This window comes from Nicotiana sylvestris, chromosome 11 (genome assembly GCF_000393655.2).
Source record: "Nicotiana sylvestris chromosome 11, ASM39365v2, whole genome shotgun sequence".
Lineage (NCBI taxonomy): Eukaryota > Viridiplantae > Streptophyta > Magnoliopsida > Solanales > Solanaceae > Nicotiana > Nicotiana sylvestris.
Window position 1 is genome coordinate 16,238,478 of NC_091067.1, and position 72,089 is coordinate 16,310,566.

General features: G+C 35.4%; 5 protein-coding genes and 1 non-coding gene across 6 annotated transcripts; 3 read left to right on the forward strand and 3 right to left on the reverse strand.

Moving 5' to 3' along the window:
* Window positions 1-9,972: 9,972 nt before the first annotated feature.
* Window positions 9,973-15,578, reverse strand: LOC104226310 (replication protein A 70 kDa DNA-binding subunit B-like). Its single transcript, XM_070160942.1, has 12 exons — window positions 15,397-15,578; window positions 12,544-12,640; window positions 11,928-12,198; window positions 11,755-11,851; window positions 11,548-11,672; window positions 11,374-11,458; window positions 11,156-11,291; window positions 10,913-11,070; window positions 10,713-10,833; window positions 10,454-10,648; window positions 10,303-10,353; window positions 9,973-10,221 (listed from the first exon to the last, which is right to left on the reverse strand). The coding sequence occupies exons 1-12, from the start codon at window positions 15,576-15,578 to the stop codon at window positions 9,973-9,975; spliced, it is 1,767 nt and encodes a 588-aa protein (XP_070017043.1).
* A 3,238-nt stretch (window positions 15,579-18,816) lies between these two features.
* On the forward strand, window positions 18,817-25,938 carry LOC104230825 (uncharacterized). Its single transcript, XM_009783715.2, has 11 exons — window positions 18,817-19,248; window positions 20,739-20,861; window positions 20,960-21,056; window positions 21,490-21,525; window positions 22,054-22,241; window positions 22,349-22,451; window positions 22,924-23,105; window positions 23,200-23,277; window positions 23,823-23,925; window positions 24,977-25,070; window positions 25,412-25,938. The coding sequence occupies exons 1-11, from the start codon at window positions 18,947-18,949 to the stop codon at window positions 25,792-25,794; spliced, it is 1,689 nt and encodes a 562-aa protein (XP_009782017.1). The 5' UTR covers window positions 18,817-18,946; the 3' UTR covers window positions 25,795-25,938.
* A 966-nt stretch (window positions 25,939-26,904) lies between these two features.
* On the reverse strand, window positions 26,905-32,984 carry LOC104230826 (protein OS-9 homolog). Its single transcript, XM_009783716.2, has 8 exons — window positions 32,770-32,984; window positions 31,398-31,474; window positions 29,949-30,149; window positions 29,690-29,761; window positions 28,969-29,084; window positions 28,594-28,660; window positions 28,403-28,509; window positions 26,905-27,473 (listed from the first exon to the last, which is right to left on the reverse strand). The coding sequence occupies exons 1-8, from the start codon at window positions 32,858-32,860 to the stop codon at window positions 27,206-27,208; spliced, it is 999 nt and encodes a 332-aa protein (XP_009782018.1). The 5' UTR covers window positions 32,861-32,984; the 3' UTR covers window positions 26,905-27,205.
* A 1,060-nt stretch (window positions 32,985-34,044) lies between these two features.
* On the forward strand, window positions 34,045-36,480 carry LOC104230828 (cell division cycle protein 48 homolog). The gene has a single exon (XM_009783718.2). It carries the CDS (start codon window positions 34,045-34,047, stop codon window positions 36,478-36,480), a length of 2,436 nt encoding a protein of 811 aa, XP_009782020.1.
* An 11,797-nt stretch (window positions 36,481-48,277) lies between these two features.
* On the forward strand, window positions 48,278-53,919 carry LOC104229137 (protein PHOX1-like). The gene is made up of 3 exons (XM_009781724.2): window positions 48,278-51,505; window positions 51,599-51,836; window positions 53,415-53,919. The coding sequence occupies exons 1-2, from the start codon at window positions 49,252-49,254 to the stop codon at window positions 51,745-51,747; spliced, it is 2,403 nt and encodes an 800-aa protein (XP_009780026.1). The 5' UTR covers window positions 48,278-49,251; the 3' UTR covers window positions 51,748-51,836; window positions 53,415-53,919.
* Window positions 53,920-63,009: 9,090 nt separating this feature from the next.
* LOC138882462 (small nucleolar RNA R71) lies at window positions 63,010-63,116 on the reverse strand. The gene has a single exon (XR_011404065.1). It is a non-coding gene; the product is annotated as a small nucleolar RNA R71 (small nucleolar RNA).
* Window positions 63,117-72,089: the final 8,973 nt, after the last annotated feature.

The following is a 72,089-nucleotide window of genomic DNA, read 5'->3' on the forward strand; positions in this document are numbered from 1 at the left end:
GGGGTGGATTTTATGCATTATCCCTTAATTTTAAACACATTTAACGTACATAGAATTTGAACGAATAATATAGTTCAAACCATGTGGTTTTTTAATTTGTAAAAATTATTATTAATTTTATGCATATTATTATTCATAACCTATAAATAAAAGGCAGTATTTGCTTTCCTAAAAAAATGAATTGAAATTTTTTCAAATAAAGTAGAGAATGCGTAAAAGCGATTATAGCCTTTCCAAAAGTTTTAGGGCATTAAACACAATGCATTAATTTTCTATTACTTTTTATGTCTGGAAAATGCATTAATTAGTACCAATATTATTCCTATGATGTAAACACAACATTATATTAAAAAGATATGAAAATAAGAAAATATTGCTTAACGAACCTTAAGTTGTGGAGTGAATTTTGTATGAAGTTGAAAAACCAAAAAGAAGAAATAAATGAACAATCAGGTTGATATGAATTAAGTAATTAAAAATAAAGCTAAGTAACAAAGTTAAGCAAATCAGCCATTATTCAGAATTGTCATATCATAATTGGAAACTTTAACCATTAAATACATACCCGGGTGATCCAATATTCTTCTTTCTTCATAAAGGATATCTTCTGATAGTAAATGTCATGTTGCTTGCCAAACACTTTCTGGACGTGACATTGAAGTTGATAAAAGTAGCATAGCAAATAATTGCCTAAGATATGATGTCATTCCCCAATTACTTGCTTCCATGATAGCATCCATGTATTCCTTATCATCATCTAATAAACCCAAAGCATAACATGCATCTCTAAATGTCTCATGATCAGAACCGTTGATTTTTTTTAAATCCTCATAGCCTTTTGGAGTTTTAACTACATTCAACAACAATCTAAGGTAATATTGCTCGCCAGAGGAAGGTGGAACAAAGAATATTCTCCCAATAGAAAATGCAGAAGTTCTTCTTTTTTTCCCATCTTTTTAGGTTTTGTTTCCACACAAACTTTAGAGGGAATTCTGCATAAGTCAATTCTCTTGCTTCAGCAAAAGTCTTATTAGCTTCAAACCAGCTTAAAACATAGATTCCTTAACGGTTGGTCTATTGAAAACTGCATCAATTGGATCATCATCTGAAAATATGACCGTCTGATTATTTGGTAGGTGAAAAGATAGCCTTTCTACAGATGGTTCTCTATGGTGTATTGGGAATTTAAAAATTCTCCAAGCAGCTTCACAAGGTGATATGTATCGGCAATCACAATACATATTTATTTCATCAACCACCCCCAAGTCTTCATTATTTACACTTTGAGAAAAAGCTGTCGTGACACGATCATTACCTTTATTAACATACTTAAATAAGTACTTAATGGATCGTGATTGATTACACCATTCCACATTAATGTGTGCACCATACTTCAATAATAAAAATCTATTGTGTGGTACGACATACCTATTATCCAACGCAATACCTACTCTATTTGCAGTTCTACCATCATCCCTTCTTCTATAAATTGGATACCCATCTCCATCAATTGTGGTTGATGACACAAATTTTTTTGGAAAGTGCTTTGTGCATCTACCATTTTACATGCAAGGAGAAGAATTTCTAGCAGTACCACAAGGACCATGCATCATGAAATTTGTAACAACATTATAATAATAAGGATCTACTTTTTTATCTGGTAATTCTGCTGAACTTATTCCATCAATATCTCCGACAGTTGGGTATTTATTCACAAGAAAAAGCAAGATATGTGCATGAGGCAATCCCCGCTTTTGAAATTCAACTGTATATATCACTGAAGAATAAAAATGTAATTAGATTGTTAAGTTTATATATTAGTTATTTTTAATATTAGCATATAAGAAAATGAATGTGCAAACATAATAATTTTGTAGAACATAAAATTTTTACCTGTTTTTACTTCTCCAAAAACCTTATTGTCGCGTAGATCCTTTATCATGCGATCGAGCTTGATTTTGAAAACCCTTGTTAAAATGTCAGGACAATCTTCTGGAGATAAGCTCCTACTCTCCACAAATCTAGTAATCTCATTCCATTTTGGGTTGCAAGTAAATGTGATGAACAAATTAGGGTACCCCGCCTATTTGCAAATTGCCATGACATCTTGATAATTTTGCAACATGTAACGTGCACCTCCCGTAAAGCTAGAAGAGAGTATAACTCTTTGTCCTTGAGAAGAAGGTTCTATGTCCCCATGTAAAACAACATCTTGTAACCCATTATAAAAGTGTGCTCTCAATTGTTTTTGATGAAGCCTAATGAACCTCAATCGAGAAGATTCCATCATTGTATAACCATCTACCAAGAATTGTTGAAATAATTTTCTAGCTGACACAATTGAAGGAACTTCATCCTTCCTTTCTTGAATTTTATATGATAAGTACTCACGCGTGCTAACACATTTCCTTCCACCGGCTGAATCATCAATATCATTTAAAGGAATATCTTCTCGGTATCTGTCTTCACCATACGGAAATAATAATGGATATTGCAAACCTAAGTATGTTGCATTTAATTCATTTATCCTTTGTAGTTGTCCAGATTGGCTTTCAACTATGATATCTCTGTCAGACCTTGTTTGTTCAAAATCTCCATCTATCAAAGCAGCTATCTCTGAAACTGTTGGTAAATTGTATCTTCTTCCATCAGAGCCTCTTTTCCCAATCAATCTAAGTCTAACATTTGAGGTCCCATCTGTTGAAATTGATCTCTTACCATTCTAAATGACTTTGCAAGAATATTTTTTTCATCAAGCATTTGCCTCAAGTCATTCACAATTTCAGCATGAAGTTGACTGTTCATTTCACCACGATTGTAAAGGAAAATATTGACTTCAACTAAAAATTTACGTCTTAAAAAAATATAATTTTAAAATATTTTAACTTAGCAATTCTCTATGTTAACCTGATAGCATGAATTCTATTTTCCACCTCATTTTCTGTATCATAGATATACAATTGTGCAAATTTGGGAGAAGATCCTTCCGGAGGCAATAAGCTTCCAATCTGATGATAATTTTGCCCAGACAATCTGAATGTTCTAGGTCCCTTTATTTTGTTGACAGAGAAATCCACCTTCCCTCCCATTGATGTAAATGCAAATATAGAATTATATGTTTGAATGTTCTCTTTGAAATGTTTGTTTTTTGCACCTCATGAAATTAGGTTTGGTTAAAGAAGATGTATATATGCAAAAAATATAGTATCGCTGTTTTAATGAAATGAATTTATCTATTAACCTGAACCAAACAATAAATCCTTCAAAATCGAAGGAGGCTCCTTTGGATTTGGTAGCTTGGTTTTACCACGACCACAATACAAAGTGAAAATTGGGTTTTTTTTATACTTCTTCTCAACTCTTTCCTCAAACCAGAAATATACCCCACAATATTCACATTCATAATTGGCATCTCCTATATCCCAGTATTCTGGTTTTATGAGAGTAAAAAAAACAGATAAAGTTAAAGTACTTATTATATAGAAAGTAAAAGTATGTTGTATATGTAACTTTAAATTATGTCATACTTACCTCATTGGTCATCCAGCTCTGTACTTCATCATTTAAAAATAATAATAATTAGTTATTAGAATTTAAAATTTAATATATGTGGAACTGTTAATACATTTTGACATTATGGAACGTTGATAAGTTTATATGTGAATACCTTCAAAAACATCATCATCTTCATTTGCATCATGAATTTGAACACTGGATTGCATTTGACCTTGATGAATAAATTAAAAATTAGTAAAGTTGTATATATGAGTATGAGTTGTGCTAAATTCGATGGCATACCTGGTATATCAGCATCAATGTTGTCATCTTCAAATTCTAAACAAAAATATTAATTGTTAGCCTTTTCTCAACTTCATATTGAAAAAAAAGTATGTTGCAAAACTCAATTTGAAATTGTAGGAGTGCATTTAAAATAATGAAAATTGCAAAAGTACAACCCAAAAAACAAAACTCATATAAGTAAAATTGTAAAATAGCAAATATGTTGTAGTTGAGAAAATAAAGAGAAGCAAATAAATGGAAGAAAATTAAAGTTTAGTTTTATAAATAATTCTGTTTCTCAACTTTTGCATATAAGTTATATGCTTATAAATTACAAACTTCATTATTTATGTGGACATGTACATAGGGGTAGAAAAAATTTACTTCCTCAAATGTCAAAAATAAGTTAAATAAATTAAACATAAATATTTACCTTGAAATAATGGTATCTCATTTAAATCAGGTAGAAAATGTTCTTTCTGCAAATTTGAACTGGACGAACCATATAGCAAACTATGCTGTTGTATTGATTTTGGATATTGTGGCTGAGAATAACATGATGAAACTTGTCCACAACTCTTTATGGGGGCACTATTAAATTGAGGGAAATTTACACGGCGTGTTATATCTGTTAATAATTGTTTCATTTTCCCTTTTTCAGAAGCATTCCTTGTCATAGTAGTATCAACTAATTCAGTAAACAGTAAAATAAAAAGAAAAAAACTAATTGTTAGAAATGCAAAAACATTGGAAAGCTATCAAATCAATTTTTATATGATAAATTCTATGTAAACAAACTTAATATATAGCATTTAAAAGATGGCTAACAAATATTCATTTAAAAGTATTGTATATATTACGCCTAATCAACCAAAGAAATATATTTATATAAAAACATAAACATCGCAAAACAGAAAATAAATTTCTTAATAAAATTTTAAAAAGTAGAACGACTTTTAGAAAATTCATACAAATTAATAATTCTATATGTATAACAAACATGTCTTACTTAACAAAATAAACAAAAGCAAATAATGGCAGTAAATTTACCTTTTAACTTTTAAGTTATTCTATTGGCCAGTCCATTACGCATATGAGAAAAAAGAAAAAAGTTAAAAATATTGTATTTTTGTTATTTGATAGAATAGCAACACTTTTATTGACTTCCTCAATTTTTCATTTAAGATATAACCAAAGTTACACAAATATTTACCTTGCAACAATGGTTGGTCATTTAAATCCTGTAACATATGATCGCTTTGTAATTTTGAAGGTAAAAAATCATATCGAAAATGTTGTTGTTCTGTTGAATTTGGATATTGTGGCTGAGACTGAGATGATGAAACTTGTTCAGAGATCTTTATGGATGCACTACATAATTGAGGGGAATTCAGACGATTTGTTATGTCCGTTAATGATTGTTCTGTTTTTCCATTTTCCATAGCATTCCGTCTGATAGTAGTAGAATGGACAAAGTCTGTAAACCATAAATCGCCTAATAGGTAACTGTTATAACTGGAAAAAGTTCGGAAAACTATCAAAATCCATATAATAAAATAATGTATGGATATTTAAGAACAATAACCATCATTAAAGGGTAGTATAAAGATTTGATATGTTGAATTGAAAAAATAAAAATGTAAAAGTTGAGAGACAATGACAACTGAAATGTCCAAAATTCATAGAATCCAAAACTATAATTGCGCACAATTCAACCTTTAAAGGTTAATATATAACATTTCATATGCTGATTAGAATAGTGATTTTTATCTACTTGCAACTGAGTAAAGCAGGTATAAAAGCGACTAATAAAGACGATAAACCTGTACGACTAAACATCAAAAGTACCTAGAACAACCACAAAATTAACCATGATATATATAATGTTAAATGTGTTAAAAATGCATAAGATGTATGGATGGTTAAACATATAAAAAATGATAAACATATGACATAATATATTTTACATTTATGCAATGATATATCAAATAATGCATATTCGGACTAAAGACGATATACAGCATAATAAAAACTACAATGATGTCTGGATCAACATAATATATAGGACACATATTTTTAAAACTTATACTTAAATTTGAGCATGTAATGCATATATGAAAGTGAAGAAATAGTAGAACAAAAAGATTTAGTAAGACGCCAAATTTACGTCCAATTGTTTAAAGAAATGCAATATTACTCATGATATATATAATGTTAAATGTTAAATTTCATACCGTTCAACGAAAATTTAGCCTGTTTATGCTTTTGTATGCATATTCTATTTTTTCTTCCGAGATTTTTCTTTTCTTCCATGTCAAAGTGCCATAAAAAGTAAATTTGTTGCGAGAACTTGAAGAGTATTTTGCAAAAGTAAAGTTGAATTTTGTACAGCTTCTTCGCAACCCCTCACTCTGTTGATTCGGAAGCAAAACAAAGTATATAGAATTCTGAAACTGTAGGTCGAAGGGCAGTATTTCCGAAGCAACCACAACAGCCTTGACTACAACAATTTTAGAAGAAAACGTAATGTAAGCAAATATAAAACCATGAAACCAGGACTACGACATACATATCCAAAAGATTTACTGACCTTGAGGCACGCAGGAGTTGAAAATTTGGGGTGAGAAACTAAATTAGATTTGAAAAGTTGAACAGTCTTCAAACAAAACCTAAAATACAGAGCAGTTGACAAAAAGAGGGGATATGTTATGCGCCTCTTTTTTCCTTCACGTTTTTTTTTATCTTTTTTACTGCAGTAGTATGTAAGTGTGATGATGAAGAATTTGAGGAATATATATATATATATAAAATTTCTGAAGCAACACTACGACAATATTTTAGAAGAAAAATTACTGTAGATAACGTATAAGCATGAAAGCAGTGGATACATATCAAAAAAACTTACAGAAGTTGAGGTATGCAGTAGTCCGAAAATTGGGGTGAGAAACTGAATTTGGTTTGAGAAGTTGAAGTCATCATCTGCTCCTACTGTTGATTGCTTATTAGCGGATGTAGTCTTCTTGTCATATGTCTTCAAAGGGGATATTTTTGCATTGCAAGCATCTCCATCGTCTAACACCGACGATCCACTTTCTGATACACTTTTCTCTATGGAGTTTGCAAAACAGACTTCAGTTGACTTTCGGCCATAAGATCCTTTGATGGGATTAGAACAAGTGTATCTTAAATAGTTTGGGATTGAGGTGCATTCCATTAAAATTTATTAATATCCATCCTTGTGAATTTGAAAAGGCTGTTTTTTTGGCTCATTCTCTATTATGGTTAAATTTCTATTAATGGCAAGGCTCGAGAATAAAAAGGTAAGATCGAGCAGGGTGACATACGATTAGTATGCAACATGCCCTTTTACCTTTCACTTAAACATATCTCCTTCTCAAAATCCATAAGTGTATATCCTCTTCCAAGAAAGCAGAAATGGGACAATAAAAAATAGTTTACTATTGAATGTTGAAAGGTTTGTGTGCGTCGAAAACCTCAACCTTTCACTGGGTCTTAGTTTGATGAGTCTCGCTAAAAGGTGATTTGCAATGCTCTTAGTTTCATGAGTCTCGCCAAAAGGTTAGTCTCACCCACGGATGGAAACCATGGGGAGCATATTGTTTTTCCTTTATTTTTAACTGATCTTCTCAATCATCAAATTTGGAGCAGCACATGGCAAAATCAAATTTTGAAACGTTAACTCGAGTATCAGGAATCAGGAATAAGGTTGATGAATTCTGAATCAGGTGAAGTTGCAGGAACTAAAAAGTTGTTACCAAACGATCCTCCCTCCCGGAAAAAATGACTCATCATGGCAAACTTAAGTCTTACCAGTTGTTTCTTGAACTCTGTTCTTTCGAGGTTGGCATCCATCCGATAACGAAACATAGTCATTATCCGATTTCCATTTCAACCATGGAGCTGCATATCCAACAGGGTTAACGCTATCAGTCTATATAAGTTGTCATGTTGTTGTTGCTTGTAGTTTGATTGCTATTGGATAATTGCCTCTAATTTTCTTCTCATGATGCAAGTTTTTGATTTTTCTTTGTGTTCTTAGTCAAAATTGTTCCATCAGCTCAATCCAGACTTCTCTCTTTTGAAAGTATTACCTGCACACTTAACATTTGTTGAGAAACCACTGTTTATGAATTGTAGAGAAGAAATTTCAATCGTGGGTGGACTTTCTACTAATTACAGTTTGGTGTGGGTGTAGAGTGAAAGGATTGGCCTGCCTGTTAGGTTATTACTTCTGTCAGCAAACAACTCATGTATTTTATTAGTTCTTTTATCAAGATTGTTTTGTTAATAAACCTAGTTTTCATTCGTGTGAAAGCTGCAGCATATGCTTGGGCTATTGTCTTTCTACATGTATTATGGGCATAGGAATGATCTCATTCTTGTCCGGAACATAGCTAGCTACTTGCTTCTTACCTGTGGTGCCATTTATATTATATCAGTAAGTTCACAAAACCATCACGCTGCTACATGGCAATGACTTGTCTGCTAGTGTCCATACTGCTGTAGCTTGTAGTTGATAATTGATATGACACAATACCTCAGAGTATGATGTGTCCATCCTTGCTTCTTTCATTCCAACTCACCTCCCATAGAGGCAGATAAATGTCAATATCATTAGGAGATTGTCTTTACCTTCAGACAGGAGAAATCATTTCAAGAATGCAAGCAGTGAGCACTTGGTAGGCTATCGGAAGTTATGCCAACTAATATTCATCTAGTGGTGTTAACCATCATTTATTTGCATGTCCAAGTGCGGATTTAAGTGTGTTCACTTGGCCTCCATGACATATATTGTGTTGTTAAAGATTACTGTTTTTTGTTTGAGCATCTTCATTATGTAGCATTGCTTTTAACTTCAATTATGTCATATGTAAGCATGTTGTGGATGCATACCTCCTATTAGAAGGGTAAGAATATTTCTGCATACCTGCTATAAGAAGATTATTTGAGAAATTCTTTTAGCATTGCTTTTAACTTCAATTATGTCATATTTGTTGAACTATATATGTGTTTGTGCAGTAAAAGCAGCGGATGCGGCCAAATACATTATCATTCATCTGCAGAAGCTAAAAGTTTTAGTAGTATAGTGTGAAGAACTTAGGCAGCTTAATTATATGATTCTTTGCTATGAAGATCTACATTCCTTATATCCTGATAGGAGGATATTTTGCTGCACAGTATCATTAGTTGGAGATGGGTTGGACAATAACATAACATTAGATGACTCTAACTATATCTACAAAGATGAGTTGACAATTCAGTTAATTGGAGTTCTGGCTCACAACACAACAGTTAATCATAAATTTCACTTAATTGGAATTCCATGGCTCATCATAACTCTGAATCATAAAGAACAAAATCTGAAAGTAAAGACTCTAACTATATATACAAAGAGCAAAAACTTAACGAAAAATCTGCATTCAACTGCATACTCAATAAGTAGAACAATTCATATATAATGTAATAATTGTACAAATGAACAGATAATTTTAACGAAAAGAAAATTCCAAAAGCTTAACCATACACAACTTATAAACTTTCTAATATACTTTACATGGCAGAACTAATAATATGTAGAGTCAAAAATAGGATGTTGACGAAAACAAATAGCTGAAAGCTAAATGCTGCATTTTGATAGAAGACTGATTGCTCGTTCACCAAGTTGGAGCAAATGCTGATCATCAAATATGATTTTGGCTTCTGAATGTCTTAGTAAGCCACATATGATTGAGGAATGAAGACGTTTTATTTTATGGACAAATAACTGCTCCACCTCTACCCCTTAAAATGCAGCTCTAAAGCCAGCATAGTTGCTCCACACCAGCCATGAATCACCTCTAAGCGTCCATTAAAACCACCGTTAAAGTGCATCGACCCACCACGACAACAAATAAAGAGTATGCATATAAAAAATCACTTAAAATTGCATAAAAGAAATTCACAAGGCAGCAAAAAGTCATCTGTTAAATTCCAAAAGCCCAACCTATAAATTTGCATCTTAGCAACTGCAACACTTAGTTTTTTAACAGAATCACATCATGATTGATAAAGAAAATATGAAGTTGCATAGGTAGAGTCATTTCACCATATAACATATAAAATGCAGAACATTGAAGCGACAAAAGTACAAAATATATAAGTGCAGAGCAAGACGCATTGCAGTAAGACCAATCAGGGATTCTTTTCTTTCTTTACGACTCTGCGAACCTTGTTGCTAGACAGTTGAGAATTGAAGTCATCATCTGTTGCTACTGCTGATGCCTTATTAGCGGATCTAGTCTTCTTGTCATATGTCTTCAAAGGGGATATTTTTGCATTGCAAGCATCTCCATCATCTAACACCGACGATCCACTTTCTGATACACTTTTCTCAATGGGAGTTTGCAAAACAGACTTCAGCTGACTTTCGGCCATAAGATCCTTTGAAAAACCAAAACAATTTAATAGCAGTTGCAGAACCAATAAAAAATGGGGTAAAAGTTTTAATTTCATGAAATTTACCCCGAAAAGCTTATCTCCACTTGAGCTTTGTTCATCCAAAAAATGTGGATCCTGTTAAAGAAAAATAAAAAAGAACGATCATCCTATAAGTGGAAAAGTATTTATACATAAATTATATATGATGAGGTTTATATTTTGTCAAAAATTTTACATTCATATTGTCTTCGAATAAAGTATGGTCGTATTCCTTTAGAAGGTCATCATCATCAGTAAACTTAAGAACTTTGTAGACTTCGACCTGCGACTCAATATTCTCTTGCTTAACAATAACCTTGAACATGAATTTTTTATAAAGAATATCGTCCATTTCACTTGGATAAGAACATTCAGCATCCGCAAGTGAAGTCTGCACCAAATTTCATAAGTTAGAAATATTTTTATGGTTAATCAAATTAAATTTAGTAGTATACCTCAACTAATCTTTCCTTAAGTTCTTTTGCGGACTTCCCTATAAGTTGCATAGCTTCGCGATTCCAAAGCAACAATGAGATAAAAGCGGTTCCATCCATAACACGAACTTGAAGCCTATACCTGCAACTCAATTTTTATTAACCTTATGCATATTTTTTATAGATATAAGATTTTAAAATTTTCACTAAATAGTACTAACCTGTGAGTAACAAAAGACTCTTCTTCATTGCATTTGGCACAAAAGTATTTATTTTCAACTTTTTCCACCTTTCGACTACACTTGTTGCATGCCAAGTATGACCATCCCCGGTCAAGTTCCAAATTAACCAATTTTGCCGCAATCCAATAGCTGGATTCCTATTGAGTAAAAAATAAACAATTATTGTAAATGCAAAACAGATAACATAAGGTAAATATAATTGAGAAAGTAAATTAAACTCACTTGCGTGCACTGAACTAAATCCCTAATAGTTTTAAACAGTACAATTCCTTTGTCTAACTCATCTGTAACAGAGTAACTTTGTTGAGAACTTGTTCGAGTGATTCGCTCAATGTTTGATTGACGTGCTGCAAGTAATCTGCATAAGTCAAAAATTGTAATTTATAAATACTATTGTTATATTTCTGTACATATAGAAAAGGATTATAAACTTCACAAACCTGGATTTAAATTCAATAGACTGCGGCAACGTAGAATTTATCCATATCTTTGTCTGATACCAACAGCTACGCACTGAGTAATTACCTGTGTGTCAAATGAAATATGAATAAAAATTTGAAATTTAAAATTATTTATACAGTAAAATAAAAAAATACATGTAATTTATGGTAAACCTCGATATTTTTGAGGTTTCATATGCTGAAAAACAACAATCACAGGCTCATCGGCAGATTCATTCAAGTGATGTTGAATTTGATCCACAAGTTCGCTCCATAATGTTGCCATAATCCTGTTCCTCCTATACGTTTCAAGGTAAGGTTAATAAACACATATATATGTAATCTATCAATAAAGTATTTTTCTATTTTAAAAGTACTTACTGATCATCTTCGAGTACAACATTAATAAGAAAACTTTGGTCGTCTCCCTGATTGTAGGTCTTAACATCTTCATAGGTCACAACCTGACCAACAACATCTATAGATATAAAAGTTAGTGACATACTTTAAAAAATAACATTTTTAACTTCATTTAAAATTTAAAAAAATATTACCGAGTAATTCTGTCTCATCGACATCATGTTCATTTTTTAGTTGGTGAAAAGGGCGCAAGTTAAAGATGTTCATATGAAATGAAGGATCATTTGTTTCCTCGACAAATGTCTTTTGAGTAAATGTCAGCTTCAGCTTGTGTGTCGTAGTCCTCAACTTCAAATTATTTGGTCCGACTACAAAGTAGTTCATACGATATAAGCGAAGTTCATGTATCTTGTTCCTAAAAAACTTAAGAACATACTTTCCAATTGTACCATGTATACGGTCACCCTGCAAATTCAGATTCATTATATGTGTACAATTATGAAGCCAACAAATGTAAGCGCGTATATACTTTCATCACTGTGTAAAGTTGTTAAAAGATGTAATGTCAAAAACCAGAATGCTACAGTTGTTGTATATCAATTATGAAGGCAACATTAGCAGAAACAAAGCTGAAAATTGCATATATAAACGTAGTTTGTATATGTTCATCCGATGATCGTGTAACCAAGGCAAGCAGTAGCTAATATTTGCCGAACTTATATATTTTGAACAATACTTCTTTAATAGCAGAACAATTCCTCTGTTATTTTGAACAATAAATCTATTATTATGTACAAAGATGCAACTTACCTGATTGTTAATATAAGGACAATCACTGTGTAAAGGTATACTCAACATTCGAAGTGAAAAACGAAATGACACAATGGATTCCAGATCAGTTAAAGATCTGTTGATATGGAAGTCGAATTATTTAAGTAATGCATCAGAAAGAATTTTCATATGGAATGCGACTACATTAGTAAGTTTAAAACTATGAGAAAGTTGAATATGTTACCTTAGAATCCTGTAAAACCAATTCAATTGAAAACGGTATTTGCGGGTTAAAGCGATCCGGCATTATCCACATTCGAACCACTCTAACTTTGAGATTCTATTGAATCGAGTTGGATGATATTTGTTTGATATCATGAATTTGTGTGGCATACTTGCAAAGTAATTGTAATCAGACTGTAGTAGATGAAATATGAAGTTGAAAAGGTTTTGAAAATATAAAGCACATAAATCATGGAGTTATAGATGTGTATATAAATTTGAGATTTTTCAGTTGGAAGAGCACGTTTGAGACCACGAGCAGTCGTGGGATAATAGAGATTCTTTTGCGTTTGAGATGCCGACTGTTTTGTTGGAATAACTGATATTATTCCTCCTTTTTTTTTTAAAACGTAGGTATTAAAAATTTTAAAAAAATAATTGCAAATTGTGGATGGTAGTTACAGAGTAAAATATGGGAACTTACAAAGTGGAGGAATCTTTTCCTTGATTTTAATAACATCAAGTTTAATTAAAGGGAACAAATTCTGGAAACCAAAAATCGTGGGATGAATGTGGGAGTATTAACTGTTCTGATTTTGCTGATTTGTAGAGATGCATGTTGTTTTGTTTTTAATAACAACCACGTTAATTAAGGGGAGAAAATACCAAAAAGCTAAAATCGTGGGAGGATTGGCAAAGATGTGAGTATTGGCTGGTTATTTCGATTTTTTTGCTGATTTAGCTGATTTGTAGGTAGAAGAAAAAAACTCCAACTTTTTTGGAGAGTTGTCTTAATTTGTTACATGTGTTACCATGATGGGTGTTCCACTTGGCAGCCTAATATTGTTTTACTTGTGTTATTCTATATAGATAGATTTCCTTAGATCTAATACAAGCTAATAAATCCCTCTTGGTAAAAAACATTTTAATATTCTTTTGGGGGTAAAAAAATAAAGCTAATCAATAAACTATTTTGGTGTGAATTTAAATAGGAAAAAGGGTCAAGTTTGCTCACGTATTATATAAAATTGAATAAACATTGTATAATAGGAGTGTTCAAAACCGATCCGAAACCGAAAACCGAACCAAACCGAACCGAAACTTAATGGCTTATTGGTAACCGGTTAACGGCTTAACGGACGGGAAACAGATTGAAATTTTTTTATTAACGGCTTATCGGTTTGGGGGCGGATTATTCAAGTTTCTTAACAGATAATCCGTTAACCCGTTAAATATATATATATATATATATATATATATATATATATATATATATTAAATATAAAAAATAAAAAAAACCTTGACCCTTTTGTAATTCTGTTCCAGGCAGTTTAGATAAAGGTCAGGGGAAATGTGAAAAGTATGAAGTGCATGAAGGTGTTTTTTTTACATTCCTATATTTTCTTTTGTGCACTGCGTAATATTATATTCTTCAATTGCTTATTAATTTGGAATTATGAATTCACAAATAGGAAATTTTATCTGAACTTGTGGTCTCTACTTTAACATTAAATTATATTGTTTTAGTATATGCTCGTGATTATGGGGAAACAATAAGCTTCCACAACAAACAGAGAAGAATATCTGTATGGATAAATTGTACTGTCTAACTAACATGAAGTCTTAAATCTTGCCAATGATACCATCTACCTTCGAATTTATCCCCTTAAATTGCTGCAAATACCTCAAAAAGGTTATCTTGCTACTATCTCCCATTCTATTGTCATTTTTCTGTAGCGTACAATATAGGTTGAATTAGGCCGATAAACCGCCCGATAACAAACAGCCCGATATCTTATCGAGTGGCTAGCGGATTAATACATTTAAAAGCCGATAACTATTAAGTCAAACCGTTAAGAGTAAACAACCACCCAATCCGCCGATAAGCAGCCCTATTGTATAACCACTTTTACAATAATAATCAAAAAAAATATGTATATATATATATATACACACACACATTTTTGTATGTTATATATAAAAAATATACGAATTTTATATACTTTTGTAACGACCTAATATAAGTAGTTTCAGCTATAGGCTAAAAGTGATATTTGTATAATATTTTTGTTATTGACCATTAACAGTTGAAATAATTTTAATTTTAGTCAAAAGTTGGGAGATAAAAATAATAAATATTTTTTAAAAAATTGGACAATAAAATTAACTTATTCAGCTATGTTAAGAATAAGGATAAATACGAGATAATTTGTTAATAGCATAAAGATCAAAAATCTACTAGATAGCAAAATGAAGCTATTTTAAATTGTTACATGGCCAAATTCCAACACTTTCCCTCTTTTTTGTTTTGTTTTGTTTTGTTTGTGTAGACCGCCATTTTGACGTGGGATTAAGTAGACCCCTACCTATAGATTAATAACCAAAATGAGAAACATACAACAAAAGGAACCAAATACTTATGTTCCTCTGTGAAGTAGATAGGACTGGACTTGCCCAATCTAATATCAGTTAACACAAAAAAAATGGCAAGCTATGTTAGTACTATTATGATTGCAGGAAGTGAGTCTTCCATGTACATGTGACGCTATGACTTTTGAGCTTACAATAAAATGTACAAACACAACATATATACAATCTAACTATCATCATACTCCATCTAGCCGCATGTTCTTCATTTTTGATCTCCTGAATTTAAATGATGGCATTTGCCTCCTATCCATTTGATATACCCCTACAATCTCCCTAGGCAGATCTTGGACATTGAGAAAGATGGTAGCAATAAGTAGAATATCCAATGTAGCACCATTTTTTGATAGTGTGTCTGCCACTGAATTTCCTTCTCTATACCAGTGCTGGACTTCAATTCGATGACTCTGAATAATCTTTTTCATCTTTGAAATATCATCATGGATCTCCCAAAAAAGTTGAAGAAGATCCAAGCATATTAACAATCAAAAAAGAATTAATTTCTAGAATTACATTGTGAATTCTATTGAAGGCAATCCACTCAAATCCAAAAAGTACAGTTTGTGTCTCAGCCATATTGTTAGTGCAGAAGTGAAGAGCCTTGGCATATGCCATGACAAGCTTTCCACTGCTATCCTAACAATACCCCAAATAGGCCACTCTTTTCATAACATTACTAGTCTCATTCGTGTTAAGTTTCAGTCTACCTGAAGGAGGAAGTGACCACATCACCTTGAGAGCTTTCATTGGAGGTTTAAAACCTTTCAGGAACCTGCAAATTCTAGCTCAGTCGTCTTGCCATTTGACTTCCTTGTAGTGAACTTTAAGAATCATAATTATCAGTGATTGCACTCGATCTAGCAAGCTTTGTACAGAAGCATATGAACCTTCATATTTAGTTGCACACCTCTATTTCCACAATTCCCAACAAATAATTAAAGGAACACATTGGAGAACAAAATTGTGCAGCTCATTCAAAGGCTTAATGAACCACCATTTCATCAATGTCTCTTTTAAGTTGCTTGATATAGTAATACCTATGCTATGACTGAAATGTTTCAATATATATTGAGCTTTCCGGCTTGAGAAAAAGATGTGAGCAATATAGTCTTCTTGAGTATCTCTACATCAATAGCATTTAGAAGGGCCTTAATACCGAACCTTTTTATCACTTCATCAGTTGGTAATCTCCCTCTCAAAAGCCTCATCAAGAAGAAGGATACCTTAAAGGAGAATTTTTTATGCTGTATTCTTTGTAAGGATATGGAAGAGTTTGTCTCAACGCATGAAAAGCAGTTTTACAAGAGAATTTACCATCCTTGGATGGTTTCCAAATAGGTCTATCCAGTTTGTTATCTCCACCAATTGGGACTTTCTTGATTTGCTCCAAAATGTGATTTGGTAGAACTTGTCGAACCTCCTCAAAGTTTCATGTCTCACCATCATAGACCTGTTTCAACTGCATTTTGCCTGATTTGGGTCCTTTGAGTCACAAATTTAGCTAGTGGCCCCAGTCCAGACCAATCATCTCACCAAAAAGAGCATTCTGTTGTATTAGGCTTCCAAAGGATCAGGGGTTCCACCATATGTTTAATCTCCATAAGTCTCCTCCATATTTGAGACTACACGTGCCTCCATTTCTTAGCCACATGATGTATCCTTTTGCAGTACTTTGCCTCAATACACTCTCTCCTCAAGGATTGTTGTGTTCTCAATCCCCACTAATTTTTAGCAGCAAAAGTGAGACAAATATCATGTATAGATCTAAAGCTAGCACCACTTTCTTTTTGTGAGTAGCACAATGACTTCCGTAAAAATCAATGGTGTTTTGGTCTGCTTTCAAACTCTCCCCAGAAAAAGTTACAGATCACCTTTTCGATATGATTGAGTGTGGTCTTAGGAGGGTCTACTGCAGCCATGATGTGCATAGATAGAAAATACAATACTGATTTGACCAAAATAGTTCTTCCTCCCGCAGATATAAGTTTATTGTTCTATTCCTGCACTCTATTGGTCACTATGGTAATCATATCATTAAAGTAACACACTTCCTTCCTACATAAATTGGTGCCCCCAAGAAAATTTTCTATAGCAAATATACCACTTAGCTGGAAGGCTAGTGGCTAATATATAAATAATAATCCAAAAATAGGAATCTAATGTTTACAATTTGTCCAAAACTCAAGATAAAAATCGCTAAGTTATAAGAAAGTTGTAAATGCTAACTATTACAAGTGTAAAACTAGATAGCTCCCAACATAAGATAGTGTATGTATCCACAAGCGAAGTGCAAAACCTCAATGTAGCACCTTTAACGCTCTCACTAGCCGCCAATTTTTGCGTTCCAAAGGACAAGGCAGATGCGAATCTTGCCCCCAAATATTTTGTTGTTCTCTGACAATATTTTTTTTTTTTCTTTGAGAAATGTTAGAAAAAAAACTTTTGATCTAGTGCTACAATCTTCCTTGTTATGAATTTTATTACAGGATAAGGTTGGACTTCTAAATTGTTTTTAACTTCTTTAATATTCTCATTACGTGTCAATGGAAAACAAGGATTAAGGATACCTTACTTTTAAACTTGCATACTGCATAGAACTCCTAAGTATCTTAATATTTTGATTAATATCAATTAAACATTGTGCCTTCCAGTCACATGATTTATTGTTGAAACTTTATTTTTTATAGATTTATCATTTCAAATGTCGAGAAATTAATGTCTCATTAATGTAACATAGTATATTTGATTCTCTTACATTATAAATATGATCATTTTTATCTTCATTTTATTTATCTTTTTAAGTAAGCAAAAAGTATTTGAATAAGACAACAGGAGGAAACAAGGACTAAATTATCGTAGATAAAATACAATAATATAATATTCTTACATAAAAGAATATATTTTAAGTATAAGGGACAAACTTGTCTATTTGTATAAAATAATAGTACTCTTGTTGCATAGATAATAAGGGTATGACTCATATGTAATATATGAAACTACACACACAAAAAAAGGGGGGGTGGGGATGGGGTGGGTAATGTGCTTTACAAGTCAAAATCTTAGGAGATGTTTATGTAAGTCTCCCTTATTTTTCTCATCAATTAATTGAGCAAGAAAATGATCTTTATTTTAGTTTATTTATGTTTCCTCTATTTTCATTCCCCAGGTCCAAACACATGCACTACAAATGACCCTCAAAAGTAGGGCTTTTAAGTGAACAATTAAGCTGCCCATTTAATCACTTAAATTAAATATAATAAATATATATATAATTTATATATAATCGTATATAATTAGTGTACAATCAATATAAATCGGATAGAAAAATATAAATTGTGAATCCGCCAGGTTATTTGTGTAAAGATCCATCCAACAAAGACACAATCCAAACTCCAAAACCTGTAAACTTTTTAGGTAGAAATGATACCAAGTAGCCACTAAAAATTTTTATCCTGAATTTTAGTTTTACAATCCCATTTTTCAGGATAAAAATATATTGAATTATCTTGAATTTAAAATTTTTAGTTTAAAATTTTAAGATAATATAAGTACCGGCTAATGTTTATATAGTATCCCGGCTATATGTGCACTTGCTCTTCTACATTGAAAACTTAACCTTAACGTAATTAGGAGTATATATAAACAAGATTCCCAAGTCCAAACAAATAGAGTAATTAAAGACGACTCTCTCTTCCAAGTCTCTTCTCCTACTTTCTCCATAAAAACACACATAGTTAAAAGACTTCAAATTATACATACAACTTTTATTTCTTCTCTGCAAAAATAAGCATATATGGGGTCAGCAAAATTGAAGATAGGTGGGGTATGGAGTGGAATACTAGAAGTAGAATTAGAAGAATGGACAATTCCAATGTTAAGAGAAGAAATTGCCAAAAAATCAGGTCTTGAAACGATCAACCTTATATGTGCTGGTAAATTGTTGAAAGATGGTGATGGGACTGAGAAATTAAGCCAATTGGGTGTCAAAAATAATGCAAAGATTTTGGCTTCTAAGGTTTCTATTGATCAAGGCAAGTCTGTAAAAGATGAATCTTTGGCTGAGGAAGAACGTTGCACTAGGCTTTCAAGGCTAAAGTTAGTACTTTTTTTGTTAATGTTTTAGTCAGTGTTTATGTTGTTTTGTTGATTCTGTTGATGGGTTTTGAGTTTTATTGTTTGATTATGTGAGTTTTGTTCTTTAAATTGTGTGATCAGTGTGAAAGTAGTGGCTTTTATAGCATCTAAAATGGTACATAGAATTGATTTTTTATTCTGATGATGATTTTTGTGTGTAAAAAAAGAATTTTTGGCTGAGGAAGAGCGTTGCAGTAGACTTTCAAGGCTAAAGTTAGTGTCTTTTTAGTCATCCTTTATGTAATTTACTTGATGGATTTTGAGTTTTATTGTTAAATTATGTGACTTTTGTTATTTAAAGTTTGTGTCTTTATGTTAGTCTAATGTTTTTCTTGATTCACTTGATGGGTTTTATTGCTTAATTTGTGAGTTTTTTTTTTAAAAAAAAAAAAAATTGTATCATCAGAGTGGAAGTAGTGTCTTGTGTAGCTCATATCTTTGGTACACGGAATTGATTTTTGCTTCTGACGATTTTTGTGTGTGTGTGTGTGTGTTTGGGGGGGTGGGGAGGGGGGGGGCTGTTTCTTTTCGTTCATCTATTTGTGTATTTGTTGTATGTCTCCGCGGAGTTTGACTTGGGGATTCTATTTGCTAAGGGTTGTGAGTTCTATTTTGGAATTATGATCAGAGTGAAAGTAGTCTGATTTAGCTGCTATTAATATCTGATTCTGATGAGCCCCCGGAATTGGTCTAGCTGTAAGAGCCCAGCACATGACTTGTGGGTTTGGCACATGTCATGGGTTCGAACCCTCTGCGGACAAAAGCGTCGTATTTTAAGTGTGGAGAAGGGTGGAGGTGCAGGCCCTTTATCCATTGAGTTTCGAACCGTGTGTCACAAGCCCTCGGGATTTCTCGGTTATCCAAAAAAAAATCTGATTCTGATGATGATCTTTATATGTGTGTTTATTTGTGTGGGGAGGTCTGTCTTTATTTCTGTCTGTATGTTTTGTTTATTTTTGTTCATCTGTTGTATATACACCGAGTATGGGAATACTAATGCTGTGGTATGATGACCCTTTAGGTAGTGAGTGGTAATATAGTAGCTATGATTTATTTTTGCAGGACAGAGACTGGAATAAATATTTGGATTTCTACTTATTTGCTCTGATGTTGCTAGCTCTTTCATATCGATATGAAGAAGAAAATATATGCTGGGGAGGACAGGCTAAAAAGAAACAAAATTGAGAGTAGCTTTGGTGGTTTAGACGTGTCGAACATGCCAATGTACTTATAATTGGGGTTTATAACACTCTGTTATAGTTCCACTTGATGATATTTTCCTGGAGGAAGAAACTATTTCTTTGTGATCTTGCTTAAATTTGTTTCCTTCTTAGTAATAAAATATATAAAGCTCTTGCAGCCTCTATTTTAAGCCAGTTACTTCTTTGCATGGACAAGACATTATTCGTCTGTTCTTTTCTAGCTTACTTCTGATATGATTTAAATTATAGGGCTGCTGCTACTTCTCTGTCGAAGAGACATGCGGATGGTTCATTACCTGTTGAAGATTTCAATCTGGAGCTCGAAAATCAGAGTGGACAAAAGGTGCAACTGGGAACTGAGACTGATCAACGGTATAAAATGTTTTTTTCTTAACCTATTAGCAAATAGGTTCATATTGACTATGAATGACACACAATCTGTTGTTTTCATTTCCTTTTTTGTTTTTCAGAGCAATAATGATGGGCCTTATGCTTCATACAAATGCAAAAGCCTTGATGAGGAGGAAGAATTATAAAGAAGCACTAGAAGTGCTGACCATGGGAGAAGTTAGTGCCTAATCTTTTTCTTGCTATTTCCTGTCTTTTAATCAAGCACAAGATTCTGATGTTGTCATACAAAGGATGCCGGAATCTGTATGTTGCTCGGACTCTCGGAAAATGTTGCCGGCTGTGTGTCGGATCCTCCAAAAGTAGCATATTTGGAGGATCCGACAGGGGTGGGGCAGCATTTTGGATAGTCCATGCAACATAGGGAACTTGTGACCTATATTTTTTTTTGACTTGTGGTTATGGCATCAATTTTCCACCGTAGCTTCTTGCTTGTGCTGTTTCTAGTGTCCAGTTGTCAGTGTCGTGAGAGATTGTGTTCTGCTTGTTGTGAAGACCATATTGAACTTTCCTGATTTAGAAATTTTTTGAACTACAGTATTATTTAAATATCTGGTTGAATGCTCATATGGAAGTGGTTTCTCTTTTGCAGGAAGCCTTCTCTCTCTGCAACCAGAAACTCATCGAGGTATGTTAGATTTCTTTCTTCCAAAATATATTATTCCTTTCCTTTCAAATTGAGTGCTGTTATTTTGCGCAATATTGTTATTAAGATGAGAGCTCTGAATGTTTGTTATTCAGTGATTAACTGGGGAGGTATGGCTCGCAATTTGAATTCCTCCAAGAATTGATGTGAAAAAGTGACCTCGGACTTTTGAGTGATATATTATGGAAAACTATAGAAAATGAATAAAAGAAGATGATATAGTTTTTACTGCAATAAAGTCACAGAACTTCCTTACTCTTCTCCTCCGTTCATTTGATCTGTGTCTTTGTTGTCAGTCCTTGAATGGGTAGATTATCTTGTGAATAGTGCTCAGCGTTTCAGCAGATATAAATGTATGCTTGGGCGGATAAGTTACAGGCAACTCATACAAGTTGTTTTTCTAATGATATGTGAAAACATTTTGTGGCGCATCTCTTTATTCACGGTTATGCTTAAATTTGCTTTATGGCTGTCATCTGATGATTCCGTCCTTCCTCTTTGGCTTTTCAGATGGTTGACAATGTGCCCATTCTGCAAATAGACATGGTGTGGTGCTACCTTATGCTCCGAGATATCAGCTGGCTCTCAGTTGCTGGAGTCCGCCTTGCAAAAGCTAGAGAAGGGCTTGAGCGTTCTCATGGGAAGGAAGCTAGTCGTCTCAGACTGCTTCAAAAAGGACGATACCCGGAGATTGCTCTGTGAGTAATCCCTTAAACACAGATTGATACTGCTTGTGTACAATGCTGGAAACATTTCCTTGCAACATTATTTTAAAATTATTTGCTTCCATATCTACTTTATATAGACATTTGAGGTTGGAGCTGCTAGAAGGAGTAGTGGCATATCATAGCGGTCAGATTGAAAAATCTAGAAAGTCCTTGACATCTGCTCAAGCCAAGTTTTTGCAGGTTAGCCTGTCTTTTTTTTTCCTTTGGTAAAGCTGATGACGGTTGTCTATTGCTCTTTGTACTGATAGGAGATAATATATTCTTCTCCAGTGTCTGCTTTTGCTTCCATTTCTCTCTGGTCTTCTTGCATGCGTACATGTGTTCATGTGCTGTGGTTTTGTTGGCTTATTAGCGCTTTGCTCGTGTTGCCGACTTATTGGTTTATACGGCTTACATACACATCTTGTTAAGTCCCACATTGGTTGAGAGAATGAGTTGTGATCTCCTTATAGGTCTAGGGCAATCCGCCATGTGAGCTATTAGCTTTTAAGGTTGAGTTAAGCCGAATGGTTCTTCACACATCTATTGCTTCTCTTCTTTTGGAATGCCAGCTCCTGTTGTCTCTCTCTTGGTTAATTCGTCATACTTATTTTCTCAGTAATGATAAACAGTTAATCCATTTTTTGTCTTTTTTTATTTATTTAAAAAACAGCTTCAAATTCCAGATGAAGCTTTGTCCTTACTTTTGAGTATGGGCTACAAGGAACGGGATGCCAAGAGAGCCCTGCGCATGAACAATCAAGTAGTAGAAAGCGCTGTTGATTTTCTTGTTGAGGAGAAAGAAAAGAAAGCAAGGCAAAGGGAGGACGACATCAGGCGGCGGAAGGAGATCATGTGAGTTCATATTTGTTTAAAATATAATTCCTCTCTGTATATTTTCGTAACACTTGCTACATTACTTAAACTCTCTGTATCATATAAACTGTAGAGATCAAAAGGGTTATGGAACGACTCCCCTCGGAAAAGCTGTTGATCTCGAGAGACTGAATGAATTGGTGTCAATTGGGTAAGTAAGACTTGTATCACAAGATCATTCAAGTGGAGACATTTCTTGTTTCCCTTACATAGGAAAGCACTCCCTCTGTCCCAATTTATGTGGTGGTGTTTGGTTTTGTACGAAGTTTAAGAAAGGAAAGTTTTTGAAACTTGTAGTCTAAAACAAATCATAGATATTTGTGTGGCCGTAAATCAATTTGTTGAGAGTAAAGTAGTAATTTTAAAGATAAATTATTTCTAAATAAGAAAATGTGATATTCTTGTTTGGACCAGCTAAAAAGGAAAGAGTGCCACATAAATTGGGACGGAGAGAGTACTAACTTAAGCAATTTCTCCCAGAGGTTGTACGCTATTCGACTTAAACTACTTTTTATGCTCATTACCTAAACTGGATTAGAAAACCTGATAGAGAACTTTTTCGACTAGCAAACAGTGCATTTGGTTGATAAACCAGAATGTCTGTGCTTCTTTTATCCAATTATCCTAAGCATGCTTATGTTAAGTCTTGAGTGGCCCGATATTTTTGTAAAACTCATACATATTCCTGAACGCCAGGTTTGAGAAAGAGCTTGCTGCAGAAGCACTTCGACGAAATGAAAATGATACACAAAAAGCTCTGGATGACTTGACAAATCCGGAAGCTAATGCTTCGATACAGGTAAATTTTCTGGCATGAATATAATGCCCATGTGAAGCTATTAGTCGAGTACTTACTGAGGTATTAGATACTAATCCAATTTGATACAATTTTTTTAATTTTGGGAATTGACTGGGCTGTGTCCTATCAGTTACTTGGATCTAGGTTTGCATGATCAGCCAGTGATAATTCAAATGTTACAAAGTCCCGGTAATTATTACTGTCAGAGGTAGACCAAGAGAAATCTCCAGTTTCTCTACTTCCTTTTTTTTTTGGTAGAGAATGAATATCTCGAGATATCAGGAAATATGGGTCCGGATATCTTGCTTTAATGATTTGCATGAACTCAAAATACATAATTGGCAAATCTGACAAATGCCTGCTTTTGTTTTTTATTGCTCAGTTGCTCTCGCCTATCACTATGCCACCTCGGCAGCTGAGAGTCCCCAACTTTTTGTTATCTATCTTTAGAAGTAGAGCGAGTGACTCCAGTGGGCAACTCGTGTTAAGTCATATAGACACCTTTGTAGTTCTAATGAAAATTTGACTTACCAAAAAAACTTCGACTAGCTTGTCAATCGGGGAATTAGCTCCTGATTTTGCTGGCACTGTGCAATTGAATAAATTCAACCGTTACTTATTTAAGGAGACAGTAGTATTTACAACTGCTAGGTTCGTTCCTTAGTAGATAGCCCATGCTTCGACAATTCGTGGGATGGAAATGCCTCTTTGATAACAACAAAAAAAAAACAGCATAGTCCCACGAGTGGGTCTAGGGAGGGTAGATGGTACACAGACTTCACCCCTACAGTGAATATAGGGAGGTTATTTCCAATAGACCTTCGGCACGAGGAAAAATGAGAAAAGAGCAGTAGCAACAGGCAATAACGAGAACAAGATAAAAGAAAACAAAGCGAAAGGAACAACATGAAGATCCCACTAATAACACCGGAATTGCCTCTTTGATATATTTTCAAAATGGTGCCCACAAAATACGATTAATCAATCTGACTCGTAGTGCAGATTTATCGAAGAATATCTTTGGTATCCATTTCCTCTTTTCGTAATGCAGATACATATTGAGTCAAGGAAGAAGAAAAGGTTACGTCAAGCAGAGAATGTTGTTATTGAAGAAATTGTATCCATGGGTTTTCCAAGAGAAGCAGGTATCTATAATTGTTAAGTTTATATTTGCATTTGTTTATTGTATACTAGAACCATTTTTTGGCTTAATAACCACATTATTCTTCCATAGAAGTGATTAATTTACATGATTTGGCAACATAATAGTTAGAATAGGTTTTAAGTGTATCGAGTGAAAACAGAACACACACTTCTTGGTCCGTACCTGTCCTCTGCCACCAATTTAAATGGAAAAGGACAAAATGCGGTGGGGGATTGGAGGAATTTCATGAGTTATGCTTTGAGGTTAATGTGTGGAAAATATGTCTTTACGGTGTCAGTCCTTTGAGCTGACGTAAATATATAAATGTTTTTGTTTTGGCAGTGGCTGCAGCTGTTCGCACTTTTGGCACGAGACAAGCAGCGCTAGATCATCTACTTGCTTCTGCTGCAACAGAAGATCAGAATGCAAATGATATTCTACACAACAATCAAGGGGAAGATGGCAATGCAAATAATCCTATAACTGACCAACAAAGTGAAAACGGATCGGGTGCTAACACAGGTTCAAGTAGTGCTGGAGGTCCAAGTCATAACAAAGTTGAGGAGCGGGACGTGGAAATGGAAGATGCTATTACTGGAGAATTACTAAGAGGAGATGTTTACTCTGACTATGACATTGAGGTTACTGAAGAAGGTGAAGCTATAAACGAATACTTAGCTTTAGTAACTATAGGAGATAACGTAGAGAATGTTCCATCGTCGTAGTTAAAAGTACAATGCATGTCGAGAATGGTCCGTCTTCATCGTTAAAAGTACAGTACGTTTTGACAGACTTGGAAAGTTTGCTGTGTATAGCGTATTAGCGTATACTATCTTAGCCTAGTTCTTGAATGAAATAGGTTCAGTTGATGGCTTGCGTTTCCTTTTCTTTATAGTCTTTTGCGTTTATGATAAATAAAGAGTTTTGGACCCATCCCCATTTCAACTTCTCCTTGTTCCTGATCTAGCTGACATGAACTATATGAAATATCTAGATTACGATATTTTGTTTCATTTCATTCTGATACTTGATAAAAAAATTCAAAGATAAATTAAGGGTTCTTACTTAGTAGGAGCTCTCTAAATTTCAGTTTATTACAGAAACAAAATGCAAAAATTTCTATAGAACTTTTGATTCTGCGTAAAGCCTTTTAATAGTATGTCACAATGAATGTGTAAATCTGAGAATAGTTATAAGTTCCCTTAAAGCTAATGAGTAGGGATTCTGAGTTGCCGAATATGAACTAAGAGTTACTGAAAGTACTAGAAGAAGTTATACGTTATAGACACGAGTACCTAGCTTGTAAGATATTGACTGTTGCATGTTGTTGTAATGTTACTTATGCGTAAGTATGTTCCCTACAGACCGAAATGAAGGTTAATCTATGGACGGTCGATGAAACACATAAGATAAGGTTGGCTATGGATGGTCCCATGTGTACGCATAGTCCTACCCAAATATTGTGAGCCATGCGGACAATCTGCTTCGCTACGCGTACGTGCCACCAGATAGTAATTTTGTAGTGTGCCTTACGGACGGACAGTCTGCTTTGCTACGCGTACGTGCCACCAGATGGTAGTGTGCCTTACGGACAATCTGCTTTGCTACGCGCACAAAGAGCCACTTTGTATTCTCCATACGAAGGAGTGGGATTTTCTTGGTTCAAAAAACAAACCAGACAAAATTCTGTGTAATTACACTCTCCATACACACCCCAACAAAATTGAAATTAAAAAGAAAAAAATAGACGAAGTTAATTCTGCCGGCAGTTAAGCATATCATCCAGAGTCCTTATAAAGTAATGCAAAGTTTTTTAGAATGATTCTGAGCTAAAATGCCTCAAATTATATCCCTTCTTGAACAGAAGAAACGAAACTCTTGTATTTGAATATTTTCTCTATCAACATTACAGTTCCTCCAATGAAATCTGACTTCTATCCCTTTAGGAAAAAGTAAAACTAAAATGGCACCTTGAGAAAATGTTTCTTTTTTTACATTTTAAAAGTTCTATATTGAATCAGGTAAGTAAATAGAAAACAGTAAAAAGGATTGAAGTTGAGCAGCTTGATCTTGATAAGTCGCGAGTGTAGCATTTCTGCAGTGATAGAAAAATTCCCTTCATCTGTCATGTCTACTTTATGTCGCATGCTGATGCTCCAAGTCAGTCACTATGGTGATATTTTCATCTTCAAAATTGTCTTCCTCCACTTTGGCATGTTCATTTGAATTGTCTTCCTCCACTTTCACGTGCTCGTCTGAATCAACCGAAGGCTGATATTCTGAGTCTGTCACCATGGCAATATTTTCATGTCCAAAGTTTTCTTCCGCTTTTGCTTCTCTGTAATCTTTCGGAAGTTTATTACAGTTAATGGTATGCCATACTGGCCTCTCTTCCTGGAAGAGACTGCATAGAACAATTAACGATCAGAGCAAAGGCTAACAGCAAAATGCACAGGTGAATGCACTGTCTATGTGCTCATATGGAGAACAAATGTCAAGATAAGCACACTTAAATGATTGCATGGACGTACTTTTGAAGTCATAGCATAATGCATCATAATGGAAGAGGGAGCCTTTAATTTCCTGATATATACAAATCTTGAGTGTGAAATATGAATAGTCAAGTCATCATCATTGAATCGCCTATTTAATTGGATCATCTAGACAGCACAATCAAGCACCAAATCCTACAAGTGCGACTCTCTCACGCAAAAACTGGCGATCAGACAATCAGAAAATCCTACGGCAACTAATATTGGAGAAAAATATAAAATTACTTCCTCTATCCCAATTTATGTGATGCAATTTCCCTTTCATTTTGTCCCCCAAAAAATGATACCTTCTAATTTATAAATAATTTAACTTTAAAGTTTTCATTTTACCCTTATTGAGATGATTTATAACTACAAATATCTATGCCTTGTTTCAGACTACAAGTTTCAAAAGTCTGTCTTTCTTTCTTAAACTCCATGCTCTGTCAAACAATATCACATAAACTAGGATGGAGGAAGTATTTTATTCCTACAGTATTACCATATGAGTAACATTGTGGTCTGCTGAGTTTGCATGACCTAGAATAAGCATATCTTTTCAGGTTGTGGTACTTCTTGATGATTGCTTTTGACCAGCAGTAGAGACTAAAATACAAACAACCGGATTTTTCACTTGCTACCCAGAGAAGTCTTATATCTCTCAATACCTCAGCAGTAGTTAATCATGAAAGCAAGTATCGACATAGATTTAAACAGCTACCAGAAATAAGCCAGCCAAAAAAAAGCAAGGACGGCTTACTGTCATTTGTCAGCAGGCATAAGATCGAGTCAAGTAACTTACGGGTGTTTGCAGAGGGTTGGACAGTGTACGGTGAGAGCGTACTTGCAGGTGGATAATTCAGTTATAGAGCTTATCATAGCTCTAGGCTCTGAGCAAACAAACCTCACCTGGAATTGAGTCCATTAGAAAATACAGAATTCTGAAATTAAAAAAAAAAAAAAAAAGGAAAAAGCAAAAGAATAGCTTCATACCTCTGTTTGTCGTGGCTCATTTGTTAAATCACATGTGGTACCATTTGTATAGATATGAGCGTGATATCTACAAAAGTCAAGAGTTGAAGAAAAGAATTATTTTGCAGAAGGAATTCAAAATTTTAATCTGTCACAGCAAATTTGAGTAGTGCCATGCATCAGGCAGTGTGCTTCAAAAGTTCAAGAAAGACATTCCATGAATTTCGTAAAATTGAATAAATGTTTCAATTATAGTTATTTTCTGTAGTCAAGTACTTATGGTGAAACTTGAAACTGACGAGCTTCTGCTTTTGACGGTAGTCAGCGGACTCCCTATGTGCCCAAGGTGTATACTACTTCTAAGCCAGTTATTCACTCAGAGTATGGTATCTATACCTTTGTGATGCATCTTTTGAACGGGGATGCTTTAGCACTGAATTATCTGAGCGATTCTGATGATAAGCTGCAGTAGCTTCGGCATCATAGTAACCCAAGATAAATTCTTGAACCACCTGAAAGCACAAATATTTCTTTAATCAAATAATACATTCTTTTGATAAGGTAAATAATTGATCAAATAATACATATAACAAATACAAAATGAATGGAGGAATGGGATGGGATGGACTAGTGGTTGAGAGATGGGAATAACAATCTAGAGATCCCACGTGTGAATCCCAGCTATAGCACTTGGTGTAACCTCATTTACTCCAATCTTGGTGGGCAGGATTACCTTGCCAATGTGTGTGGCTATACAGGCTAGATACCTGGTGGATTAGTCAAGGTGCAGACAAGCTAGATAAATACCACCGATATCTTTTAATAAAAGAAGGAACAAACGGACTTCTCTTTGGGAACAGAGGGAAGCAAGTGGTTTTAGAAGGTGCAAGGCGAGATAAGTGAAACCTAAGACACAACAGAATTGTTATTCAATGTTGGAGTCCTTTGAGTTTTCAGAAACCAATCCACCACCAGTCACATGACGGGAGCTTTAGCAAGGCAGCAACAAAGACTCAGCCTATTAAATATTTAAAATATTCTTGGAGGGAAAACCAAAGGTTACTCTGAGAAATCAATGCCTGAAAAAAACATACTTAATAGTGAAGTAAAGACATACCTTTTCCTCCTCCAAATGAACTTGCCTCAACTTGTTCTCATAACAGAATTCATACGACCACCACCCTTCTTGCTGTAAGAAAGTTTAATAAGATAACTGTTACACAAAATTAGACAACTTCTCCTAACACATCAGCTAGAGCGGACCGTATAAACGTATAGTTGAATAAATTTTCATTGATTATGTACTTAGGAGAAGGTCCATAGATATTTAATTTATTTAAGTCAGATGGAAAGGGAAGAATTAGATGAATTCTCACCCTGATAAGGCAACGATCCTTCAGCACTTCAAGCAGTTCATCTGGTGTCTTCCACTTGATGCGTTTCTCAGTGTCCACGACCAAACTGCTTATATTGGGTGTCAGTGGTTTACCAATCTTCGGTTTATCAACTTTAGGCAAATAACACAGGAACTTCTCTCCATCTTTGTTGGGCATGAGAATAGCTTCCTGGTCATCATCCTGCAAAATGGAGTGAACTCATACATCAGATTTCTAGAATGATGATACATGTAAATTCACCCTTCATCTCATCATAATTCGGCTCAGAATATTAGGTCAAATTCTGTATTCACTTTCCCTTCACCAATCGGTTTTCACAATTAGTTGTACTTTTCCCTCAGGTTGCAAAGAAGCCTAAATCTTCTCAAATTATCCCACACTTGGCCACCAATAAAGGATTCAAAGGATGACACTATACTTCTTTAATGTGTTGCTCAAAAGAGGCTGTTGAGCATGCTTCCTGCTGTAATCCGTCATACTTATTACTAACACAGATTTAAATTCTTATTGTAGTTTCAAGCACAATAGGGTCTAAAATTATTCGTGTGTTATTAGCAGATAGTAAGTATTGAGTTTCAGATGATAGGTATGGGTAGTCTGGAAACATTGTGTAGCAATAAAAAATTGCTTCTTTTTTGTGGTTCAGAAGTAATAGCGCAAGCCAAGTTTGCAAAAATATTATCCTAAAAGAAAATGTGAATGATAAAGAAATATACATTTGTGTCCTCAGCCACCTCTTACAAACTCAAACTTTTAGAAATCAAATTTTAAGAAAAGGGAGGAGTAAGAATGAAGCAGAAAAAAAAAATTAGAAATTTGAAACTTGTCATAACCTTAGTGGATACTGAATCTATCCTAGAAATTTTGGAAGCTTTGTAATTAGCTAACGATAGGTTTTTGTTTTTGCTTCATTTCTGTACGTATGATTTTCGCACAGTTTTTGTACATTGATATATAAAACTTGTGACCATTCTCAAAAAGAAATAACCTGTCATAACCTTCAGACTTGCCAAATATATACCCACGAAAATCGCAGGAAACCTTAGAAGTTCTTGGACAGAAATATGGACACAGTTTAAGTAGTACTTGTTTGCCTCAACTTTAGGGGTCGTTTGGTACGATGGTGGGATATCCTGGGGTGGGATATCCCATGTGATTAGTTATCATACCTTTTATATGGGATAGGTCATCCCACCATTTCAATGTAAAAGTTATCCCGGTATTAGCTAATATCTCAAACCCTACATGGGATAACGTTAATCCTAAACTTTATCCCGGGATTATTATTCTTATCCCATGTACCAAACGACCCTTAGAATCTTCTTTAGTAAAAGATCAAATTATATTTGCAAGCATATAATGCTTTGAAGTGCATGGTGTGACTAAATTCAATATCTGAAAAAGTGAAAGACATGACAAATAACTTACCGGGATAAAGGGTGTGTCTTCTGAATGAAATTCAACCTTATATTTTGGTTCTTTAGAACTTCGACTGAAAGACGCACCTGATACAAACAGGAAATCAACCACCAGAGTTACAACCTAATAGTAGCAAATAACTCTAGTGGAAAGTTTTCTATTTTGAGCAAGATTGTTAACTTTGTCAGCACTAGAGTACAGTCAAGTGAACAGTACTATTTCATTCATGATTAATAATTTAAGGGCGTGAATCAGTACTTCTAGCTGCTTCTCTTGCTTCATGTTATGGCGGCTCATTTTCCGAGATTAGTGAACTATTTTCAAATTGATTTCTATGACTTAAAAAAAACCTACTTAAACAACTGAAAAAATAGGACTTGAAGACACGTCCCAAGATGCACAGGCCTCATCAAGTTCCTGAAACTATGACCATTTTCAAGACAGCTGCCACACATACAGCTTGAGTATCAAACTTGAACTTCGAAACAGCAGAATCGAAAAGGTAATTGTGAACTAAACTTCATTTCATCGAGAGTACGTCTAGAACACAAAAATCCATTAGTTGTCAGAAAGTACTTTCAAAGTTAGTCAGCTCAAGCTAGTGAAGGTCAAGCCTTGGCGCGATGATAAAGTTTCTCTTTTGGCGACTAGCATGTGTATACGTCTACTCTTCCCCTACCCCAACATGAGCTGGGCAGCAATTAGTGCACGGGGTAAGCCTACCTCACAAGCCAGCTACTATAGTAAATATTCAGCCTCCAAGAACATCAACAAGTTAAAGCTTCTAGTACTCTCTCCATCTCAATTTATGTGATACTTTTTCCTTTTTAGTCTGTCCCAAAAAATGATATATTTGAAACAATTTAACTTTAAACTTCTTATTTTGCCCTTAATGTGATAATTTACAGAAATGTCTATGGCTTGTTTTAGATAAAAATTTCAAAAGCCCTCCTTTCTTTGTAAAATCCATACCAAGTCAAACAACATCAGATAAATTGGGACGGAGTTGAGTAGTAAATATTCAGCTCCCCATGGAGCGTCAACCTGTTAAAGCTCTTTTTCTTTTGGTTTCTGTAATTCATTAACCATTTCAGTTAAAATTAACTATTCAAAAACAGAAACAAAAAAAAACGTCTAGAAATCAAAGGTAGAGAAACAGTAAACTGAATCATCATCCAAATACCTAAGGATCGAAATTCTAAATACCTAATAAGCTTTTAAGATTTAGCAAATAATGAGCTACAGAATCCAACAGGAATAAAAATAATGACAAGCTAAACTAAAGAATATGATTTATATTACAATTATCACATCTATAATGTCATTTTTTTTGTCCTTTAGCATTGAAATTACAACGAAGGTGCTTGAGATTTTGGGCTACCTGTGTGAGCAGATATTATCTGGGTGGAATAAACGTTGTCGTATAAGAGACTAATGGTGAAAAGTAGAATTGCCAATCTCATCTTCTTCATTTCGAAGCCCTAATTTTGCTGCAGAATAAGATACAGTGGTCTACGAAACAGAGAATTGCTTATCGATTGAACTGTTGTTTTCTTCATTCAAAGAGTAGAAACGCGATTGGATGAATGACGAAACACAACTCTTACGTGGCAGAATGTGTCTCCTCTTATTGTTTGACAAGTGGATTCTGGGTCCCACCTAAACAAATATTAATTGCGTGTAATTTTCAAAATATTTTTGACGTGAACCTATTTTAATTTTGGTCTGTTCCAAAAATAATGAATCTTTTTTAAATTTGGAAATAATTTATCTTAAATTTCCAACTCTACCCTTAACGAGAAGCATTTATAACCACACAAATACTCTGAAACCCTTTTTGACTTGTTTAGGATCATAAATTATAAAAGTCTTTATTTTTTCTTAAACTCCATGCCAACAAGTTCATGTTAATTGGAACGGATGGAGTACTAAGTAGGGGTTTGGACATAAAAATTATAATTTTTGAAAAAAGCAGTGTTTGAAGTTAAGTTGAAAATTGGTATTTGGAATTTAAAATTATTATGTTTGGACATGCATCTCACTTGAAAAAAATTATAATTTTGTGAGTGAAGAAACAAAAATTTCTGAAATATGAAGTAGGCGTTTGTACATAAAAATTATAATTTTTGAAAAAAGCAGTGTTTGAAGTTAAGTTGAAAATTGGTATTTGAAATTTAAAATTATTATGTTTGAACATAAATTTCACTTGAAAATATTACAGTTTTGTGAGTGATAAAAAAAAATTAAAATTTTTGGGTTTTTGAAAAACTTATTTTCGAATAATTTCCATAAACTTACAGAAGTTCATGGACAAACACTCTTTTAAAAAAACATTTCGGAAAAAAAGAAGTCTTTTTTTACGGACAAACAGTCCGAAGTACACTTTAAATTGGAAATCCAATTAGTAAAAGGAAAAGGATTAATAAGCCGTCATTCAACTCATACCCTATTAACAACGAATTATAAAAGAAATCCCTTTCCTACTAAAAATAGAAAACATAATTCCCAAAAAAGAACATACTCCTAGTCTCCATATAACATTCGGACAAAGAAAACCAAACCTATAAATACCCCTTAAATCTCCTCCAATTTTCACATCTCTTCTTAAACCAAATTCTTCTTCTTGTTCTTGTTCTTGTTCTTTGCAAAAAAAAACATGAAAGGTGAAAACAAAAAACAATCCTTTGAATCCAAAGAAACCAAAAAAGACTATACCACAGCAATTCTTGAAAGAAAAAAAGCACCAAATAGACTCATAGTTGATGAATCAACAAAAGATGAAAACTCCATTGTTTTTCTCAATCCAGAAACTATGGAAAAACTTCAATTATTTCGCGGCGATACTGTTTTAATCAAAGGAAAAAGAAAAAGAGATACAATAAGTACAGCAGAAGTTGATGAAACATGTGAAGAATCAAAGATTCGTATGAACAAAGTTGTTAGAAACAACCTACGAATCCGTTTAGGTGATATTGCTTCTGTCCATCTTTGTAGTAATATTCAATATGGTAAACGTGTGCATGTTCTTCCTATTGATGATACTATTGAAGGTTTAACAGGTGATCTTTTTGAGGTTTATTTAAAACCTTATTTTACTGATTCTTATCGTCCGTTAAGAAAAGGTGATATTTTTAATGTTAGAGGTGGGATGAGGAGTGTGGAATTTAAGGTTGTGGAAACTGATCCACCTGATTATTGTATTGTTGCTCCTGATACGGAGATTTTTATCGATGGTGATCCGATTAGAAGGGAAGACGAGGAACGGGCATTAGACGAGATTGGATACGATGATGTTGGTGGTGTTAGGAAACAAATGGCGCAAATTCGCGAGTTGGTTGAGTTGCCATTGAGACATCCACAGCTTTTTAAGTGTATTGGTGTGAAAACCCCTAAAGGGATTCTTTTGTATGGACCACCTGGTTCAGGGAAAACGACTATAGCACGAGCTGTGGCTAATGAAACTGGTGCATTTTTCTTGGTTATTAATGGACCTGAGATTATGTCCAAGATGGCTGGTGAGAGTGAGGCTAATTTGAGGAACGCTTTTGTGGAAGCTGAAAAGAATGCACCTTCTATAATTTTCATTGATGAGGTTGATTCTATCGCGCCTAATAGGGAAAAGACTAATGGAGAGGTGGAAAGGAGGATTGTTTCGCAGCTTTTGACTTTAATGGATGGACTTAAGTCGCGTGCACATGTTGTCGTTATGGCTGCAACGAATAGGCCTAATAGCATTGATCCTGCACTTAGAAGGTTTGGGAGATTCGACAGGGAAATTGATATTGGCGTTCCTGATGAGGTTGGTCGCCTTGAGATTCTTCGTGTACACACGAAGAACATGAAGTTGGACGAGGATGTTGATTTGGAAATGGTTGCAAAGGATACACATGGTCATGTTGGTGCTGATTTAGCAGCATTGACTACTGAGGCCGCGCTTCAATGTATTAGGGAGAAGATGGATGTGATTGACATGGAAGACGATACGATTGATGCAGAGATACTCAATTCCATGGCAGTTAATAACGAACATTTCAAGGCTGCTTTAGGAACAACGAATCCCTCTTCTCTTCGTGAGACAGTCGTTGAAGTACCAAACGTTTCGTGGGATGATATTGGAGGGCTCGAGACTGTTAAACGCGAGCTTCAAGAGACAGTACAGTATCCAGTGGAACATCCTGAATTGTTTGAGAAATTCGGGATGTCTGCTTCAAAGGGTGTTCTGTTCCATGGTCCCCCCGGATGTGGTAAAACTCTGTTGGCTAAGGCAGTCGCGAACGAATGCCAAGCAAACTTCATCAGTGTCAAAGGTCCTGAATTGCTTACAATGTGGTTTGGAGAAAGTGAAGCCAATGTCAGAGAACTTTTCGACAAGGCACGCCAATCTGCACCTTGTATTCTATTCTTCGACGAGTTAGACTCAATTGCTATTAAGAGAGGAAGTTCAGTAGGCGATGCTGGTGGCGCTGCTGATAGAGTCTTGAATCAACTCCTAACCGAAATGGATGGAATGAATGCCAAGAAAACCGTTTTCGTTATAGGTGCAACCAATCGGCCTGATATTCTTGATCCTGCACTTTTAAGGCCCGGGCGCCTTGACCAATTGATATACATTCCTCTCCCTGATGAAGAATCAAGACACCAAATTTTTCGCGCATGCTTAAGAAAATCACCTGTTTCTAGCAAAGTAAACTTGAGACATCTAGCCAAGTTAACTGAAGGATACAGTGGAGCAGACATTACTGAAATATGTCAACGCGCTTGCAAATACGCAATAAGGGGAGAAATCGAAAAGGATATTGAGAGGGAGAAGAAGAGAATGGAGAATCCTGATATAATGGAGGAAGATACTGAAGAAGAGGTTGCAGAAATTAAGGTTGCACATTTTGAGGAATCAATGAAGTTTGCTAGGAGAAGTGTAAGTGATTTGGATATTTTAAAATACCATGATTTTGCTCAGTCTTTGCAACAGTCAAGAGGCTTTGGTAGTGAATTTAAGTTCACAAATAATAACACTACTGCTAATGCTGCTAAGGAAAATCCTTTTGAGAATTCTGTTGGAGTTGAAGATTGTGATGCTGAGTTATATGATTAGGATTTTATAAGTTGTGAATTTTTGCTGCTTTAATGTTTAAGATGTTCCTTTATTTCTTATTTTGTAATAATTAGTTGTTCTGTTTCAGTCTTTAGTTTTATTTCAATTCAATGAGAAAATAGTTGTTCCAATCTTTTGTGTTTTGGTGTTTGCAGAATGCATTTTTTTCAATTAGTAGTAACATCAATGATTTACAACTTTACTTGTTAAACAGTAACATTAACACTTAGTGGGCGTTTGGACATAAGAAATGTAAAATTCCAAAAAAAAAAACGAATTTTTTTTTTCAAATGAAAATGGTATTTGAAAATTAGCGTTGTGTTTGGACACGTATATAATTTTGGGTTGTTATTAAGGTTTTGTGAGTGATCTAAGTGAAAATTTTGAAATACAACTTTTTGGAGTTTTTCAAATTTTCGAAAAATTTCAAGATTCATCTTCAAGTGAAAATTAAAAAATTTATAGCCAAACACTGAATTCGAAAAAAAGTGAAAAGTTTTCGAAAAAAGGTGAAAAAATTCTTATGTCCAAACTGGCTCTTAAACTAACTTCTTGTTAACAGCTAATGACTTTTGTTGTTTCTTAATTATAGCATGTTTTAGTACACAAATCATTTTATCCATCTGAAGCTAAAATTGCAAGCTTTGCTGTACATGGAGTTAAAAATAATAATTGGCCTTTTGTTTTAATCAAAGAAATGATTTTTGTTGGATTTCTGAAATAAAATAAATCAAAGTGAAGCAAAATAAAATCAATCAACTATTCCTCAATTTCTAATTAATTGGTAAATTATCTATTACATTTAGGACCCGTTAGGCCATAAATTTTGGCAGCTTGTTTTGAAAAAAAAAATTGAAAAATAATGTTTGTTCATGGAATATGATAAGTTTTTGAAAACAAAGAATTTCCCAAAAACTGGTTTAAAGCAGTTTTTGAGTGAAATTTTTTCTTCCAGTCACAAAATTTAAACTTTTTTTGAAAAAAATGTACATCCAAACATAACTTCAACTTCCAAAAATTATTTTTCGGCACAACTTTAAGATTCACTTTTTAAATTTTCAACCAAATATATGTTCAAACGCTAGCTTAGTGTGTTGAACGGTGGTTCCGGCTTGGATTGAAAATACTGGACAGGAAAGGAAAACAAAGGGAGAAAGTCAAAAATAGTCAGATTTACAAGTGGCCATCCAAAAATAGCATAGTTTCAAAAGTAATCGAAATTTAGCCACTTTTCATGTAAAGATAAATCTGAACGGAAACACTATTCAAAATCTGAAAAAATACTCCAGCATAATATACTGGAGTTCCAATATATTATACTGGAACTCCAGTCTAATATACTGGAGTTCCAGTATAATATACAAGTCCAACATAATATACTGGAATTTAGAGCACCTGTGTTCCAGTCTCCAGTATATTATACTAGAGCCTGCAAAGTATACTAGCCCAGCATAATATGCTGGAAGTTCATACACAAGTGCACCGAACTCCAGTATATTATGCTGGATCGGTCTCTATTACAGCAAAATAGTGACTATTTTTCAATGACTTGACAAACGCTAGCTATTTTTGAATGACTAATCCAAAAACTGACTAGACCGTGCTATTTTAACAAAAACAAATTATCCGGCCTTTCAAGCCCTACTAGTAAAGGGAAGTGACAGTTTATTGACATAATACCAGATGCTATTTATAAATACTTTTCAAAACTTTTAGAGGGTATGGCTCGAAAAAGCAACACTCAAAAGCATTAATTGGAAGAAAAGAAACATTTATTGCTATCATTAATGTCCGTTGCGATTGCTTTTAATCTCTAAAGGTTTGATGTAGGGTCAGTTTCAGTTCATACTAACTACAAAGAGTCCCTTCGTCTTGAGCATTAACTAGTAGTCGTACCCGCGCGATGCGCTATCAATATTAAAAAAATATTAATTAAATTAAATTATGATCAGGCTTGTTTGATCCTATTAGATCGTATTGCTTTAATAAAACTCAATTGTCATCTTGTTTGTCAATACGATATACCCAATAATGAAATCTCTATTAAATCAAACGTACTTATAAAGTCAGACGAAAATTGATCATAGTTTGTTTTTTTATATATATATTTAAATTCAAAAATAATAACCAATAACTAATTATTAATTAAAAATAACTACCAATTTGAATGGGTAGTTATTTTCTTATATATTTATATTTTCGTTTTTTTATTATAGTTAATTATAAGATATCTTTTTTTATTTTAATTATTCTAATACTCCAATTTGAAACTATTCCCCAATTTGAATGGGTAGTTTTTCTTCTGTTTTTTTCCGTTTTTTATAGCTTAATTTTTTTTTGCTTTTTGATTTTAAAATAATTTAAAAATTCCAACTTGAAACTACTCCGACTCAATTTGAATGGGTAGTTATTTTTTATATATTTATATATTTTTTTATTATAGTTAATTATTAATATAGATATAGATAAGAAATCTATATTTATTAATTAAATTAAAGTAACCAATTAATATATATATATATAACCAATTATATATATATATACATATATATATATATATATATATATATATATGGTAGTTTTTTTAATTATTTTCATTTTTTAGATATATTTAAATTAAAAAGAATAACCAATAACTAATTTAATAACTAATTATGCCAAGTGACTTTTTTTAAGCTGCCAATTGGCTTCATGAGGTGCTTTTGTCTTCTGCTTTTAATTATAGATAGATTGGACAAGTATCAAACTAATGACACAAATAATCATTGTCAATGCAAAGGGGGGAAAAAGAATAAAAAATAATCTGGCAAATTTTATAACTACTTTTTTTTTTTTGGTTTTTTACCCGACGATACCCGCATTGGGATCCGGATATGTGCAGTGGCGAATGCAATGTGATATAGGGGTGGGCATCGGTCGGTTCGGTTCGATTTTGAACATTATCGGTTTTGCATGTCGGTTATCGGTTTACAAATATCATAACCCGATAATCAAACCGATAAGATATTGGTTATCGGTTATCGGTTATATATCGTTATCGGTTCGGTTATCGGTTTACCCAATAAGATAAAACAACTAAAAAAAATTGCAATATATAAAACAAAGAAATCAAACTGCCAGAACGTGTAAACTGCCAACTTTTGTTGTTTCTTAACAAAAGCACGCTCCCACTTCTGTGCAGTATCTACTGATGTCTGGCGGAGAACTGGTGGTGAGTCTTGCGTCTTGACTCTTGGGGGCTGCGACGGAAACAAGAATGAGAACTGAGAGACAAACGACTGAAGACTGAAGAGTGAAGAGGGAATTAGGAAAATAAATAACCCTAGTATATACTTAAGGGTAAATTAGTAAATTACATCATTCTTATTGGGTTATCGGTTTTTACCCAATAACAAAAATGCAAACCGAGCCCGAACCGATAACCCAATAAATAAAAAATTAACCCGTTACCCAACCGTTAACCCAATAACCCAATATCGATAACCCAATAAAGAATTAACGGTTTGGGTTATCGGTTTTACCCGATATATGTCCACCCCTAGTGTGATAGTATAAATTTATATGTAAAAATTTATTAAAATTGCAAAAATAATATATTTGAACCTATAACTTTAAAATATAATGAGTTCAATATTAAAAATCTTAAAAGTTAAACCCATAGAGTTTGAATCATAAATCCGTCTCTAAACATATGCCACATAAAACTATTAAGGGAAAAACACTTCCTATCAAAGATTTTTTCTTCTATCTAAAACTGATCTTTCCTGGTCATTACTTGTATTAGGACATGTTTGTTGATTCAATTAACTTTTGGCACAACTCCTCCAATTGAGTAAACGAGTGCAACCTAGTCGAGTAGACTAAAGTGCCAACTCTATTTTTAATGATGCTTAATTTGCCAACTCGATTTCGTATCTAGACTAAATTGAATAATTTAATATATTATTCTTAACATTTGCGTTATTCTTATTACCATATCGTAGGAAAGTAAAAGATAATCCCTATTCATTTTTAGTTGTCAAGTATTCTAAAAATAAATTTTTATTTTTATTTGTCACTTTTCACGTATCAAGAGAAAAATAATTTATTTTTCAATTTTACTCTTAGCATTAATTACTCATTTCAAATTATTTTTCAAATCTATTAAGACTATACACTAATTAATATGAGTATCATGGTAAATTATGCATTTTATTTGTTATTTTCTTAAGGGATGTGCAAAGTCAATAGTGGACAAAAGTGAATAGAGGGAGTATTAGAGCCTGTTTGGATTGGGTTAAAAAAATAACTTTTAAGCACAAGTAGGGGTGTTCAAAACCGAGCCGAAACCGAAAACTGAACCGAACCGAAACTTAATGGCTTACTGGTAACGGGTTAACGGCTTAACGGACGGGGAACGGATTAAAATTTTTTTATTAACGGCTTATCGGTTTGGGGGCAGATTACTCAATTTTCTTAACGGATAATCCGTTAACCCGTTAAGAATATATATATATATATATATATATATATATATATATATATATATATATATATATATATATAATTTATTTGTATTTATATATATAATTTATTTGTATTATATATATTAAATATAAAATAAATAAATAAAACCTTGACCCTTCTGTAATTATGTTCCAGGCAGTTTAGATAAAGGTCAGGGAAAATGTGAAAAGTATGAGTTGCATGAAGATGTTTTCTTTACATTCCGATATATTCTTTTGTGCACTGCGTAATATTATATTCTTCAATTGCTTATTAATTTGGAATTATGAATTCACAAATAGAAAATTTTATCTGAACTTGTGGTCTCTACTTTAACATTAAATTATATTGTTTTAGTATATGCTCGTGATTATGGGAAAACAATAAGCTTCCACAACAAATAGAGAAGAACCATCTGATCTGTATGGATAGATTGTATTGTCTAGCTAACATGAAGTCTTAAATCTTGCCAATGATATCATCTACCTTCGAATTTATGCCCTTAAATTGCTGCAAATGCCCCAAAAAGGTTATCTTGCTACTATCTCTCGTTCTACTGTCATTTTTCTATAGCGTACAATATAGGTTGAATTAGGCCGATAAACCGCCCGATAAGAGGTAAACTGATACCAATTCGTCCGATATCTTATCGGGTGTCTAGCGGATTAATACATTTAAAAGCCGATAACCGTTAAACCAAACCGTTAAGAGTAAATAACCGCCCAATCCGCCTGATAAGCAGCCTTAAGCACAAGTGCTTAAAAGCAGCTTTTAAGTGCTGGAGCTTGTTTTATAAATAAGCAGTTACTTGTTTGGATAAAAGTGTTGAAGCTTAAAAAAAGTTGTTGAAGTGTTTGGCAAACAAGTGTTGGTAAGCACTTTTTCCTATTAAAGAGAAAAAAATATCCTTAAAGATGTTAACATTATAAAGGAGCTGATTATTATAATATATTTAATTATGAATTAATGCAAATAAAAAATAATTTATATTTTAACTTAATTTCAACTTAATTGATTACTTTAGATAATTTTTATAAATATAATTCTTGAATGCTCATTTTTTCACCACTTTCAATCAAGTAAACTTTCATAAAAGTCTCAACCTATTTAAAATACCAAGTCGTTAAAGTTCAAACTCTCCATTTAACTGAAATGGAAACATAAAGTTAACTAACTGGCTAGGAATCATGAAATGTAGCTACTAATCTGATGTTGTTAATCCTCAAAACCATAACTGAAGCACTCATGCAAGACAAGTAACTAAGTTTTCATCAACTTCTTTTGTCAACCAGTGATATATATAAATAACAAAAACAAAAAAGAGAGAAGATGGAAGGAAATATAATTAGTATTTCTGAAGACGTTAAAGTAGTATAAGAAACAGAAAAGCTTTAATTAGTATTTCAAAATGAAGATGAAGCAGAGATGAAGATGATTTGAGGAACGACAGTCTTCAAAGTGAAGGAAATAGGAGAAGTACAATATTTTAGGTTTTATTTGATCGAGGATAATTTTGGTATTATAAAAACTTATTAGGGACAAGAAAGTAATTTTATTGGTCAAACTAAAATGGCTTTAAAGCCAAAATCGAAAAAGCTGGGGTCAGCCAACTTGCTGCTTTTGGCATTTTAAAGCATTTTTTAGCTTTTTTAAGCCGCTTTTTTGTTTGCCAAACACTCCAAAAATTTAAAAAGTGTTTAAAAGCTAGTTTGACCAGCTTTTAAACCCATCCAAACACCCTCTTAGTTATTCCTTAAGGGGTGTGCAAAGTCAATAGTGGACAAAAGTGAATCGAGGGAGTATTAGTTATCCCTTTAGGGGTGGTTTGGTTGAAATGCGATTTATACCGGTATAAGTTATGCCGGTATAAGTTATATTTGGATAAGTTATGCTGGGATTGTTATTTATTCATTGTTTGGTATGTTGTATTAAGAATGACAATTGCATAATTTCTAAGAAGAAGGTATAAGTTATACCGGTGCTAGTTACCCCACCTTCTATAAGGTATAAGTTATCCTAGTGTTAAAATTAATACTAGGATAACTTATACCTTGTTTGCTAACCAAATAGAGTATTAAGGTGGTATTAAATTTTTATGTCACCCTTATACTTTCTTATACCTCATACCAAACGACTCCTTAGAAGGTCATGAAACCGTTTGGCCATAGAATAATTTGGGAGCTTTCTTTTTTATTTCTTTCAAATTTTGTTTTCAAATATCTGTTTGTTTATAGATTTTAACCATTTTTTAGCAGATTATGAAACAAAAAATCTTCAAATTCTTTTCAAGTAAAATGCATGTCCAAACACAATTTCAACTTAAAAAAATCTTTTTTTTTCATTTTCAAAAATTTATTTTTTTAAGTTTTAACCAAATTTATATCTAAACGCTAGCTAAATTATCCTATGTTATATTCAAATGATTCAATTGGGGTTGTTAATCATAATATTAAGTGTTCAATGAAACATAATGTAGATACTGAGCTCTATCGTATTTTCCCATAATAGTATACTGATTACTGAGTCAGAGAATTTTCAATCCCACCAAAAGCCTCTTTTCTTCTATTTTTTCCTTTTTTAGTTTTTCTATGTCAATTTTTGTGAAAATCTCTCTATTTTGGAGAAAACCATTCCTTCTTCTACCTTCACTTTTCCATCCCCTCCTTTACGGTTTATATACTACTTTTTCCATTTTTAGACATCTAATTTTTTTTGACACAATTCAATTTCATAAAACTTTTGCAATTTTCAAGAATTAAAATGCATAAATTTGATATGTTATTTTCATTTCTAAACTAGATTTTTGCCATAATTAAGTTTAATATTCAATCCAACTATCGTATTCTGTATCTTAGTAAATGGCGTTAGATATGTAATCTTTTTCTTTTTGTATAACAATGACAAATTTTCATAAAGCACTATCTTTTAGTGGTATTTACCTATCTATAGATATCATTTCCTATATTACGGATTGTAGATACGTTTTCTGTTGTTATAAGATGTATTAGATGTATTTAAGCTACTGTATTCATGAATACAATAACAAAATAGGCCTGAATCAGGGAAGTCCATCTAATCAGTTATTGTATTCGAGTGCATTCAACTGTATTCATGGCGTGAAACATGGGATTACAATTGGACAGATTATTGTATTCGACTGTATTCATGGCGTGAAACAGGGGGTTACACTGTTTTTAAACGGAAAGTGAATCAATTAACATAATAGACTCCTAATATAACTCAACAAACTCAATTATAAAACACAAAATTTGTATTTCCAGTTATTAAAAAGATTCTCAATCGAAAAATACCCCCAAAACGTAGCAATCTTCAGAGAAATTATATAATACATCTGAATACATAAATTATATTAATTAAAAAACATATGAATACATTCATGGTATATAGCAAGACAGTGAATACAATGAAATATATAGAATACAGTGGGATACATTGAAACACAATGAAAAAAAAGACAGTGAATACAATGAAATACATGGAATACAACGAGATACATTGAATTACAATGAGAGAAAAAAGAATGAATACAATTAAATACATGAAAACACAGCGTGATACGTTGAAAATACATTGAAATATATTAACAGAAAATCAAGTTGCTCAGCTCCATACTCTGTCGTCTTTGTTCAAGAACAAACTCTAATTTCCGATTAAATCCGCCGTCGAGCAAAAACCCTAAACACTACATATCTTTTTGTAAGTGGTATGTAACTTATACAACGTCCATCACACGTATTTGTATTGCAGGAGAACTATATTGTTGTTGTCTACCTAAAACTCCTTCATCAACATATAGTCCTCTCCAGATGAAAGACCCGTGAAGCACATAGGGATTGACCAAATTTTGGGTTGCACAAAATTGAGGAGAAAAGTCAGAGAAGTCTTCGTGGTATACCAGGCAAAATCACCGTTTGTGCCTAATGGTAGGTGATGTGGGTGAGATAAATTTTGAGATTGAGCAGCGTGTTTTTAGGGAACGGGGGAAGAGAATGACATGTATCAAAGTAGAGAGAGAAAGAAAATAGTGTAACTGAATAGCGTATTTAGTGGCTTAGGGTAGGAGGTAACCAAAATTAGATATTTTGCTATAAATATTAAAAGGTATCTATAGAATATAATTTTTTTAAATGGTATTTATTTAAAATAAATACGGTGTTAACCTCAAGAGGTAAAAATTCCTATAATTTGGTATCTCATAATCTTTTTCTCCGAAGGATAGTGTGTATGCTGAATCCCCTTCGTCAGAAAATTACATTGTACATATAAAGCAAAATCCAATTTGTACCTCCATATTTTATAGTTTGAATTTCCTCGACATAGCCCAAAAGCAAAACTCAGTGCTGAAAGGGGTTCAAAACCTTTACAAAATCGTTGGATCAATTCTCATTGGCCACAATCTCTTTTAATATTTTAATCTTTTCTTTTATTGAACCCCATTGGTAGAAATCATGCCTCCGCTTAACAGAGAAGATGTGTCTGATAAACCCTCTCAACAAAATAAAGGAAAGAGACAATAAATAACAAACAAATCAATCGAAAAACCGAGGATCCCATCATAAATTTTGATAATATAATATTGTAAAGTTGAGACTTCCATTGGGAGGGTGGAAGAAGTTGCCTTGCACGAGATGGAAGTCAAGATGACCACTTAACCATACATTAAAATACTATACTAAAAACAACTTTTGCCTTCTCTTTTGTTGTTTTTTGGGGCTAAACGGTTGGTAGGTAGTGGAGGATCCTAACAGATGTGGGGAGTTGGGTTGCTTTTTTCCCCATCACATGATGTCTTTCACTTTGTCTGTTGTTTTTGCCAGAATTGGAGATAACGTGCACTTGCTTTTTTGAGGTGCAACTAATTTCATACCCCACAATACACTCCTCTCTACATTTTCTTTGTCGCCATAAGCATTTCCAGCCTGTCTTTAATTTCCCCCTTCTATATTTTGGTCTATTTTTATATGTTTATTGTTTCTTGGAAAAGTAAATAAATCCTTATATATCTCAATTTTAAATGTTCTTTTTCTTGTATAACCATTTAGTATCGGGAAACAATTTTGATTATTTCATTTGTGTCGTTAATGATGGAAGAAGGATTTTTACCGAGGGTTTTCAAAAAATAAAAAAAGTAAATGTAGAAAGAAGCTAAGAGGATTTTTATATATATATATATATATATATATATATGGTAGGGGTAAGATTTGCATATAGTCTAGCTTCCTAGACCCCACTAGTGAGATTACACTAAATTTGTTGTTGTTGAAAAAAATTATCATTATATACACAGTGTAATTTTCGATGAAAGGGTTCAACTCCCTTCCGCCCAACTAGCTCCGCCATGCACGTCATATAGGGTCTATTAAAGGGACAAACATTTTCATCGAAATTTTTTTCATTTCTAAAGCTCAAACCTAATACCTTTACTTAAAGGTGGAGCGATCATATTCATCTCAACGGCCACTTGATAGTATTCATTTTTAAATGTTGGAGTTGGAATACGCTTAACGCTATGCAGAAATTCTTTTATTCTTTTTATTTTTGTCATCTTGCCTAGTATGTTTGAATGGCTTTTATACATATTACATATATATGCTAAACATAATGAATATTTCTTTAGCTAAAAGACGAGTATAGGGAACTACCTATAGCAAAAATGAATACAACAACAACCATCTCATAAGTAGGCAAAAATAAATATTAAACTTAAAAAAAAAAAACAAGTAACACATGAGTAATCGATTATACTGATAATGTGAAAACACTTTATACGTATAATAAATCTATAGTAAATTATCTTTGGTTAACTTCTTATAGTATTTGAAAGTTAATATTCCGAGAAGATAAAGGTTCGCCTGCCTTTCCTTTTGTGTAGATTCCTTTCAATGTTTCTCTTTATTTATTTCTATTTTGATTCTCTATTAGTTTCATATGAAGACTTTTCCTGTCATTTTAGTTTTTCTTTGACAAAAATCAACGCTTAACGAAAAGAAAAAAACCTCTTATGACGAGGTTTCTTGACAAATGGATAAAGCTAAGATTCCACACTGTTCTTTATTTTTTACAGGGTACACGTGTCAAATTTACCTTTAAACTATATAAATTTAAATAACTTTGCCATCTATTAAGCTTTTAATTATTAATATTACGTCTTTCACTAGAAAACACTTGTCTTGTGCTTGAGAGATTCAATTTTTGGGTCATTTTAAATTATCGTCAGAAGTTTAAAGGTAAAAGTAGATTTAAAAAAAAAAGAATTTATGCACGCGAATTCACATATTTTAAGCTGAATATGAGATTATATTGCTGACAGTAAAAGTATATATAAATGAACCAAAAATATAATGAAGGACAAAATTAAGCAATTTAGATTGATATAAAGATAAACTTGGAACTTTTCCCCCTTTTACACATGGTCTACGTACCCACAAGATTTTAGAAATGGAATTGCATTTTACCTCTATTTTTGAAGACACGTACTAATTAATTACTTGCACGGAAAATCATCAGAAAGAAAGACAATGGATTAATTTGTAAATAACATGCTTCAAATATTATATAAGATTTTAATAGAAACTAATACAGACATTATCAACTATTATTGATAAATTCAACTGGTCAAATATGTACATCTTTGTAAGGGTTATATCATTCCGATAAGTAAGAAGCTCAACTTGATAACTCTATTTCCTGAAAATCCCTCTATACTGTTGTTAATTTGACAATTGTGGGACAGCAAGGTAAAATTTTAAATCCAGACGAAAAGTCAACGTAAACTATAATTTTATTACAAATCAAAGATTGTGGTAGAGTGATAAATGTCCGTTTATTTTTAATTAAAGGTTTTGAATTGGAATCCTGAGCATTCCTCAAAATGAAATATTTCGAAGCGAGGGCAAATTAATCGAGCCGCAAAACGAATACTGAAATGTAAATATTTGAATGAGAAACCAAAAAAAAAAGTGAGAATATTTCTAGCAGAAAAAAGAGAAGAATTTTATTAAATTTTTGGGGTGGAAAAAGGAAAAAGAAAAAAGAAAAAAAGGGGGGGGGGGGGGAGGGAAATAGAAAAGACAGTTGCCTTCATTTTTACTCCTTGTAAACGTTCCCCACAATCTAGGAATACACGGTTAGTGGGACCCACGTTATAGTTGTCGGAATATAGAATATAATAATTATAAATCTCTGTTTACAGAAAAGAAAAACAAATCAGCATAATCTTTCTTTTTTCCTGTTTTAAAAAAAACACAAATCAACTCAAATCTAAATAACAAAATATTTAACTGTTGAATATTTTGACACAATTTTCTGTGGCGTTTGCGTAAAGGTACAAGGCACCCTTTTTTACTTTCTATTTTTGTTTTTTAATTTTTAATTTTGCTTTTTATTTTTCCCCCCAACTTAAATAGCAGGTGGAGGTATTGGTTGTAGTTTTCCCCATTTCTGCATAAACATATATATTCCTTGTGAAAAAACCAAAGAAAAACATTAGTCTTGAAAATCTGCAAGAAAATTTTGAAGGGTGTTCAAAAGCAAGCTGAAAATACACAGATAAGTTTTTTTAAATTATTTCCTCAATTCACAAAATTAAAGAAAAAAGACAAAAAAAGCAAGAATCTTGGTTGAGGAGAAGAATAATTTGCAGCTGAATAAAGGGGTGTTTATCTTTCATTTTTTTTTCTTAAATTGGGGTTTGTTGTGAATAAATTCAGTATTCTGGATTTATACTGTTTTATTGTTTTTTTTTTTTAATTCTGAAGAAGACCCTTTTGGATTTAGGGGCTAAAGCTCAGTTCTATAAGTTATTTCTTGGAATTTTGAGAAAAGTTTGGATTTTTTTTGCTTTACTGGTGCTAAACACAAATTCTGAAGAAGACCCTTTTGGATTTAGGGGCTACAGTTCAGTTCTTTAAGCTATTTCTTGGTATATTAAGGAAAAAGATTCGATTTTTTTGATTTATTGGTGTTTGGGTTGTGGCGGATTGTTCTGGTTTTAACCTTTGTTTTGGTTGGTGAATTTCCTTATCTGAGGGTCTATCGGGAACAGTCTCTCTCTAACCTCCAAGGTAAAGGTAAGTCTGCCTACACAATACCCGCCCCAGACCCCACTTGTGGGACTTTACTGAGTCTGTTGTTGTTAAGTCCTGTTACTTTTGTGTGTGTGTGTGTGTTTATTGATTGGATTGAGAGGGTTTAATTTTAGAAATTAGTTTAAGTTGTTGTTTTTGAGCTACATAGTTTGAAAGAGTTGGAATTGTTAAGCTCAGTATGGGAAAGGATTGGAAGAAGTCAAAAAAATTAGGAGGCAAATCTGGTGATACTAGTATGAAGCAAAACAAAGTTGGTGAAAATAATAGCCCGAGGCGATTTGATAAGGACACAGCAGTTTTCATTGCAATGTCTCATGAACTTAAGGATGAGGGGAATAAGCTATTTCAAAAGAGGGATTATGAAGGAGCTATGCTGAAGTATGACAAAGCTATAAAATTGCTTCCGCGGAACCACATAGACGTATCCTACCTTCGTAGTAATATAGCCGCTTGTTATATGCAAATGGGACTTAGTGAATATCCTAGGGCGATCCACGAGTGTAATTTGGCTCTTGAAGTTACACCTAAATATAGTAAGGCACTTATGAAGAGAGCTAGGTGTTATGAGGCGCTGAATAGGTTGGATTTGGCACAGAGAGATGTTAATAGAGTGCTGGAGATGGAACCGAATAATCTCATGGCTATTGAGATTGCAGAGAGGGTGAAAACAACCATTGAGGAAAAAGGCATTGGAGCGAATGACGTTCCTATAGATTTGATTCCAGTACCTGAATATGTTGAACTACCTTTTGCTTCAAGTCAGTCGAAATCATCTAAAGAGAAGGCACAAAAGAAGAAAAACAAGAAAGTAGAGGAGGAGATGGTTAATGGCAAGGCTGAAGAAAAGGGATTAGACAACCAAATCGATTTAAAGCAAGCTGATAACAGAAACGAGGAAGAGAATGCTGAGAACAAGGACGGGAAAGTCGAGGAGATGAAACGTGAGATTAGGATTGAAGAAAATAAGGATAAAGATCAGACTCAGGAAGAAAAGATGGACGACAAGATGGAGGGGAAGAAAGCTGAGAACAAGGCCAACAGAAAGAAAGCTAAGGACAAGAGTAAGGAAAAGAAGAGTAAGGACGAGATCGAGGTAAATAAGGCCAAGGATAGGCAGGAGGAGAATAAAGATGAGGACAATGAGGAGAGGAAAACTGAAGATAAATTGGTGGTGGAGGAAATTATCAGTCGTACCACAGAAGAAGAGCCAAAAAGAACAGTGAAATTAGTATTTGGGGAAGACATAAGGTGGGCTCAAGTTCCCCTGAACTGTAGCATCTTGACACTGAGGGAGGTCATAGGTGATCGGTTCCCAAACTTAAAAGCAGTCCTAATCAAGTATAGGGACCAAGAAGGTGACCTGGTTACAGTGACGACAAATGAGGAGTTAAGATGGGCTGAAGCTTCTGTTCAACATGGTTCAGTAAGACTCTATATCGTGGAAGTTAATCCGGAGCAGGATCCATTCTATGAGAAGATCAAAAGGGAGGAAGACGAACATAAATACAGCGCACGACATATACAGATTGTTGAAAATGGGTATGTTGAAAAAAGCAAGGAAAATGGACCAGTTTACATTGATGATTGGATCTTTCAGTTCTCTAATTTGTTCAAGAACTATGTTGGATTTGAGTCTGATGCTTATCTGGATCTCCATGAAGTCGGAATGAAGCTATACTCTGAGGCTTTGGAAGAGGCAGTCACAAGTGAAGAAGCTCAATGTCTTTTCAGCACAGCTGGAGAAACATTTCAGGAGATGGCTGCTTTGGCATTGTTCAACTGGGGTAATGTTCATATGTCCAGGGCGCGGAAAAGGGTCTATTTGAAAGAAGATAGTTCCGGAGAATCTTTGCTTGCACAGGTAAAATTTGCTTATGGTTGGGCTCAAAAGGAATATTCAAAAGCAGGAGAGAGATATGAAGAGGCACTGAAGATCAAACCAAATTTTTATGAAGGTATTCTTGCTCTGGGGCAGCAACAGTTTGAGCAGGCAAAACTTTCTTGGTATTATGCGATTAGCAGTGGTGTCGATTTGGATTCTTGGCCTTCTACAGAAGTTCTGCATCTTTACAACTGTGCTGAGGAAAATATGGAAAGAGGTATGCAGATGTGGGAGGACGCAGAGGAGCAGCGTCTCAACGAACTATCAAGTCCCGACAAAATCCTTTCGCAGAAGATAAAGTCGGAGAATTTGGTCAAAGGAATATCTGCAGATGAAGCTACTGAGCAAGCTGCAAACATGAGGTCTCAGATAAATTTACTATGGGGAACAATGCTATACGAACGATCACTTATGGAGTTCAAACTCGGGCTTCCACTCTGGCATGAATCTTTGGAAGTTGCTGTTGAAAAATTTGAATTGGCCGGAGCTTCTCCAACAGATATTGCTGTTATGATAAAGAATCATTCTTCCAACAGTACTGCAACAGAAGGTGAAACTGGAATATATTACCTTAAACTTGTTTACTCTGCAGTGGCTTTTTTAAAAATCATTTCAAATGTCTCTGACATTCATTTGTTTGTAGGGCTGGGATTCAATATTGATGAAATTGTACAGGCATGGAATGAGATGTATGAAGCAAGAAGGTGGGAAAGAGGAGTACCTTCTTTCAGGTTGGAACCATTGCTTCGTCGACGAGTTTCCAAGCTGTATCATGCCCTTGAATTAGCATGAGGTCTTGTTATGGTGTCAGAGGAATCAAGAAAGAAACTCGCTATTACCGCTGCTGTTGCACCCAGCCTGTGCTTATACTCACTGGGAAGGTAAATATCCTTTCATTAACAAACGCATTCGTTTGTACCAGTTCTATAATATGCAGATAGAACTGTTGTTGGCGGTTTGAGATGAATCACAAGAATATTTTAAACACCCCTGAAGTTATGTTCTTGTTTGATACTGTAATGCAAAGTATACAATATCAACACAAGAAAATGTTTGATAAAATGTTACTTTATAAAAATAATTAGGTTCTGAGATCTCTAAGTACTACCCTGAAAATCTTGTCCCGAAGCAGTTTGTACAAGTATTACATAAAAATTCATGGTTATATGTGCTTAATTACCTGTGAGTGTTTAATGCTTGTGGAAAAATCCTGTGTCATGGAGAGCTGCACTTGTCTATCCTAATTCTTGTTCATTATTGGAGCTTTTATCTCAAATATGAAGGCCTATATTAGTATCTAAGATTGAAATGACTAAGAAATAATTCATTCTACTGTTGTATAGTGGGTACTCTTAATGCCTACTGTTACTAAGTTGCTACTAAGTTGCTAAATAGCTGCTGTTTTGAGTTTGTATTTGAATTTTTATTCTCTGTTGCAACTTTTCTTTATTCAAGTTTTAATCAGATTAGTGTCTTCTGTTTATTCCCTAGGTAGGTGGGGAAAGGGGAAAGATTAGTTTTCCCCTAGCGGGTTTATTTTTTGACCTCACCATCTCCAAGCTCTAGACCCCTTTTCAGACCCTTTTTCAGCTCATTTAGTTCTTCAAATTGTGCTTTAAAGTCTATTACTCTAGTCTTGGAGTTGTCAGGCTGCAGTAATACTTGATTCTATGAATTAGCACTTTACACACCTGTGCAAAAAATATGGTCCAATACCTGCAAAAGTTCCTTCATGTGGCAAAGAAATTGAATAACGATTTTCCGACATAGATTCCTATAGCCAGAAAGACATATTGTTACTTTTATGGTTTTCCTTTCCATTGAGTTCACATATTTGTGGAAGTAGTCTGGTGTTTACGAGTTCAGCTTTTTCCGTATTCTGTGACCTGTTAAACACTTATTTATCCCGCACTGGCGTGAATCTATTGAACATTACTCCAAAACAATGAACCTACTACATCACCCTTGCTAGCATTCATTGACAGGTACCCTCATAATAAGGGTCATGTACATCTAATGTACGTCGTGAAAACCCTTGCACCTTCCGTGAAATCTTCATTGGAAAAGCCTTTAACAGTTGCCTGTGCATAATTTCTTGCTAAAAGCTGATTGTATTGAGAACTTTGCTGAGGTTTCACCGCATTAATACTGACACTTGTAAATGAAGTATCAAGTAAGGTTAGCTCATTTATTAGCATGGAATGCTGTGCTGATTCCTTCTTTTTCCCCTTTTCTTAACATAATAAATTCCAGCCCCCGCCCCCAAAACCACTCTACATAAACAACAGTACCCGACTTTCCCACTTTGTTCCCTTGATGACTCGAACTTCCAACCTCTTTGTTGGAATTAGAGTGATCTCGCCACTGGAGCAACCTCAACTGTCTTTAATATGATAACATTGTTACTCTCTTTGTCTTTCTGCTTTATCTGAGAGGTGCTGGATCTATTTTTTTTGCAGGGATTTACGTGCATCAGCTGTTAATACAGGTTTTGGAGTTTGGACCTTGTGACACTTGGATTGTGCATTACCTGTTTTTCATTTCACAGAGAGATGAAGAGGCAGAAATCTCTTTTTCTTTATTTTTGCCTACTCCTCGTCGTCTTGCCCAGGTAGCGGTTCCTCACAGGCAGTGGCGAATCGCTTCAGTAGTTTCTAATTATTCTCCTTTGGCTCATGGAAGGGTCCTAAGGTATTCTTTTCTTATAGGAATTTCTTTCTTAGGAACTTTTTGTTCTCATTAGCTTGCCTTTCTTGGCTTGTACTATTCTGTGTCAGTTGGTCTTTTGTAGTTTTTTAACAGTTGTCACTATTAGTGTCTTAAATAGAGTTATATAGTGTACTTTTATGATGTCCAGATTGTTGGTTAGGAGGTAATATACCACTCTTGGCAAACACCTCATTTGTATTTGAACTGCACAGTTAATTACCATACAAAATGAATGTTGAAGGTTATACTGGTGCAGTTTTGACTTCTTTACAATTGTCACCTATAGTTTTCTGCTTTTGTTGCTATTACGTGATCAGGAGGTCACGGATTCGAGCCGTGGAAATAACCTCTTGTAGAAATGCAAGGTAAAACTGCGTACAATAAACCCTTGTGGTCCGGCCCTTCTAGTAGGAGCTTAGTGCACCGGGCTGAGATATGTGAAATTATATGCAAATTTACAAGTTCAAGAGCAGGAAGGCAACAAGAGAATTGATGCTCTATATTTGAGAAAGTAAAATAAGAAAGCTCTTTTGTACCATATAAAGAATCCAAGTCTTCAACCCAAATAGTAAAACAACTGCTGAAAGTTCACCGTCGACTGATACATCTTTATAGTCGAAATAGTAATAGTAATAGTAATAATATTCTTAGAATCAAATTTTTACATTACAAACTCATGTATTACGTTTAGACTAATTGAGAAAACCATTAAAAAAAAAAGATACAGATAAATTAATTCAAGATATATATGTTGCGAACTTAGACTAGCAAGAGGTATTATAAGACAAATATGTCCTCATCAGCAGCAAACACATCCTCAGGAATATGTGGCATTCTCTCGTCAAAAGGTCCAATTATAATAGAAAAGCCCCGAGAGTACGTCCCTACCAACGTTGCAAGGTCACAAATAGTTTGTACATGCAGAAATTCATCTGTATCAGTTATCTCCAGGGTTCACATAAGGGAGTGAAGCCTATCATGACAAAATTTTAATATCTTTTGGTCGATTCCAACTTGTGTAGTAATAGAAGCAAAAAAGGCAACAGGGCCCTCCTTTTCCACATTTTCAGTCTCAAGACGCCCTTTAAGATACTGGACAAATCTTCGTAGAACAGATAAGAAGTGCTTTGCTCGCCTTATATTTCCAGGCACCGCTTCCTTCATGATGTCATCAGGCAAGGCACGATTAGCAAGCCATACATCCTGAGCTGTAACAAAGAAGAAATAGATGAGCGATGACCTCGGTTAATCTCAATAGAAGTACACAGTCAACAGACAGTAAATTCAAAATACCAGGCAGTCTTTGTGCTAGACCCTCAACAAGACGATTATACTCTGCTCTCAATCAACCAGCATCAGTGGCCTTCGGCCTTCCTACCATGCAAGATGTTAGAATCAGCACTTGTCTACTTTTTTCTTCTTCTTGACGTATTTCCTTTTTGGGGCTTGTGGGGAGGGGGTTATAGATTAAACAGATGATAACATCATATATACTAAGGTTGAACAATCTCCAAGGTACTCCATATATGCCAAAACTTCACCAAAAAAAAACTACAGCTAAAAAAAGAATTCAAATGGTATTAGCAAATTTATACTTCTATTTTGCATACGTAAGAATATGCAAACTATGATTCAGCATGAAGGGGGGGGGGGGGGGGAACAAAATGCCCCGGCGATGATCACTACAATCAACATTATAGTATAGAACAAGTATTTAGATTTTGTGGGGCTAAATGCAAAACAAACAGCATCAACATGCGAAGTTAAGCATTCCAGGTGCAGGATGATAACAAGTAGCACTCATAAGAAGCTTACCTAACGGAACAATTACCTTTCAATTTCCTGAGACATCCTACTGAGATTCCTTGTTGCCCCTTCAAGCGTCTTCTTCCTCACACTAACACTAAGTGCCTCAATACATACATAGTCTATATTATGGGCCTCGTCAAACACCACAACACACTCTCTCCATCTCCTTTGATATGATACCAGCAACCTTGGGATCAAGCAGGTATTGGTAGCTGTAAACCAAACATTTGCCTGTTGCACCATATGCCGCGCCAAAAAGTATGGGCACCAACCTTTTTCCTTACCATACATCCTTAACTCCTGCAACAATACAGTTTAATCATCTAACAAGACATATGCAAACTTGAGCACCTCCATTAACAGAGAAGAATACAAAGAAGAAAACTTTACTAGAACAAAAAGATTCTACTCAAAAATCAATCTTTAGAGCACAGATTGAAATTGCCAAACAAGTTATAACTCATTTCGCCACTGCAAATACAAGCACTTCTCTATAACCCATTCTCAAGCCAAATTAAATTGGATATAATGGATGTCTATGTATCCTCCAAAAAGATCATTGCCAATCAATGAGCTCCTGGAGTAATGGAGACTAACTGTCTTCCATGAATATATGCAAACTCGAGCACCCACGTTAACCGATAAATATGTCCATGAAGCGTGGGATGCAGTGCAAAAACTAGTCACATCTCTTCACCACTGCAAATTTAAGCGCTTATTTATAGCAGGATTTCAGTGTTTTGTGTGAGAAGAAAGTGCCACCAAAACTTAAGGGTAAATTTTACAGAGTGGTGGCCATACCAATGATGTTGTATGGGGCTGAGTGTTGGCCAGTAAAGATCGCTCATGTCCAGAAGATGAAGGTAGCAGAGATGAGGATGTTGAGATGGATATGCGGGCACACCAGGTTAGATAGGATCAGAAATGAGGTTATTTGTGACAAGGTGGGCTTGGCCCCTATTGAGGACAAGATGCGTGAAGCGCGACTTAGGTGGTTTGGTCATGTGAGGAGGAGGAGCACAGACGCACCGGTGATGAGGTGTGAGAGTTTGACATTGGAGGGCCTATGAAAAGGTAGAGGTAGGCCAAAAAGAGGTGGAGAGATGTGATTAGGCAAGACATGGCGCAGCTTTAGCTGACTGAGGACATGACTCTTGATAGAAAGATATGGAGGTCGCGAATTAGGGTGGTAGAGTAGGTAGTCTAGAGTGCTCATAACAGTAGTATTGGCACACAGTCTCGCTTTCTGTTGGTAGTAGGTTTTTATGACTAACCGTTGTTTCTTTCATTATGATCACCTTACTGTCTAGTTTTTTTTTATTGTCTATATTTTTATTAATGTGGTGCTTATGATTTCCTGAGCCGAGGATCTATGGAAACAACTTCTCTATCCTCACAAAATAGGGATAAGGTCTGCGTGCACACTACCCTCTCCAGACCCCACAATGTGGGATATTACTAGGTATCTTGTTGTATTTATAGACGGATTCTCTTCTCACCATCTTACAGGAGCATAGGCAAACTTGGGCACCCACTTTAACAGAAAAATATAAACAATCAAACTTACTCAATAATGACAGTAAAAGTTCTAGTCAAGAACCTGCCCTTAGACCATAGAATGCAATGAAAAAACAAGTCATATCTCTCTTCACAATTGCAAATTCAGCTGTTTCTCTATAACCCCTTCTCAAACCAAAGTAGATTAGACACAGTAGATGTCATTGCATCCTTCACAAAAAGCAATATCAATAAAAACCAATTTATTTCCCAGCTGGTGCAACCAAAAAAGTGTCTTTTATCTAACTCTGCCTATGTGAGCTTCACAAAAGCATAGCCAGATGAAATGGGAGTGTTGGAATAGGTTGTTGGAAGCTTAAAAATAGTCTAACTATGAATTAGATTCATATAGCCAAACTCCAACTTTTTTTTTAATAACCAGAGGGCCAATGGCGCAAGGCTCCAAACTCGGCGGATAATGAGTCCGCTCCTCTACCATTCCCCACTTAAACACCACGCTTTTGTCTGCGCATGGTTCAAACCCGTGACATGCGCCTAACCGACAAAACACGCACTAAGCTCATTTCACTATACCAAAGCCTAGGGCCAGCCAACTCCAACTAATTTGATCGAGGCATAGTCATTCATGAGTTTAAGTTGCATGCATTGATGCATTGTCAGTGTAGAAAATATTTACACGATCAAGTCATTTAAAAGGTAATTGCAGGTAACTCACTCTATCCAACAAGTATTAATTAACGTGCAATAACTGGTAAGTAATCGATTACAAAATGTTATTTACATTGTCACTGCATATAACTTAAATTCCTGCAAAGAAATCTCTCTAAGGTGCAAGTGTTGTTCTATCTCAGTTTGTGCCCTAATTTTGCTGGAAGCTTATTGGAGGGGAGTTACAATTTGTTAGTTTCTTTGGATGATATTTATACTCGATGTGCAACATTATACAAACCAAGGGCAAATACAAAAATGAAAGGTCAAAGCTACACAAGCTGGATTATTTATTATCAGGTGGTTAGTATCTGACATGAAGTGGCCTCTAAACCAAAACACAAGAAGAAGAATTGGCACTACATCTTCAAAGCAAGACAAAGAAGTCTAGGATTGCTTATTTCCTATCATTACATGCAGCTGATTTTATAGCTAATTGCTACCAATACATGCAGCTGATTAAGAAAGCTTAAGAAAGGCAAGACATGCGGAGAGCATAGAATAATCTTAAGCAAAAATGACACAACAAACTTTTCACAAAAAACAGTGAAATTCAGGAACAGCCAACAATCTTTAAAAATATAAAATAGTCACTAGAATAGCAATAACATTTTGAACTTAAACGAGTGAATTAGAACCATCAACCAGAGGCGGAGCCACAGTGTCCGCTACGCGTTCGGCCGAACCCAATAGGTTTAGTTCAAATCATGTACTTGTCTTAAAATTTTCATTAAATATAACAACAACAACAACAACAAGGTGGAATCCCACAAGTGGGGTCTGGGGAGGGTAGTGTACAAATTATTAATTAAAAACCTAGTAACTTAAAAGGATTAGGATTCCGAATCCATAAGTTTGAAATCCTGGCTCCGCCCCTGCTATCAACCCTGTCAACATACAATAAGAGAGTTTACCTATTATGCATCGCAAATGGAGTAGCTTTAAAGTTAAATAATGATCAAGTGAACAACAAAAAGATATGATTGGTTAAAACAAGTTATAATCAAGAATCTCTATGTAGAAAAATGATAACCAAGTCTTTAAAGATAGCGGCAGAATAGCGCCACTGCAAACTCGTGCAAGACTGAGACAGGAGTACATATTTTAATGAAGGCATCATTTAACATATTCAAACAATTCCAAGGAAGTATATCATTATGTCAGCTGAAAGATATTCATCTACTAATCTCAATTCCATATACAACATAAGCACTTTACTGGTGAAAGTTCATATTAAATAATAGAACGCACCGAAATTGACTAAACATATAGCACACTACTTGTGGTGATACTTACATGTATCCAACCAAGAATAGTGATATTGAGCCTCTGAAGAACACAATGATATTCTTTTTCATGCAATCTCTCACACTGGATATCAAAAGTAGTATTTCAGTAACATGTAAAACCCACTACATATGACATCAAAAGCATTGTTATTTAAGCATATATCTTAGGAATTTTATTCTTAAACTTGAATGAACTATTTTCTTTATAGTTATAAAGCAGCAACACACAAACTTTTTAAAAAAATTATAGTTCTCTTTTATAAGTGCAGCAAACCCAGAGACTATCAACTAATGTTATTATTTCTCACCTTTCTCCTAAACTTTGATTTTGAAAAGACGGAATTTAAAACATAATGAGCACTTTTTACACAAAATTCAACACATTTGAGGTTATTCAAATCCAAAAATGAAATTTTGATAAGTTATCCTAAGAGCCAAAGCTCCTGAAATTTACAAGCTTAGTTCAACTTTTTTAAGTTCAATGCAAAGACCCTTCCATGCAGTACTTTTACTTTTTCTACCTAATGGACGGTCAGTCTGCTTTCTGAATGTTAGAGGTAAAGTGTAAGCATAACTCTAGTATATCCTAACAGATGAAACAAAAAATTCATCTTACAGTATTTGAAGTCGACTTCTGCTTTGGGACTATAAGAGTAGTGATGCAAAAATCATTGCCTCTCTAGAAGTTAAGAAATACAAAACATAAATACCCCGCATATGGGACAACAGATAAATAGAGTTTAAAAATTTCACACTAAGCATTTTGCTCATTAAAGGTAAACCAGCAAGAAAAGCAAAAGTTTCTAAATCCTTTTTTGTATTTCCAAGAGCTATTGCAGAGAATATTCCTATTAGACTCGCTGGCTGCAGTATAGAGAAAAATAATAAGGGTTATACCAGCACAATTTATATCAAACAAATCTGATCGTCAAACGACTAAAAATGATCTAATGCAGACAATTTCTATAAAGATGAAGGTTGCTCTCTGATTTTACGGGTCAAAGAGATACACGAACAAAAATGAAGTAAAATATAACAATTTACAACATGCAATTGTCGTAGATAAGAATTTGAACTGAACGGACTTAGCTGGTCCGGGCCTTAAGCCTACAACACTAGAAGGAGATGTGGAACAAGATTTTTGTTGCATTTCCGGCAGAACTGGAGGGTGCGAAGGTTGCCTTAAGTTACTTAGACTATTGTCATCTCCCGTATCCTCATGGAATGGACCAGATTTCCTCAATTTGTTGGAAGTGAATTACAAGCCTCAAGTTATTATACGCAGTGCATTGAATGAGGTGGTTTCTTCTAGTAAGAATAAATCCCAACGGTCTGGACATCATCTGAGGATGAATCTAATGTCATGGACCAAGATGATGCAGGTTTAGTTTGATCTATCTGTATACAACCCAAATATATGTTGGTTCATGTTTCTAACTCTTTTTGAGTGACTTCTGGTGGATTTCTTCATGAATATTTCATGCTTTCAAATTAGTATTTTTTAAATATTTTATTGAAATGGTTCAAGCATATATATTTTGTTATTAGATACATCTGGAGAATGCCAAAAGCAACTTCTTATATCTCAACTTGAATCGTGGGAAGTCTCACTTGAAGACCTGTATAAAATGTTGAATTCCAATTATATAGCTGCCTAAGAGGATGACAATTGTGACTGCGAGAAACATCGGGTATGTTATCTGATTATTTACTTTTTTTCGTTGTTTGCTTTACATCCGCATTGCTTTATAGTGCAGATGGCATGGTATTTGGCGCAATTAGAAGCAGATGTCAGACTTGCAAAGAAATTTTGCATTTTGATGGATTAAATTTTTCGTGTATTGCAAATTCGTTACGTCGAGGTCAATGTCTTTATTTTCGTTTAAAAGGTCAAGAGGGTAGCCACAAAGTATAAAAAATGGAGAGTTGATGCAGATATTCAAAACTAGTGTGATCTTCTTTTCTCTTTCAAATTTCCAACATAACAATGGCCATGCATTCTTTTTCAAGTGGCAGCAAGTCTGCCAAAACTACGTACAAGAGTCTTATTTTGATGATACGTTGAAGCAACGTAGAATAAACATGATAGGGAAGATAGATATTTACAAGGATATAGTTTTTGGGGGGCGTTATAAGATAATCATAAATGCTTTTTGGTCAGCCAAGATGATTTTCTTGGTAAAGAAAGGTATTTTTCTTTAATGGCATAGAGAATCATATAAATTTCTTTCACTTTGTTTTACCATATTTTTTATGTTAATAAAAATTATGTTGTTATAGGTATCGTTTTTCTCTAGTCTTCGAGCCGGAGAGCACACAACCTGAACCTTTGTATAACTTTCTTAGAAGGGAGAAGATTTACCGAAAGGAATCTGATCCTATTTTATTGGATAATCTTTTACTTCTAGAAGTAATAGAAAAGTTTGAAGAAACATTTTACTCTGCTACTGGAAATGTATGGAAGGTGGGGATTCACAAAACATTTGTGAGACATCCGAAGAAATTAATTTTGTTAGGCAATGTAAGAACTGTACTCTTAGTTAGTCTGCTTAATGTCTTTTCCTAAAAAAGTTAATATTTTTTTTTGCAGGATAGTTTTTTGCCTTACACAAAAGCGGAGCAAATTGATAATTTGCATGATCAACTGTTTGATAGATTGAATGGCATCAAGTAAATCCGTCTTTTATCTCTTTTAAATATTTATTATTTTAAACTATTGTTGTACATGGTTCTTATAAAAAATTGTTGTCCCTACAGAATAAAAGGGGTGGTAATAGAAGAGGAGTTAATAAAAAAAGCTCTGGATAAGAATATCACAACAAATGATATTGTGAATGGTATATTTTTTATAGTTTAATAAAATAGCTTAGAAAGAAATTAAATTTAATTGTAATTGCTTTTCATTTTGCAGGTTATGAGAGGGATCTATAACTGCGGGTTTAAAGGTGGGATTAGGGATAACGAAGTCTTGGGTACAATCTAAAGTGAACTGTAATAAACAAAGCCAACTAGCGTATCTCGGGAGAGTGCGTCTAGTAAATTATCGTGATTACTCGGGAGAGATTCACGGTAAAAAGAGTGTTCATGGTTGATAGAGATATGTTGGTAAATCTATATGAAACATAAACAGAAGGGATTCCATCAATAGAGGAAATCACTACCTTAAAACCTTCTCATTATTGTTCACAACTTAAGCATATTTAGTTTACAACTGTTTATTGACTTGCAATCTTAGTTATTAAATATACCATCAACTGTTATTCACAACGTTTGGGAAAGTTGATTCTAAAAAATTTAGTAAGTCCAACGAAAGTAATTGATAGGTTAATTCTCTATGGATTCAACTCTGGGCATAAATACTCAAGTTATATTTGCAACATCCGCATTGTCCTTTTATAAGGCATAGTTGGGCGTGATCAAATTTTGGCGTTGTTGCCGGGGAATTAACGGTGCTATCAATTACAATTGAAAGAAGTGCATGCCTAGAAACTCATCGAGATCTGGTGAAGTATTTGAAGTATTGTCAGATCCCGAGAAAGTTTTCAAGGCCTTGAATCGGGCTAATCGGAAAAACAAACAACAACCAACAACTGCACAATTCGAAACAGTTATGGGGGATCATGAGGAAAACCCAGTGGTACCAATAGTGCCAAATGTTGCTCTCTATGACTGGGCACAACCCACATCTGAAAATCTGTCCACAACCATTGTTGTTCCGCAGATACAGGCTGAGTCATTCCAAATTACGAATAACATGCTGCACTTGTTGCAGAACAAGGGACTATTTTCGGGGTCGCAAGTCGAAGATCCTCAGCAGCACTTGAAGAACTTTCTCTCTATCTGCAAAACCCAAAGGCAACCCAACGTAACTCCTGAAGCAATCAAACTGTTATTGTTTCAATTCTCAGTGACAGGAGCTGCCCAGACTTGGCTAAACTCACTTCCCATAAATTCTATAACAACTTGGGATGAGTTAGTCAGGCAATTCCATAATAAGTTCCACCCACCCAATAAGACTGCTCAACAAATTGATGAAATTTTGAGTTTTAAACAGAGACCAATGGAGACACTGCATGAAATATGGGAGCGCTTTAAAGGGATGCTGGTTATATGCCCGCACCATGGTATTCCAGATCTGATGTTGGGGCAGCGGTTTTACATGGAATTGTCAGATAGCGTGAAGAACATTGTTGATGCTTCAGCTGGTGGAGCATTTTTGAGCAAAACATGGAGAGAAGGCCAGAGTCTACTTGAAAAGATGGCACAAAATTCGGGATGGACAACCAGGAATGCACCTATCACTCTAGTGGTTCACTCAGTGCCCTTAGATCCATCCAACTCTATGGCTGAAAATATGGCCACCTTATTGACATAAATGAGTATACTCACCAAAAAGGTAGGAGAGTCAGGGCAGAAGCAACAAGTACATATCGTAGATACTACCAATGGGCGCTTGTACGCATCTTGCGTTAGTCAGCCAATCGGTAACCAATGGAATGCAAAATATGATCATCACCACTACCCTGAAGACATGAATTATGTGTCTAATTATGGAGGCCAGAGACAGGGTGGTCAGAATTGGGGCCAGCAAAATCAGCAATACAGGCCAGTCCATCCACAGTTCAACAATGGAAACATGGGAGGTATGAGACCCCCTAACAATATGGCACCTTACCCAAGGTCACATGGATATAATAATCAGAATAAGCATCAGGGGTATCACCCTCCTCAGCAACAGCATGGTGGAAGACAGGAAGATGGGTTTGCTAGACTTGAGGCAATGATGCAGCAGGTTATTGGGTCTAATGCAAAGATTAATGAGAGAGTGGATGCACATGATGCAACAATCAAGAATATTGAAGTGCAGGTGGGCCAAATTTCTATGTCTCTGAACAATCGTCCTCATGGGACACTACCTGCAGACACCCAGATAAATCCAAAAGATCAAGGCCCAAAGCAGCTGATGGCTGTAAGTCTACGTAATGGCAGAGATCTGGATGTAGAGCAAGAGAGGGCTCGAGAAACTAGACAAGCTGAGACACTTATACCAGTGCCCATTGAGCTGGATGAGTCAACGAAACTGACGGAGGTGCCAGTCCAGCCGGCCCAGGAAGAAAATAACATCCAGAATGCGACTGAGAAAGAAGCTGAGACAGTCCAGGAACCAGTAGTTGATGTAGCAGCTGATAAGGATCAATCCCAGTTGATTGGGAAGAAGAGACCTCCTACACCTTTCCCTCAGAGGCTGGCTAAGTACCAAAAGGAGGAACAATACAAGAAGTTCTTCGAAATGCTGAAACAAATCCAGGTAAACATACGATTGATTGAAGCTTTGAAGGAGATGCCTGGGTATGCAAAAATGATGAAGGACTTGATGTCCCGAAAGTTTGATTTCCAAGACTTGGCCACAGTTACTCTTACTCAGACATGTAGTGCAGTGGTGACCAGACCAATTGCAGAAAAGCTGTCTGACCCAGGGAGCTTTACAATTCCATGCACTATTGGTAATTTTGCTTTTGCTAAAGCACTGTGTGATCTGGGGGCCAACATCAATCTTATGCCCCTGGCGATTTATAAAAGGCTGGGCATTGGAAGAGCTAGACCCACCTCTATGTTGTTGCAGCTGGCTGACAGGACAGTAAAACGACCCTCTGGTATACTGAATAATGTGCTAGTTCAGGTAGGGAAATTTGTGTTCCCTACAGATTTTGTGATCTTAGACTACAGAGTGGATGAAGAGATTCCCATAATTTTGGGAAGACCATTCTTGGCCACAGGGAGAGCTCTCATTGATTGTGAAACCGGGGAGCTCAAGATGAGATTGAACGATGAGGAGATAATATTCAATGTGCAGAAATCTATGAGGCGACCAAGTGAATTCGCCAATTGTTCTCTTATTGATGCCGTGGATGTAATCGTGGAGACTGATGATGAGGTGCTAACCATTGAGGACCCCCTTGCGGCATGTTTAATGAATTTGGATGAGGTGAATGGAGAGGAACTGGCAGAATGGGTGTTGGCATTAGAGGGTAGAGGGTTCTGGGATAGAACTCTAGAATTTGAGCCCTTGCACTTGGAAAATCGAGAAACTCCTCCAGCCAAGCCATCTATCGAAGAACCACTAAAGCTGGAGTTAAAGCCATTACCCAACCATCTCAGGTATGAATTCCTTGGACCTAACTCCACATTACCTGTTATTATCTCATCTAGTTTGTTAGATGTGCAGACGCAACAACTCTTGCAGGTACTTAAGGAGTGCAAGACTGCCATTGGGTGGACCATGGCAGATATAAAGGGGATCAGCCCCGCCTACTGTATGCACAAAATTCTACTGGAAGAGGGACACAAACCTTCCAGGGAACACCAAAGAAGGCTGAACCCTAACATGAAGGAAGTGGTGAAGAAGGAAGTAATAAAGTGGTTAGACGCGGGAATTATCTTCCCAATCTCTGACAGCAGCTAGGTTAGCCCAGTTCAATGTGTACCTAAAAAGGGTGGCATGATGGTAGTTAAGAATGATAACTGAATTGATCTCTACAAGAACAGTCACGGGCTGGAGAATTTGCATGGATTATAGAAAGCTAAATCTAGCCACCCGAAAAGACCACTTTCCACTTCCCTTCATTGATCAGATATTAGACAGACTGGTAGGGAGGTCACACTTCTGTTTTCTGGACGGGTACTCAGGATACAACCAGATCTCTATTGCACCGGAGAACAGAGAGAAGACCTCTTTCACTTGCCCTTATGACATTTATGTCCTTTCGGAGGATGCCCTTTGGCTTATGCAATGCACCCGCCACATTACAACGGTGCATGAGGGCCATATTCACTGACATGGTAGAGAACATAATAGAGGTGTTCATGGATGACTTCTCAGTGGTAGGGAATTCATTTGATGAGTGCCTGATAAATCTGACGCGAGTGCTGAAACGGTGTATCGAGACTAACCTGGTTTTGAACTGGGAGAAATGCCACTTCATGGTACAAGAAGGCATAGTCTTGGGGCACCGGGTGTCAAGCAAAGGAATTGAGGTGGATCGTGCCAAAATGGATATAATAGCAAAGCTACCTCCTCCAACTTCAGTCAAAGCAATCAGAAGCTTACTTGGGCATGCCGGTTTCTACCGGAGATTCATAAAAGACTTCTCAAAAATTGCCAACCCTCTTTGTAAGTTGTTAGAAAAAAATCACCCTTTCTTGTTTTCTGATGATTGCAAGGTAGCATTCGAGGAGCTGAAAAAGAGACTGGTCACAACACCTATCATTGTTGCCCCCAACTAGGAGCAACCATTCGAACTCATGTGTGATGCCAGTGACTACGCAGTGGGGGCAATGCTGGGACAACGGAAAAGCCGATGCATCTAACTTACTATGCTAGTAGAATGCTGAGTGGAGCCTAACTAAACTATACTGTGACTGAGAAGGAGATGTTGGCTGTGGTGTTTGCTTTCGACAAGTTTAGATCATATCTGATTGGTTCTAATGTAATTGTATATACTGATCATGCAGCTCTCAGGTACTTGATTGAGAAGAAGGATTCTAAGCCGTGCCTAATTCGTTGGGTGTTGCTGCTGCAAGAATTCGAACTTGAAATTCGTGACCGTAAGGGCACAGAGAACCAAGTCGCTGATCATCTATCACGACTTGAGGGAGCTGAAAATGCAGTTGAGTTTGAAGATATTCTGGAAACCTTTCCAGACGAGCAGCTGCTCGCTACTAATCTTGAGGAAGCGCCATGGTATGCAGACTTTGCAAATTACCTGGCATGCGGTATAATTCCCTATGACCTTTCATCTGTACAAAAGAAAAAGTTTTATCGTGACTGCCACATGTATTATTGGGATGAGCCTTACCTGTTTAGAATTTGTGTTGACAATATAATCCGGAGGTGTGTCCCCGAGATAGAACAATCTTCTATTTTGCAGGCTTGTCACACATCGGTTTATGGAGGACATTTTGGTGGGGTCAGGACAGCTGCGAAAGTGCTTGAGGCCGGATTCTTTTGGACAATAGTGTTTAAAGATGCGCACCAATAGGTGAAGGGCTGCAATGAATGTCAGCGCACCGGGAACATTTCCCGTCGCCATGAGATGCCCATGAACCCAATTCAAGAGGTGGAAGTGTTTGATGTCTGGGGGATTGACTTCATGGGTCCCTTCGTCAGCTCCTATGACAATAAGTACATACTTGGGTCTGTGGATTACGTGTCCAAATGGGTAGAAGCTGCAGCGTTGCCCACTAATGATGCAATAGTGGTGGTGGGTTTTTTGAAGAAGAACATGTTCACCAGATTTGGGATACCAAGAGCGATTATCAGTGACGGAGGAACTCACTTTTGTAATAGAGCTTTCGAGAAGTTGCTTGCAAAGTATGATGTACGCCACAAGGTGGCTACCCCTTATCACCCGCAAACTAATGGGCAGGTTGAAGTATCCAACAGAGAGATAAAGAGTGTGCTAACCAAGATTGTGAAAGCCACAAGAACTGATTGGGCGAAAAAGTTAGATGATGCACTCTGGGCCTATAGAACTGCTTTTAAAACACCGATTGGTATGTCACCATATAAGCTGGTGTTCGGGAAGGCCTGCCATTTGCCAGTGGAACTTGAACATAGAGCGTGGTGGGCACTAAAACAGCTGAATCTAGACATCGAGGCTACAGACACAACGAGAATCACAGAATTGCATGAGATCGACGAGTTCAGACATCTTGCTTTTGAGAGCACAAGGTTGTACAAGGAAATAATGAAGAGGTTGCACGACAAGAACATTGTGGAGCGAAATTTCAACCCTGGAGATATGATGTTGCTTTATAACTCACGATTAAGGCTATTTCCGGGTAAACTCAGGTCACGATGGTCTGGACCATTTAGAGTGGTCGAAGTTTTCCCTTCAGGTGCTGTCGAGATTGCCACAGAGAAAGACTCTCGTACATTTAGAGTCAATGGGTAGAGATTGAAACTATATGTGGGCATGAGCGAACCAAAGGAAGTGTCTGAGCTACATCTGACTGAACCACAGAGGTCGAGCGAGCCTTAAATGCGCTCATCTGCGTCGTTCTGCGACGTTAAATCAGGCGCTGTGTGGAAGACAACCCACGAATGTGTTATAAATGTAATGCATAAAAAAAGTAGTAGCAGGAACACGCCCAGACCGCGGTCCCAGCGTAACCACGGTCGGACCGCGGTCAAGGACCTCCTCTGAAATAAGTCTACCGCGGTCAAATACCCCCTCTGAAAGAGGTCTACCACGGTCCCAGCATAACCGCGGTAGGACCACGACAGACCAGCGCTGGCCAGGTAAGTGCAGAATTTTTTCCCCCCCTTTTAATAAACCTAACCCCGCACTATTCCCCCATCCCCTTCTTTCTTCTCTTCTCTCTTTCACGCTCTCCTATCCCTCAAACCCCCATTGTTGCCCCTCCTTTCTTCTCCATCTCTCTCTCCACCACCTATCCCTTCCATTCATCCTCAAGGTAAGTTTCTCTATTCTTTTCTCTTTCTTTTACATAACTTAGTGTAGTGTTTTAGCGTAAATTTTTTTTCCTTTCTTTTCTTTCTTTTTCTCCATTATTTGCTTCTTTTGGCCATAATTGATGTTTAAATGGTTGGGTGTTCATTTTGCTTAACTTGGGGGCGATTTTTAGAAGGTTTGGAGGCCTAAACAGATTTTTTAGGGTGAAGCTTGGTGGAGGGGTCTAAATGGCCGAAAATTGGGGGTGTGTAGTAAACTTTTGGAGCACTTTGTGCCCTTCTTAGTTTGTGGTGGTGGTAGCATTTGACATGATTCACTTGTGGGAGATTGTGTGGGGTATTATATGGCGGAATTGTAGAATTAATAGTGGTGTGAGGGCACTTGTGGAGGTTGTCAACTTTGGGCACCTTACTAATTGGGTATACTGACATTGATTGTCAAAAGGAAACTATTTGGTGCCATCAGGTGGCGAAGTCTGAGTACCCATCCGACTGGCACATGTTAGGATGCATATGATTATTACCCTGAATTGTCTGCAGGTAATATGGCCCAAAAAAGGCGAAAGAGCTCGGCAAGCACTTCCCAAATGCCAATATATGATGCCACCAGGTTCCAGTCATAGGAGGCAGAGGACGCGTTTCATGCTAAGGTCACCAAAAGCTTTATCCCTGAGATTCCTATTGACAGGCTGCCCTCCGTATGGAAAAAAGCAGACATGTATGAGGAAATCAGACGGAGGGAGATGGATTTCTTGTTTGATGAACCTAAGACGACAAACTCGATGATAGTCCGGGAGTTCTACGCGAACTGCCCGAAAAATTTGTGCCGATATGTGATTGTGCGGGGAAGGGTGGTAGATGCCTCAATTCTGAATATTCACTAGGTCTTGCAGCTGCCCCATTTCACTGGTGACATTGATCATTACCATGACACCCAAGGGGTCACTTGGGACACTATGATTGAGACAATCTGCGCAGGGGGTCGACCAATCTGGCTGCAGGAAAACATTACCCTTCACTCCAAGTCGTTCACACATGATGCTAAGTGTTTGTTCACCATTATTTGCAGCCGGTTATTGCCCACGGGCAACACAACAGATGTGAACCACCTACGGGCTCTATTGGTGTGGTGCTTCGTCACCAAGAAAGACTTTGATGTGGCGAGAATTATTGGAGATGAAATGATCCTTTAGTCACCTCTGCTATCTAAGGGGTTTTACTTCCCCTCACTTGTGACGAGGTTGTGTCTGCTGGATGGTGTCCCCACCAATCCTATAGATGGAGCTTTGCCCGCAAAAGCGACATTCAGAGCTTCAAAGATCACAGTGGGCAGAGATGCACCCACAACCATTGAGCTTGATGATGAGGATGACGCCCCAACACCCATGGAACCATCTAGGAGATCTTATGATGGAGCTGGATCCTCTCGGCGACCCCATACTGGGGCAGGGTTCTCTAGATCACAGTCCAGCCGACCCATGTTGCATTCTTTGGAGGAAGAGGTGGCGGATCTTCACTCCTCGGTGGATGTCCTGCATGTGCGTATGGATGCCATGTCTCATCGACAAGCCAGTTCTGAGAGCCGGATGATAGCTTGGTTCCGTGCTTTGGGGAGGGCTTGTCATGTGGATCCCAGCACCGTCTCCGTCTCCGAGTGACGCTTAGGGAAGTCTTCTTACCCTTCTGCACTTTATTTGTGTTATAACATGGGGACATGCCATATTCTTTTTGTGTGGGGTGGGAGACTTGATTTAGTTGTGTATTGTTAGTGTACATATACATTGGTTGTAAAATAAATAAATGTAGGAGACTCTTCCTGAGGACGGACCACTTGGACAGTACTCTTGAGGGAATTAGTCCATTTAGATTTTTTTTATTTAGTGTAGTAATTCCTCCTTGGTTTTTCTTTTGACCACGGTTCTTTTCCAAGGGCTTTTATTGAACCGGGTTAGGTAGATTTTTCTTTAATATTTTTAGGACCCTTAGGACTCTATTGGACCAAGATAGGTAAAGGCAAGAATGCAACCCGTAATGTACATACCTGCAAATAACGAAAACGAACTTGAGGGTGCGACGTCTAGGCTCGTTTGTAGACTCGTAATTTTATGCCTATATTCTGCACACCTTGCCTTTCTTGAACGCTCACGTGATTGTGTTGACAAACTAATTCGGAATGAGTTACATGCCAAGTGTGTGTGAGATAATACTTGTATTCTGTGCTTGCATGCGATACCTAGAACTTGCCCTGTGTGTTTGCAAAGCAAAATAGAAGTTGTTTAGCCTTAGAGATGATTGAGGCAGTTCCTTGTGTAGCCTGTATAATTATGAATCCACCTGTACATATTGCCATAGTTAACCCCTTCGAGCCTGAAGCATGTTCTTTGATAACCTTACAATAACCTACATCCCTGTGTTTGAATAGTTTGACTGTTTGAACCTGTACCTCCTAGAAGCACTTGAATCGTTCAAGAGCATATAAAAGTCAAAGTGTGGGGTAGTAATGGAGTGGGAAAAGGAAAATCAGGAAAATACTTGAATGGTGCAATGGCTATGAAAAAAGAAAAAAAAAGAGAAAAAAAGAGAGGCTAGTTGCACCTAAAGAAAAGTGGGGGGAATTCAGGACTTGAGGAGATGCTTCCTTCTCTCTAGGAAGAAGGTGAATAGTAATTCAGTCACTATCATCGGGCCATAACTCCGGCATCCGGCGGTGAATTGTCGCAATCTTGGTGTCAAAAGAAGCATCTACTCTTTGCGCATAATCCCCAATTGGTTTCATCCTCAAATTCGTAACCAATTTTTCCAGATCTTAAATTCTATCTCGCGAGTACTGTAGCAAACAACTTTTTCCAGATTTTGTCTTGAATTCTACTCTTCACGTTAATATGGTGACGTTTTGAGAAGCCATGGATGCTGTCGTCTCTCCCAAGCTTTTGGCTGTGGGAGAGCCAAACCAAAAATATAATAATCCAAATCCTACCCATGTTATGTCATAATCATATGCTGCTCGTTTACAAACCTTAAAAACAACTGCTACTTCGACAAAATTGATTTGAATCCTGTGAAGTTTGTTCATGGCGAGCCAATTATAGAATTCACTATGGAGGAGGTAAATCAATTTACCATTGAAGAGGGATTACACCAAGCAGTTATTATGAAATTCTCATATGGGAAACCAGATGTACATGACCTGCGTAAACTCATCTCGAAACAGTACGACATTAAAGGTATGTGTAATATTGGACAACTTGAATTTCGACATATTCTGGTGCGGTTCGATTTGTTTGAAGATTATGTACAGTTCTTGTCGAGGTCAGTTGGTTACATAAAGGATAAAGGTGACAAATTCTTTTTTAGAATGTTTCCATGGATGATAGGATTTAATCCCAAGGAGGAAACATCAAAATCTGTGGTGTGGATTTCGTTGCTTGATTTGCCTCTGAACTTTTTCGCAAAGAAGTCATTACTGTCAATAGCTTCAGCTGTAGGAAAGCCTCTTGTAGTGGATAAGGAAACAAGATCGAAAAAGGCTAAGTGCTGCTAGGGTAAAGATTTTGTTAGACCTATTAGACAAGCACCCTAAGCGAGTAAAGCTGCACATCGTTGATAAGTCGACTGGAAAATTTGTC

What these genes read in the sequence shown, in the direction of transcription:
- LOC104226310 (XM_070160942.1), bottom strand. Translation starts at nt 15,578, where the DNA reads ATGAAAAAGATTATTCAGAGTCATCGAATTGAAGTCCAGCACTGGTAT. An exon ending in GAAACCTCAAAAATATCGAG is followed by an intron (nt 11,459 to 11,547) that starts GTTTACCATAAA and finishes TTTGACACACAG; the next exon opens with GTAATTACTCAGTGCGTAGC. An exon ending in TTAAGGAAAGATTAGTTGAG is followed by an intron (nt 10,649 to 10,712) that starts GTATACTACTAA and finishes AATTTGGTGCAG; the next exon opens with ACTTCACTTGCGGATGCTGA.
- LOC104230825 (XM_009783715.2), top strand. Translation starts at nt 18,947, where the DNA reads ATGGGGTCAGCAAAATTGAAGATAGGTGGGGTATGGAGTGGAATACTA. An exon ending in AAGCTAATGCTTCGATACAG is followed by an intron (nt 23,926 to 24,976) that starts GTAAATTTTCTG and finishes TTCGTAATGCAG; the next exon opens with ATACATATTGAGTCAAGGAA. An exon ending in GGGTTTTCCAAGAGAAGCAG is followed by an intron (nt 25,071 to 25,411) that starts GTATCTATAATT and finishes TTGTTTTGGCAG; the next exon opens with TGGCTGCAGCTGTTCGCACT.
- LOC104230826 (XM_009783716.2), bottom strand. Translation starts at nt 32,860, where the DNA reads ATGAAGAAGATGAGATTGGCAATTCTACTTTTCACCATTAGTCTCTTA. An exon ending in TTCATTTGGAGGAGGAAAAG is followed by an intron (nt 29,085 to 29,689) that starts GTATGTCTTTAC and finishes TTGTGCTTTCAG; the next exon opens with GTGGTTCAAGAATTTATCTT. An exon ending in TCAAAAGATGCATCACAAAG is followed by an intron (nt 28,661 to 28,968) that starts GTATAGATACCA and finishes TGACTTTTGTAG; the next exon opens with ATATCACGCTCATATCTATA.
- LOC104230828 (XM_009783718.2), top strand. Translation starts at nt 34,045, where the DNA reads ATGAAAGGTGAAAACAAAAAACAATCCTTTGAATCCAAAGAAACCAAA.
- LOC104229137 (XM_009781724.2), top strand. Translation starts at nt 49,252, where the DNA reads ATGGGAAAGGATTGGAAGAAGTCAAAAAAATTAGGAGGCAAATCTGGT. An exon ending in CAACAGTACTGCAACAGAAG is followed by an intron (nt 51,506 to 51,598) that starts GTGAAACTGGAA and finishes ATTTGTTTGTAG; the next exon opens with GGCTGGGATTCAATATTGAT.